Below are 68,584 nucleotides of genomic sequence, written 5' to 3' on the forward strand. Positions count from 1 at the left end.
GTGGATCCTCGAATATCCAATGTCTTCACCCTGGCTTTTCGTTTTGCTCATGCTTCAGTTCCCCCAACTGTTGACCGCTTAGATCAAAATTACAAGTCCATAGGTCCCAAAATTCAACTCAGAAATGCCTTCTTTGCTGTCTGGAGGATTGTTAAAGAAGGTAAAGCCTTTCTTGCATCTCTGCAGTGTAAGTTTATTTCATTTGGCCTTTTCTGCCCTCTCTGGATGAGCTCCTGCTTCAGCCAAACTTAAAAGCAGTTTGCATTAAATGTATTAAATGACCTTTACTACCAGACAGAATTTTTCCCAACATAGCTGTTCTTTGCAGTCAAATGCAGCCCATCTTATTATGAAGCATGCAATTTGATTGCTTAATTGCTGTACACTCCAAGAATGTTATTCGAAGTATTTTCTTTTTAATTCTTTAAGTGCAGGAAAATTGATTCTCTTGTAGTAGAAGCTTATAATTAAATATAAGCTGCGTTCAGCTCTCCTGAGCCTCTTATGCACACACTTGCCACCCTGCACTGCTCACAAGTCCCTGTGTAACTGTTGCAGGTGGTATTGACCCCTTTCTCCGGAGCCTGATGGCTAATCAGGCCAAGCTGATGACACAGCAGCAAATGCTTGTGGATGAGCTCCGGGATCGGATGTTTGAGCATGTCGAAAGGATTGGGTTTGATTTAGCTGCACTTAACATGCAGCGTAGCAGAGATCATGGCCTCCCAGGTAAGTTGGCTGTGGGAGCAGAGCTTCCAAAGAAAAACAAGTGGAAATCAGGCACTCTTGTGATTGAACATTGAGAAGCATCTCCAGCCCATGTTTGGCTGAAATTACCCTTTCCCAAACCGTTTCATCATTTCTGTACAACCATAGATAAATAGGTAGGAGGTTGAGCAATGATGTCAGAGCCTGGCTGGAGCTGGAGGAGACACATGGCACACGGCTAGAAGAACATGGGGCATTGCACAGAGCAGAGTCAAGTGCTCAGTAACTGACTTACTTGTATTGTTGTTCAAATGAGAGAATTGGGAAAGTAGTTCAGCAACAAGTTTGCAGGAATTAGGGCCAGAAGTCCCCCGTGGCTTCTCTCCAAGCATCTATAGTGGTCCAGCCCAGCCACACATGACTGGAAAGGCAGATTGCAATGTGTGAGGAAAATCTCACCATAATTCTATAAAGACTGTGTCCCAGAAAAAAAAAAAGCATGTCAGAACCACTTTCAGGGCTCTGCAAGATGCAAAAAAACAGTGTAATGGCATTGCAAGATGGTCTTGAGAAATAGACTGTTGATAGGACTTTACAACTGGCTCATGGATGTGTTGTTGCCTAACAGTGTTATAAGGATGATGTAGTGCCTGGAGCTGCTGTGTCAGTGACGTCCTGGGAGATGCAACAGGGCTCACTTTGAAACTGTGATGAAAAGCATGCCGGATTCACAGGTTTTAAGCCCAGACAGAGGCTTTGCAATATATCCAGGTGCATGGTCAGGTCACAGGATTGCTCTGCCTTTGCTGCAACAGAAGGTTGCCATTTTTCCATGCTTTATTTAGGAACACTATTGTGCAGAACCTGATCTGAACCACAAATCCTGAATTTATAGCTTTGACTGCTGATCTGCTGCAGTGGAACTGACATGTATTTCTAGTATGAATTTGTGTTTAGCTCCTAGCCTTTGGGTCTCAGCCCACCCCTGAGTGCTACTGTACTCCTTGATATTAGACAACCTGTGAAGGTGATGACAGTATAGCAAGATTGAAAAAGCTTCCTAATTCTTTTTCTGATAAAGCAAATTCTCAGTCTCCTTGGATTGTTTGATAGTGGTGTCATCCAGGCACCATATACTGTATCTTTTTTCTCTGAATTCTCCCCAGTTTTCAGACATCCTGCTCACAGCAGAGATGTATGTTGCTGCAGCATCATCTCATCTCTGCACCTAACAGTTCACTAAGTTGGCAGGTAGAAGAACACATTAGTGCCCCATAGACTTTTCCTCTACTTAAGTGGTCATTTGATAAGACAGTGAGTTGCAAATTGCCCTTTGCTGGGTACATGCCTTCTCCACCAAGATGCAGAATTATGCACCAGTTGTGGTTCAGTGGATTTTCAGCTGTTTGCAGCACAGAAAAATTAGTCCAGCTGGCCAAGTCCGGTGGCCCTCTCACACCTGAAGTAACTTGGGCTATGTAGAGCTTTCTTCGCAGTGTGGGATGGCTTGTCCCTGTGGCTAGACAGGGACACAAGTGAGACCAGCTGTGGGGAGGTACCTGGGCACTATCCTGTTGTACAGAAAGAGGTAGCATCAACATCTTGTCCAGATTCACTTTCAATGAAGGCAACATCAACGAGTTTTGTGAGGACCTGTCTCCTGTGGCTCTGTCTGAAGGTATCTGAGACTGTATGGTCTCTGAGCTCCCAGTGTTCCTGGGTCACAGTGAAGATGAGGCAGCCATTAGGCATGCCTAGACCCTTCATCTGACCACCCAGAGCACAAGGTTAGGAGCAGTCCCAGCACATGCAGGATCAGGTACGTGAACACAGGTCTCCTTTGCAATTTGAAATGCGCTGGGATTGCTCCTCTGAGTTTCTGCTGCAGCTTCAGCAGGCTGTGGGTCTCCTGTAGTTCCTTGGTCACATCACCAGGAGGTTGTTTGAGACACACCATGGCTCTGGAGCCTGTGCACAGGCACCTGCATTGCCACTGAGTGGAACAGCAAAATGGTACTGGAAGGTGGTGGAGCAGCTCCCACTAGCAGAGATCACCTGCAAAGACATGGCTTGTCCACAAACAGCATTGACATGCCAGGCAGGATGAACTGGCTCTGGAGGAGTGGAAAATTGATGGCATTAGCAGAAATATAGAAAAATTGAGAAAAATATTTTAAACATATTGGGGCCCTACCTGTGCCCCAGTTCTGGGAAAGAGAGGAAAAAAATCTTTCCAGGAGAGGGAAACACACTACTGATCTGTCTGCTCTGATACCCAACTACTTGCAGGCTATAACTCCTGGAGACAATTCTGTGGGCTCTCACAACCTTCCGGATTGAAGACACTTGCTCGAGTGTTGAGGAATCATGGTTTGGCAAAGAAGTTCATAGAGCTGTATGGGACACCAAAGAATATTGATATTTGGATTGGGGCACTTGCAGAGCCCTTTGTGAATGGAGGCAGAGTTGGGCCTCTCATGGCTTGCCTTATTGGCACCCAGTTCAGGAACATTCGTGATGGGGACAGGTAAGAGAGGAGCTGGGTATTCAAACGTCAAAGGACAGAGGGAGAATGGAGTTTATGCGGATTTCTTTATGCAGATTTGGAAACTGTTCAAGTTGTTTGTTGCTTTTTTTTCATTACTCCACCAAATGTTTCTTTCCCTTTCTGGTGATGTTCTTATTCCCTGCCTAGATGATGGTTGAGATCCTAGGTTAAGATCGCTTCCCAGCCAAGTGTTTTCACTCTCAGCCTGTTCGCTGCCAATCACTACTTGTGCAAATTGGATTGCCCTTCTCTGTGCTGATGGTTCACACCCCATGTGAATGGTTGAGCTCTTTTCCTCCTTCAGATAAGTGGTTTCAAGGAGTCCCATGTTACCATGTGTTCAAACAGCTGCTCACTCCAGCAAAGGGAAACATCTAAATACCTTAACAAGAAAAACAGGTACAGCTCTAAAGGTGGGAAAACGAGGATCTAGATGGGTTGACTTCACCAATTAGAAAAAAAGCTGTCAGGTTTAATCAGCCTAAATGGCTTGCACTGACAGTAGATGCTCAGCATCCATTGATGTGGTGGCTCATGCTTTCGGTAGTTTTGAAAATTTGCCTGCAGACCAAGGGATGTTGCTGAAGGACTAACACACTTTCAGACTCTGTAGGGAATAAAAGAGATGAATTGTTCTCTCTTGGTTAAGTCCCAGCTCAGCCCAAGCTCCTTCCCTGGCACTAGCAGCATCCCTGTCCCCTCTCTGTGGGACTGCTCCTTCTGGGCTGCTGTGCCCTGCAAATGTCAAACATCTGTCCACCTTCCATCTCCTGAGTTTGCAATACACAGCTTTGCACTGTTGCAGTGTCTTACACACTTCTCAGGGGTCTTAGAGATGATTTTTCACTATTTCTCCTTTCCACCCTGGTTCTGAGTCGGAACCCTGTGGTCTGACATGTAGCAGTGTTTGATCTTCACTTGCACCAGGATATGGGTGGGTTGGGGTTTGCTTGCCAGTCAAAATCATTCAAGCCATGTTGTGCTCTCAACATACCTAAAGTCCTCCTTCTTCTTGAAGTTGCTTAGGGACATCAGCTGCAAAAGTGAGTTATATACCCCATTTTAAGCTGCATTTCTGAAGCAATGTCCCTGTACTTGCTAGCAATATTGCCTGAAAAATGGGATCATGAGCAGTGTTTCTGGGAAACTTCTCTGGCCAGAAAGACTTACTATGAGCTCAAAACCCAGTATTGGGAGCTTAAAGGCAAACAGTCTACTGCACATCTAGAAATCCTATTCTTATGGTAGGATACAAGAACCCTTTTTTTTTAAGGAGAGTAATTATAGGGCTGGTTCCAGCATGGCAATCATGTGGATATAACCAGTCTGTGTACAGTATGTGCAGAGTTTTCTGTTTGAAAGAGGGTGCCTTTGCCTCATTTGAGGGAACACAGCGCAAGGCTTTAATTCAATTGCATCTTTATTATATGTCCATGTCAGAAAAGCAAGTTAAATTATCCAGCTGGTAAGTCAGGGCTCTTGATTTAAATAACAGAAATTTAAATTTGTTCTTGGCGAAAGAAATGTGTTATTGGTGTTAATGGGAAATAATGTTGCAGGGGTCTTGAATGTGAAGAAGGCAGAAGGCAAAAATCTGTTGTGCTGTCTTCTTTCTCCTGCAGGTTTTGGTGGGAGAGCAGAGGGGTTTTCACTCCTCGGCAGCGCTCTTCACTGGACAAAATCTCCTTGTCACGAATAATATGTGACAACACCCACATCTCTAAAGTACCAAGACATATCTTCCAGGCTAACAGATACCCTTGTGGCTTTGTGAGCTGCAGCCAGATCCCAAAGCTGGACCTCAGAGCCTGGAAGTCGAAGAAGACTGAGGAAGTTACAGAGCAAGGTATAAGGTTCAAACAGCAGATAGTTCCTGCCTGCGAACATGTGAGATAACCAGACCCTGAGGCTCTAAAGCAGAGCTGCCTAACCCAGGTCTGAACATATGTGCCAGGTACATATCTAGCACACATTTAGATACTCCATTTCTTCAGGCCCACTGTGAGTAGCTCCTCCAGCACACAGATTTTCCAGCATCAGGATTGCAAGATCAAGCTAAGTGCACTGCTCTGGGATTTTTCTGATTAACAGACTTTCCAGTTTAGCTCTTCACTGTTGATGCCCATGCTTTTCTACAAGGGAGGTGAAGCCTGGATTGGGGAGGCTGGTCTTTCTGTCTAGGTGCTTGGTCTGTCTTTTGCACAGCTCTGAGCAGGCTGTCAGCACATCCTGGTCAGGCCAAAAGTGGCTCTGCACTTGGATAGAGATTCCCACTTTATGGAAGAGATTGTGGTGTTTGATGTCTCTAGGAAAGTTTTTGCCTATATTTATAGTATTTCCCTCAGCTGCCTTCAGGATTTGTAAAATTCTTGAGGTTTAATGCTTTCTTCCTAAACGCTCTCTGAAATCCCTGAGAAGTAGATGTAGGAAAGAATGGCTCTCCCCTGGGAAAGGTAGGCTGCTTCAGTGCCTTAGGGCCATGCCTTTTCGTAACAAAGCATCGCATTTCCTTTGCTCTGACAGTCAGGCCCTGCCATGCTGTCATGATGATATCCAGGCTGTGAGAAGCAGCAAACCTCTGTAGCTAACGGCAATCAATAAAGAGCTCAGACAACTCCATCTGCAGTCAACTCCCACTTTCTGTGAGGATGGTTCATTATATTCTCTGCAGGGCTGTGGGATTATCAGCTTGAAAGTATGGCAGGGCACAACCATAAATGCCATCTTCAAGGTGCCAGAAAAAGTGAGACCTGTAGGATCCTGTAGTCAAGGAGGGATCCCCAGAGGTCTTTAGAGCAATCAGGACTAATACCAAAGTTATCGATCCCTCTGTTCCAGGTTAACCTGGGGAAATAAATCACACAAGATAACAGGGAGCTGTGGTATGTCCTTTTCTCTTTTGTTAACACATTGCTTTTTATGTCCTGTAGAAGAAGCATCTGGTGACTTTTAATGCTGAACATTGAGGATTCCCCAGAAGTCCAGATTTGGGAAGCTGCTGAGGTGGATTATTATTTTTTACTGTGTTTATGCTTTTACTGCCTGAAATGTTTGGATATGGTTGCTGTCATTTGCTCAATTTAGTTTGCATGAAGCCTTTTCTGTGAGATGGAGTCCAGCAATAAAAGAACTTCATGAAAAGAGGTCCCATATCTGTGCAAATCACTCAATATCACAAAGCAAAGCAAAATGAGTTATCCAGACGCTGACTCCCAATCAAACCAGCTGCTGGCTTCGGCATTTTCACGTACTCTGTGTTTCAGTAAGCTTTACTGTCAAAAACATGTTTTGGACCCTCCTTTCAAAGTTTCCAACCTACATAGAAAGAGATTGGGGCACTGGAATGACTGCTTATTCTTGCTCTCCATTTTTTTGTTGTTGTTTAAAAAAAGCACGTCCTTCAGTTTCCAGAGAAAATCTACTGATTTCACGGTACCTTTGAGTGAAGCAGAAATACCTGTCATGCACCCCAAATAGACTTGTTTAAAATGCCCTGTTTCAGGTTTTGCTTGAATATGGAATGAAGAAATTGTGCACATGGAAGAAAGCTGTTTTCTCATTGTTTTTTGCCCTTAGTCCAGAATGCCTGAGGTATCATCTAGTGTGACAGAAATCTGTGACAAGTTATTCCTGCAGCCTGCCATGAGCCAGAGTGACTTACCCCTGGGCCGTGAAGCTGATGGGATGTGTCCTGGCAAAGATAAGAACAGTCTTAATGTACAAGAAAGTAAAAGCTAATCTAGTTTTACTCCAATGTTGTCCCCTCAATATCTTTTCTTGAAAGGGATCAAAACCGCTTTCTCCTTCCTCTGTAGTCTGCTATGTTACTGTTATCGATCAATAAATTGCAATTTTGAGGTGAGGCCAAAATGTTCCTGTACTTCGTAAAAGGTGGAGTACCCACAGGTGAGTGGAGGATGGTAGTAGGTTTTGTATGGGAATATTGGACAAAGTCAATTCAAGAACCTGTGTGTTTCTAATGAAAGAAGTTATTTCTTGCCGAAGTCTCTGATCAGTGCTCCTGTGTCACGTGACACTATGAAACATTCCTCAGGGAAAGGGCCACAGCAGGACGTAGTTCCAACAAATGCTTGACAATAATCTCCTCCTTATCACCCCCAAAGTGGCAAGAATCTCTGTGAGATCCTTGGAGAAAAAGAAGGGGCATAGATACCGACTTCTGCCAGCACTTGGCCAGGGTAGAGGGGCAATGCTGGTGCTGCGTAACACCCTGGGTGTGTAGGCCGATAAACATAAGCCTGGACACGTTATGGAGGCAGAAAGCATGCAAACATGCCCTACAGTGGGTTGAAGCCCACTGTTTCTTGGGTAAGTTCCTGGTGCTGAGAGCTACAAAGGAGTCAACAGGTTTGATGGGTGTGAGATACCTGACTACATGGGGGATGTCTCAATCTCTCTAGTTTTAGTTTTCTAGTATTAGTTATCTAACACCTGTACCTCCAGCCTCTGTTCAGCCCCTTGGGGACAGAGGAGGTCTCATTCCTTACCTTTTGACTTCAGCAATTAACTTAAGGGAGAGGAAATGACTGGATCAAAAAATCACCCACGATCTTTCTGTGTGCACTAAGCACAGAGGATCTATTTTTCTAATTTTAGCCAAGCACAAGGCTGAAATTTGGAAAATTCAGTTTAGCTTATCAACTTGATCAAACTGCTTAATCAAACCCATGAAATGCATGTACGGCAGGATGGGGGCTGTTGCAATAGGACTGCTTGGAGCGTGCCCACCCTGGCTGGTGGAGCCACTGAGATGGGGAACACAGCCTGCAGCAGCTGGGGCAGGATTGTTTGCCCTCCTCAGCCTCTGCTGCTGATTTCAGAAATGCAGCTCTCCCTGCCAGCTCTGCTGGAGCCTCTCATTCACTTTCTTTCCCACCTGCAGCCTTCCCAAGCTGTTTCAGCTCTGAGAATATATGTCCATCCTGAGTCCATCTTGCTCTGGATCTTCTCCCAGTGATGACTACGCTTCACTTGAGTGGAGGCCTACCAAGGTGGTCAGTGGGCTGGAGGACATGATATACAAAGAAAGGCTGAGGAAGCTAGATTTGCTCAGTCTGGAGAAGGGGAGAGGGCGTGATGTTTTTTCAGTCTTCAACTTCCTAATGAGTAGCTATGAAGCCAGACACTTCTGAGAGCCACACAGTGAAAGGATAAGAGGTAATAGACACAGGTTACAACAAGGGAAATTCCCATTAGACAAAGAAAAACATTATTCCCCATGATAGTGGTGCAATGCAGACACAGGGACCAGAGAGCTAGTGCAATCGCCATCCTTGGAGATTCTCCAAACTTGCCTAGACAAGGCCCTGAGCAAGCTGATCTGGTTTTGGAGTTAACCCTGCTCTGAGTAGCTGGTTGGACTGCAGACCTCCAGAGGTTCCTTCCCACCTCAATTTTTCTCTGCTTTACAGTGATAAACTGCTTTATTTTCCAGCCCACAGTTCCCCTGCCTGTACTGTGCACTACCCCCATGGATGCAAGTCCTATAGCACAAGCTATTCTAGCCCATTGCATTACATTTCTGTCAGGGCTGTCTGGATGCCATGGAAATATTCATGAGTCAAAACACATTTTCTTGTAGAAACTCTTCTTCTCCTGTGTTGTGGTTTAACCCCAGCCAGCAACTAAGCACCACGCAGCCGCTCACTCACTCCCCCCCCACCCAGTGGGATGGGGGAGAAAATCGGGAAAAGAAGTAAAACTCCTGGGTTGAGATAAGAACGGTTTAATAGAACAGAAAAGAAGAAACTAATAATGATAATGATAACACTAATAAAATGACAACGGTAGTAATAAAAGGATTGGAATGTACCAATGATGCGCAGGGCAATTGCTCACCACCCACCGACCAACACCCAGCCAGTCCCCGAGCCGCGATTCCCCACCCCCACTCCCCAGTTCCTACACTAGATGGGACGTCCCATGGTATGGAATACACTGTTGGTCAGTCTGGGTCAGCTGCCCTGGCTGCGTCCTGTGCCAACTTCTTGTGCCCCTCCAGCTTTCTCGCTGGCTGGGCATGAGAAGCTGAAAAATCCTTGACTTTAGACTAAACACTACTTAGCAACAACTGAAAACATCAGTGATATCAACATTCTTCGCATACTGAACTCAAAACACAGCACTGTACCTGCTACTAGGAAGACAGTTAACTCTATCCCAGCTGAAACCGGGACACCTGTCATTACGGAAATTTCCAGCTATGTCTTTGCTCATAAGTAGGTATCCAAAGCTAATGTGTGCCTTGTAAAACTGAGTGATGCATGGATTCATCATGGAGCTGCAGCCGGAGCATGATAAATACAGTTTCCTCAGTCCTGATGACCTGTCTTTAATAGATTTACCCTGGAATCCCTCTAAAGTTTTTAATATCAGTGTTAATGCCTCTATTTAACTGAGTAGTAACTGCATGCACTAGCTGAGTTCCCTTCAGTACTGTTCTCCTTCTGAAGACTGGGTGGCTGATGTGGTCCTTGGCACTGAGCAGTCCCAACACTTGGCCCTTTGGGACCTTGTTCCAGTCTGTTCCAGTGGAGCTATTTGTGCCAGCAGGTTCCAGTGGGGATTGCTTCCATTTCAGAATCCAGTCCTCTTATTTCATCCTGAAATCACTGCTTTCATATTTAGAAGTCAATTGTGATCTTTAACTTAAGCAACTCTTCTCTCTCTCTAGCACTGCTGTATTGACAGCAGGCCGTTCTCTTCTGAGCCTTCAATTGCTTACTGTGAACAAGACAATTTTCTTAGTCTTTTCCCATTAGATTAGATCACCTTTCCCACCTCCACCTCTCTCTTCTGGCCAATGTGTTGCCTAGCAGAGTTGATGAGTAGGAAAGTCATTAAAGCTGCATGATGAAAGCGTATGATATGAGCAAGACCCTCCTCTCCCTATCTAAGATTCACTTAAATTGAGCCAGGCTCTGAAAAGGGTGCAAAGACCTAGGAGCAAAAGGAAGTCAGTTGAGCATGGATACATCTAGTCTGGAAACTGGGAGCTTCACTGGAGCTGTAGTTTCTGAAAACGCCTTGCAGGTTAGGCAAGACCTGACTGCTTTTGAAATGGAAGCATGATGGATCTAGGTGCTAGGGATCCTTGCAACAGAAGAAAGCTATAGCTGAGGATTTTTAGTATCTGTGGGTTTGGAGCCTAAATGTTTTGTTAGATCTGAGCTGACTATCTCTCCGTGGTGAGTTGAGAACGGCATAATTTTTGTTATCGCTTTATGTCCTTGCCTTTTCCCATACTTATCAGAGATACTTACCAGCTGTAGAAAGCCCCAAATAACCATTAGCCTAGCTTCAAACTCTTGCATATCTGATATCTTCTTGAGCGCATGTCTGTCCTCAGTGCCTTGAGTGTGCGGAGTTACCATTCTACATGGAAGAGCTTGGTGATGCCCAGTAGATGTTGGTTATTCCTCAGTTTGGTAGTGCCATGGAGAACCACTCCTCTCACAGCTGACCTCGCCGAGGATCTAACGGATCCTCACACTTGTAAATCCGCTTATGTGGGTCCTTCTCTGGTTATGCTTTGTTTTGACCATGTGGACACCACCATTTGTGCTGGAGATATTTTTCTGTCTTTTCCTCAGGTTCAAGATCTTGTGTTCTTGTAGATCAGCTGTATTTTAGGGCTGCTGTGTTCCTTTGGGTAAGTCATCAACTTGCTACAGCTTAGTACCTGTTTGGTAGTGCACTGTATACTGCAGGAGCATAATTTCCTTACAGCTTTGATGAAAATATTTGAAAATTGCTGTCATTGACCTAAAATAAAGCTTTTCAGTGGTCTGTGATGAGTTCCTATTTGCACACTTCCCTGTCCCTAGACATTCTGGGTGAGTTTTCATGTGCAGAGTTGTGCAAGATGTTCCTCTTGCATTAGGAGCCTGACAACAGCAGGCTTGATTTGAAAGCTATGGTTTTCATAGCTTATGTCCTTGCAAGACAGCCATTCAAAGTGCCTTTCACTGGCATTATGTTTTAGAAACCTCTCTCCTGGTAGGTCAGGATGAACCAGTTGTGCATCAAATCAACCTCCACCCAATTGTGAAAGGCTATAATAGATACTGATCAGATATTAAGAATATCAATAGGCATTAGGAAGGTAACTGTTCGCTGGACCAGACGTTGGATAAGCACCAAGCAGCCATGGCTAGTCTCTAGAAATGGGTCCAAAAGGGAGCTGGTCTCTGCAGTGCCATTACAGAGGGGTCACTGTGCCTGGGTCCAGTGTGCGCACATGAGGTGCTTGTCTTTTCCATGTGCTGGTGCAGGAACAGTGAGGAGCCTGTGGACAAAGCTCTTTGCTTTGGCTGCCTCTCCTGTGGTTGCAGGGAAGCCTTGGGAGAGCTGAGCAGTACAGCTTGCGGTCACTTCTCTCCAGTTTTCCCATGAAAGACAGGAGAAGAAGGGTCCCTGACTAAGCCAAAGGAGCAGGAGGCACAGGCAATGCCTTTCTTTATTATCATGCCTTTCCTCAGTTTGTTCATGAAATATTACTGAGGCTTGTCCATTTTACTGTTCTTGGGGATTTAATGTTGTTCTTTAGGTTGCTGGTGACATTCAGTGTGGTTTTATGGGTCCTTGCACTATTCCCTTTTGAGAATCTGCAGCTTTCAGTCCTGGCTGGAATTTAATATTGTTATTCCCCTTAAGTGACAGCTGCTTGAGCAAGGCCTGTTGTGCAAATGATGAATCACGAAGCTTTTGTTTTTCAGCTTAGTCATTGCACTTACTGCAAAGATCCTTTTCATGCAGTGGTTTTAGGAGCTGAAATGCAGTTGGAGCACTCCCAGGTTATACTTGCATTTTCCTGATTTACTTCTTATGTATGCAGATGCTGTCTAAACACGTGCCTGCCTCTGGCCATGAAAACATCAGGAGTAACTGCTCTTGCTTTGTTTATCTTTTTGTCTAGACGTGTGGCACTTTTGCCACTTTTCCACTCTACTTGAGGAATGTCCAGTTGCTCAGCTTGGTCCCTCCAATGCCTAGATGTATGGGGCAGGAGATGGCTGCTAGGATCACTGGTTTTCTCTTTCTCTCCTCCATAATACTAATTTCTGATTTCCTGGACAACTTGCAGCCAGCTCACTTGTTGGTAAAGTTCAATGGTTGCACAGAGAGTGAGACAGTCTGGTGTCTGTGCTGTCTGACTTATCCCACTCCCTCCTATTAAAGATTTTCTTAAAAGTTCTCAGGGTTCCTATGCACAGAGCCATGTCAAAGGGGAGCTGTCTCTCCAAGCAGTCATTGCTCGACCAGCCCAGAGCCACACACCCCCTGCACATAGGCACCCTTGCTATTGCGTGTTTGCCCCTGCTTGCCAGCCAGCTCCTGCACACAGTGCTTCTGGAGTGCCCTTGCTAAACTGGCTTTCCAAAGTTAGTTTAGCTCTGCACAGCAAACACAGCCTTTCTGAAGCATTGCTCCTGAATCTCGTTCCAGCTTTGCACCACCCACATATAGCTGATCAAGGGAATCTAAACTCTGCTCCACAACATTGGGTGCTTGTGACTCATTTAACTGCGCTGTGCAATGCTCCTCTGGTTGACTCTGGGATGGAAGGATGGAGCTTTTGCTCCTTTATTAACCATTTACTTTTCTGTTCATCGTGTTTCTAGTCCTTTACCAGGTGAATCCTGCATTCAGACACTTCTGCAAGATGACCTTCTATAAGTTGTGGCTCTTCACCCTAAGCATTCTGGTTATTATGATCAGTGTTTCTCGTGAATGTAACATGGAAAACATGGAGTTGTCTGTGGCTTCTTTCTGCTCTGGGCATTGAGTCAACTCGTGCTCTGTTTTGTAGGGTCCTGGGAGTTGCACTGCAGCAGGGAAGAATTAGTTGTATATTGGTGTGAAGAACTGACAGGCCCTGTAATTCAGGGAAAGGATGTGGGTTTCAGTATTGTATTTGAGTTGATAGAATAACAATTTATGCAAGCAAAGGATGTAAAAGGTGACATAAATTTGACAAACTAAGTAATGCCAACAAACTGGATGTAATGCACAGGTAAAGTAACTTGCTGTAAAGCTCTCCTGTCTGGTCTTCAGAGCTGTATTTCCCTCCTCCATGTGGCCGATCATTCACTTTCTAAGTTGTGTTGAGAAAGCCTCTGCAGGTGCTCTTCTCTTTCACAGCTTTATTCTGACCCAGTGCCCACCTGAACGGGCACGAGCAGACATTACCATGGTGCAGTGCTGGTGCCTGCATTTACACTGTCCCCATCACTGCAATTACAGCCTGGTGCCCCCAGGTCTGGCAGCCTCTGAGCCCATCCCCTCGCTGCCCATCCCCTCTCTCTGTCTGTTACTGCCTCTGCAGCAAGCTGTCGGACTTACCCGAAGACTGGGCAGCTGCGTGTACACATGTGATTAGTAGCGGTGGGCATTAGTAACTTGGGGTGTGGGTTGAGTGGGGGCTCGAAGATGACTCTGCTAGATGGCAGCATAGTGCTCGTAGCCTCCTGAAGTGCTGCAGAGGCAGGATTTACTATTCATTGTTGTATGCTGCAGTGGGAGTTGGTATCTCCTAACTGAGCATCAGCCTTTCGCTTTAAGAAATTTTCTTCAGTTCTTGACTTTTGTGTCTGACTTTCTTCGTTTCTTTATTTTTCCAGTATCTGTTAAAATATGGCTACCAGAATTGCAGTCTAACGTCACCTAGAGGCAAAATCATCTCTCTTTCCAGAGCCTGGGCAATAGCAGAATTGGGTGCATGTTTATTGCAGCCTGTATTTGTGTTTCAGCAAGGTGAGCAGGGAAGTAGAGTACAAACAGGTGCACTATGAATTTTGTCATTATCTAATATTTGGCTGATCCATGGAATTGCTGTAGCTGTAGTTGCTAGGCCATTGGTCTAATGTGGCTTGAAGAAAACCTGCTAGGTGTATTTGTCTCCTCTAGTGAAATGATGAGCTCAAGAGACATACTAGTTGCTCTTCTCCAAGTCATGAGTCAAATCCGGGTCTGTGGAGAAACAGGCTACTCTGCAGGAGCAGTCTGTGAGATGGGCTGGTTTGGAAGAATGGTGTTTGTTCCCTTTACCCAGTTTCAGCACCTCTTTGGCTAATGTCCACTCCCTTTTCCCAGGTTTTTGTGCATGTCATTCCTGCCCCTCAACTACATCTTTGGTCTCAAGACAATGGTGAAGGGCAAGGAGAACCTCAGGACTAAGAAACCTTTCATCCTCATGTTGAATGACCAGACCTCCCTTGACATTATGGGTATGTGGTGATCCCGCATCCTGCTCCCGGCCCCAGTTGTCTGTAGGGGAGGGTAGTACAAAATCCCAGGTACTGCAGACAGAGGAGCAGGAGTGGCTGCTACATAGTCCATTACCAGCTAGTCCCAAGCCAGGGCTGATCTCCAGGGTATTAAAGCCAGGGTTGTTCTCCAGGGTATTAGAGGCATTTTCAAGCTAAATCAGCTTCATTCTTTCCAAGACAATGGGGATGAGACTGTCAGTTGATCACAGCCGTGTCATAGCTGCTCTCATTTAGCATCAGCAATAGTCCTCTTCTAAGTGGGTGGTTGGTCTGGAGACCCCCAGAATCCCTTTCCCAACATGTTTCCGATCCTGTGAAGCTGGATGGGGACTGCAGGCATGGCATCTCCTAGAGCAGAGGGCTGTAGCCCAGAATCTGGAGGAAACCTCAGTGCAGATAGATAATAACTTGTTCTGTCTTTGTTCTCCCCTTCCAGTGATGATGGAGGTATTACCAAGTTGCTGTGTGCCCATTGCAAGGAAGGAAATCCTCTACATGGGCACTTTCAGCCTAGCATGCTGGCTTTCAGGACTCATTTTCATTGACCACAAGAAGAGGGAAGAGTCTATCACTACCTTGATAGAGGTGGCACACTCCCTCCACAAAGAAAATGTGAGTGGGGAGGACTCTGGTGAGGAGCCACTAGAACCTTGATGTGGCTGGAAAGGGATCTTTGGGCTGGGCACTGAGCAGAACAGAGTAAGAGCATCTCTGGTGGGTTCAGTGTGTTGTGTGTCCATAAAGTGCTTGAAGTGGAGGAAGATGATGTCTCTGCATGATCAGGAGCAGACAGATCAGTCCCAGGGGAGTATGCCTGTGCAGTGGCTTAGAATAGTAACTGGAGGTCCCTCTGTCTCAGTATCTTCTCCCTCCTGCAGTTCCACGTCTTGATCTTCCCTGAAGGAACTTGTAGTCATGGTAGCTTCATGTTGCCCTTCAAATGTGGGGCCTTCCAGCTGGCTGTGAAAGCCTAAGTGAGAGCAACCTTCCTCCTGCCCCTTGGCATGCGATTTGCCTACCATGGTCCACCAGCAACCAGGGCTATGTGGCTCCTGGTCCCTGGCTTTCCTTTGGATCAAGCACGTATCCAGGACCCCACAAGGAGCTTGCAGGTGGCTCAGGAGGGGGCTGTTTCTGGGACAAGTGGAAAACCTTCACAACTCGGCTTGTGAAAAAAGTGGGAGGACCTTGACAAGAACCCTGGACCTGCCCAGGAGGAATTTCTGCTGAACAGGCCTCTGCGCATACTAATTTGACAATCCATGCATTGTTGGGCCTAACTACAGTGATGAAAACACAAAAACCAACAGCGAGGACATTGGGTGATATGGTTAAATGATCTAAATATCCCCAAAAAACTCTGAGTGTCTACTATGAAGCTGACTGGGATAATTATCAGCAAGGTGCTGGATTCACCTAAGAACACCAGTTCCATTTTGGGGGAGAAATCTGGAAATTTGTAGATTCACTGTAGACCGCCTCCCTTCCAGGTCCCCATTATTCCTGTAGTGATCTCTTCCTATTATGACTTCCACAACCAGAAGGAGAAGAGATTTAGACCAGGTGAGGATGATCTGGGGCAAAGAACAGGCTAGGTGTTGGTGCAACCTCAGTCCTTGGAGGGAGCCATGATGTGGGTGGGCAGGGGACCATGTGCGATGTGGAGATAGCAGCCAGACAACAGTAGTTTCTGTCTTCTCGGGAGGGGAGGGAATGGGAGATTCCAGGCATCACTTTTGCCTCTCCCCTTGGATTTCTCACAGCTTGTCCAATACCTGTACGAGGGAACATGGAGAAGCAGTGGAGCCCAGGGGCAGGTCCTGCCCCCAGCCCCACCATGCTGTCCTTGGATCTGCAGGTGCATGGAGAGCTGGGAAACAAAAGCAAACATGGAGCTTTCAGCAAAAGTCACCCTGAGAGTGTGTCTCCTCCCAGTTACCATGTTTCATCCATTTATGGTGACAAAAATTTCTCCTGGTCACTGACAAAATGTTATGGGGAAAAAAATTATGTAAGTCTTGGCTTCAGAAGAAAAATGCAGAAAAAAATGTTTCAAACTCCAACAAAGAAAGGTAACCCATCCTGTTCCTCCACTTCCTTTACTGACACCCATCCCAAAATGAGCTTCTGCCACTTTCCACCTCCCACCAGGCCAGCACTGCTGTTTCCCAAGGGGAGGACTTGCATCCGACATTCTCATTCCTCCCATTGTTTGTGCCTGGGTGTAGTCATCCCCTCCCAGGCAGACACCTGGAAGAGAGAGTTGGTGCAAATGTTAAACATTGCATTGTCTGTTTCTACTAATCTTTCATCTGCTGGGACTATCCTGTCTCTATTGGCAACACACCAAAACCTTTTGGTACTGGAAGTATTCCCTGCTGTGGGTGTCGATAGGAGCATGAGCAGGGACATCAGCCCTGCTCTGCTAGCCTGCTTCCTCCCCATCACGTCCCTGCTCAGTTGGGCAACCAAGACAGAGCTCTGGGAAATCAGAGATGAACGCAATGGGAAGGGATCCCTGAAGCAGCTGAACCTTCTGCTTTAAGCAAGGCCAACTCTAAAGATAGATGAGTTTTCTCTGTGCCTTGTCCAGCCAAGTTTGGAGTAACTTCAAGGAAGGAGATTCCACAACCTTCCTGAGCTTTTTAGGAAAGACTATTTCTGGTTGCGTGTACATTTGACATTATAATAACCTCACCATGGGAGTTAGTGGTTAGCTGACCTCTAAGCCCTTTTCCAAATTGCTGTTAAACAGGTAGGATCTTCACTGCTGGAGAAAGAACCACAGTTAACTTTTCCTGTATCTTCCCACTTTTTCCCACCTGCAAGTTTTGCCAGGGCTGATTCTGAAGAGGTGCTACATGTGGCAAAGATTTCTGCACATTGAGCAGGCTGATCCTCAGGTCAGGATAGTTCACCATGCCCACAGTGGCTTTGGGCATGCTGATGAGCTTCTGGAAAGCCCAACTCTGTGTCTAGTGTGTGCACACTGTCATGCATGGAGCAAGTCTGGTGCTTGCTGGGAGTCTGTTATACCCCTACAGACCTACACTTTCAGCACAGCCCTGTCATCACTCAGCTTTTTCTGTAGGACCAAGTGAAGCATAGTAGACTGCTGAGATACCAAATCTAGCTTTGGATGTAAGATGGCAGGCAGGGAGCATGCCTTCTTCTTTTGTGAAGCTTTTATCTACGCTTCTGTTTTGCCTCCCTTGCATGGCTCTGCTAGCAACACTTCTGGATCTCATTTCCTAGCACACGTGTAAAGGCATGCAAGAAAGTTAGAAAATAACACAGACAGTCCCCAGATCCTCAGGTGCATGTCTGTGCAGGCACTGTTCATCTCTGCTGGCCAGAGCAAGGGCCACTGGGTGCAAGAGCAGAAAACCATGATGACAGCTCCCCAGTGTATTCTTCCTGTTTACACCAGTCCATTGCTTAGATGCTTCCCAAGAGGAGTATGACGCACCTTGGCCAAACAGGGAGTCCTGGGTGCAATTTCTGCATCCCAAAGTGTGTTTCTGGAAGGGGGGACTCTGCTGAATTTGGTATACATAGATCATAGCACGGTCGGTTTGGATGTGTGCTATTACAGCAATCTCATTCTCTTTGCTGTGATTTAAACAGACCCTGAGGTCTTTCTGCTGTGACAACTTCTTCTATATGAATCATTGCATTGGATGTATTTGGGGAGAGATTCACTTGTTTCTGTATTTATGATTTTTGCTGTGTCTGTGGATGGGAAAAGCCTGGTTTGGGCTTTTGCTTTGTGCATCTGGGACATGACTGGGTTGCTACACCACTGCTGGTGTGGGAAAGAGGGCATTTCCCTTCGTTTCTGTCTTGTTCCTTGGTTTGCACTGATCCCTCTGCTATGTCTTCTCTTGCTCTTCTACACCACTCACATATTTTCTTGCCCCTCTCTGGCCCTCTTATCTCACTCTTCCAGGAAAAAGCATAATCCAGATCCTGCCAGAAGTGGAAACCCTTGGCTTAGCCCCAGACGATGTTCCCAAACTCACTGAGCAGGTCAGTGACTCCATGCTCACCACCTATCAGGCGATATCAGGAATGACAAATGGGACTTCCCATTAGCGATCCTATCTTCCAGCTGCAGCTGTGCGTGTAGCAGCGGGGCAGGGAGCATGGCAACCACAAGAAGGTCTTGCAGCAGAGACAACCATGGATTGCAACCCTGATATAGCAGAGACAGGCAAAATGTCCACAGATGAAGAAAAGCTTGTAAGTGGAGCTGGTGAAAGGCTTGCCATGTTCCTTCCAGAGAACTGTGTCACCTGCATGGACAGACACATGGTGGGTAGCTGGACATTTCTTTGTAATTGTAACCCTGTGAACTTTTCTCCAGCTGGACCCCAGGCAGAGCTGGACCCTTCCTGTGATCATTGCTGCATGCTTATAATCACATTTTCCTATTCAAAACCAAGAAGGTGGAGGCATTTATCCCAAGCCTGTGACTATCCTGCCTGGGGAAGTGGCTGTCTTGGGGTTTGAGGACTGCCACATTTCCCTGGAAGCGCACTCAGCAGAAGGCACTGTCTCCTACCTCTTTCTGTAGGGAGCAATTGGGAGGTACCTCTGCCACGAGAAGGGAAAGCCAAGGCAGATTTGGGAGAGGGGAATTAAAGACCTTACATGTCTCTGCAGGGGCTGGTGGTTTCTCTGGTTTTTCTAGCCTTCCTTTTAAGCAAAGCAAGATTTTGCTTTCAGTGGTTGAGCAGATCTTGAAAGTGTGAGGGGAACGTGCCTGCGCACTCAGAAACCAGAGGCAAACAGCAGAAATGTGTTGCTTAATATCCTTGCCATGCACTGATAATCTCATGGTTTTTAACACAACCTATAGATTTTTCAACTCAAATACACTCCAGGAGCCGCAGCTCCTGATTTCTGAATACTGCCTGGTTTTGCCCTGTCTTCTATGTGTCAGAGGATGATGTCTTGCCTTCCTCTGCCCAGGGTCACCGCAGCCTTTCCCCACTCCCCATGCGCTGAGGGCTCATGGAGCAGCATGGTCCCCAAGCTCCATCACTCATCTGGGGTCCTGGCAATCCAGCAGGCCTCCTGCGGATCCCCTGGGCCATGGGTGGGCAATGTGGGGTGCTGGGCTGAGCGTGACTTGCCAGCATACCCCACCATGGCAAAGCACGTATGCTGATGCTGTAGCCACAAGATTTTACCAAGCATGTCCTTTAAAGTCTTCATCAGAGAGGCACCTACTCTACCCACAAGCTTCTCTCATGAGTCTCTCTTAGGCTGCCACCCTCTTGCTCCCAGTCCCCTCCTTCCCTCCCAGTTGTGCCAAGGAGAGATGGAAACTTAATATGATTTTTACATGTTCATTATTTATTGACTTCATAGGGTCTTGGGAGTGACCATCCTAGCCGGATGATTATTTTTTAGCCCTAATGCTTGTAGTTTACATAGCAGCCAGCTTATGGTTTGCTTTTTTATGCTGATATGTTTAGCTATGAAGCATAGCCAAAGAATATTTTGGACACGTTTGACATACCAGAATTGATGTCAAATGTAGGTGAGTGCATACAATGTATTTTATTACTGCCCAGCACACCCAAACACACACATGTTCACTATAGGATTTAAATAAAAGATGTCTCTAGGCTTCAAGATGCAGCTGTCATTCTCCAGTGTCTTCAAAGACTGAAATACTAATTAGAAACAGCCTGAACAGTTTACGCTCTTGTGCAAAACAAGAAGGAGATAAGAAAAGCTTTGATAAAGATTACATGAACTTGCTAATTTCTGAACAGGTACAAAGGATAAGGAATTTGATTTTAAATGCGAGCACACCAGCCTCCAGATTTGACACCCATTCAGGATGGGAAGTAAAAAAATTGTCTTGATTGTGCCTTTAGAGAGTCATAAAGCATCCAGCACCTAACCAGCTCTTGCACACCTCTGAACATTTTTTTAGGGCAACAGACAATAAAATGTCATTACCTTTCCACTTGAAGACTTACATTACTGGAAGCTTTTACAAATAAATGATATAAAAATTACAGTACAGCAAATAAAACAGTAGACATAGTCTTGAGCCCCTGTCTGGAAAATCATGTGCCAAGGTTCAGTCAACAGCAGTCAGCTGAGCATGATGTACAGGCAGCACTTTCCCAAGAGCAGCTCAGTGCCACCATTAGGAGTTTCCAGTGTTGGTCTGATGAGCAGGATTAGAAACTGTCAATGAAGCAGAAAAAGTTACTGAGAGGCAGAAAATGTTTCCGGGACACAGTTTTTCTCCCCACATTATTATTTGACTCCATAGCTTAAAATAGTCACTGGTGAATGGGTAACTGAGTATCAGGTCACCCCTGTATCCTTGTACCTCTGAGACACCGCAGTACTTCCAGCCTTGTCAAAAGGTACCTCCAGTGACCTAACATCAGACACCCTTTGGATGAGTGCTTTTGGGGCAATTTCTTGGCACTTGAAAAGGTTAAACTTTTAGCAGTTGCTTTTTAACACCCTGGGATTTCACTATCTCTGGATTATGCAAACACAATTCAGGTTCCTCCCAGACTGGTGATAAAAGAGCCACAGGAACAGGCTCAGCAAGTTTTACTGACCGTAAGACTAAATTAATAAAAGAAATCAGGAAGCCTCTATCGTATCGAGAAGGCAAGCATCAGCTGGACTTGGTTCCTAAAGAATGGGGTGAAGTCACCATAATTTAGCCTTTCCATCAAGTGCAAATGTCTTTCTTAAACAACAGTGTCTCTCCCAAATACAGTTAATCAAACTCAATACAGGAACTGCCCGGAGATGCTTTGTGGTCTGTGCCTTGCACAAGGACAGAGTAGGTGACCCCCAGATATCGTGATCATCTATAAATGGATTGCCGGACGGAAAAAAAATCCAACCCAGTCCATTCTGCTCAGGTCATACCTGTCTTCTGCAAGTCTCTGTTCTCCCTACACCGTTTTCAACTGGCAAAGCCTATGCCAAAAGCATATCAATAAGAGGACACAGCTAGTGTCCACATCTCTTAAATGAAGACACTGTTTTACTGTCTTTCAGGATGTGGTACATCATAATCTCTGACTATGTGTGTTAAACTACTGGTGTGTCAGGCCATACAGTGTCACAACAACTCCAGATATACCTTAAAATGCTTTAAAGCTTTAGGGAAGGCAAGGGGAGAGCAGGGGCTTGGAGCAGCAGAGTATGAATTTGGAGCAGGTTGGCTAATTCAAATTAATTTCCTCATGGACACCCTTCCTGTGAAGTAAGACTCCAGTTGTCCTGGAATAAGGTATTTAGAGGACACATTCACAAGGGCCAGAACAGACTGGATTTTCAGGGATTTCCTGTCTAGCTGAAGAGAAAGAGACAATCTAGTAAGGGATGACGAAGGTGATGGATTGCAAGGAGACTAGGCTAACAGCATCTCTGCCTCCAGTGGTGTCTGAGTGGGGCTGAAGGGATGGTCAAGGTCTTTTGGGGGGCAGAGTCACTGAGATGACCTTAATTCTTTTATTGCTTTAGGCATGGAAGAGTCTGACCTTGTAGGGCATTTATTATTTTTGACAGACCTCAAACAACTGTGTACCTTTTGTGCCACTCTCAGGCTCATCTTTCCAGGGTGAGAGGTCGAGCTTGTCAATCTCATGGCAGTCAACAAAGTTCTCAGGATAACTGTTGATCTTGAACACATCCCTGGGTATCTTTTTGATATGAGTATTGTCACAGATCACAGTTGACAGTAAGATTTTTCTCAGTGCATGCAACTGCTGCAGAGTGAAAACTCCTGGTTTCTCCCACCAGAATCTGCAATGATATTTTCAGAAGCAGTTTATAGTCTCCTTGAAGGCATTTGGTGCTGGATACTTCCCAAGATGGGAATCTGAGCAAGGTGAGTCTCTGCTCAGATCCACCTTGATTCATCAGGCAGCAGGCGCACCCCCTTGGAAAGAGGTGTCTCCAGTGTAGCCAGGTCTGGATTCTGCCACTTACCCACCAGTGCAGAGAGCCTGCCTCTTCCACACAGCATCACCAGGCTGCTGGGCTGCAGTGACTGAGCCTCCTCTTTTGTACCCTGAGAGCAAATGTCACCTCAGGCAAAGACTACTGCAGATCACCCATGGCCTGGAGCTGGTGCTCCTCAACCACATGGGTCTGCAGGAATGGGCTGCAAAAAAGACTCCTTTGGCAACTGGGCTAAAATCAAAGTTTGAGCCTTGCTGGGAGCAGTCACTGGCATGTTGGAGATGGGCCGGATTAGTATGTCACATGAAATGTCAGCATTTTTTTCCCATAATAAATTCCATGGGAAAGGTTTGCTCTCAGGGCTACCTACCTGTCCCCATCACGCAGGTTCCTGAACTGGGTGCCAATGATGCAGGCCAGGAGGGGTCCAACTCTGCCCTGGGGAACAAAGGGCTCTGCGATTGCCCCAATCCAGAGGTCAATATTGTCTGGTGTCCCATACAACTTCATGAACTTCTTGGCCAGTTCGGAATTGCCTAGCACCTCAGAGAATTCATCTACGTTTTGAGGCTGGGAGAGCCCACAGAAGCGCCTCCAGGCATTGTAACCTGCAAAAGCAGGAACAGTGGCTAATCAGGACCCATGTCTCCCCACCATCTGCCTAGGCTCAGGAGCTAAACAGACCTCTTGGCTCATGAGCAATGTCTGCTTCTTTTCATGGCGGTAAAGGATCTGGAAGATGTTATTGTCTAGACAGTCACCATAAGTGCCATATTTTCAACGGTCCTTTTTGTATGCACACAATTTGGGTTGTCTTTGCACACAACTACAGGTTCATTGCATCCTGTCGGTTAGAGCTACCTAGTGCTGAAGGGGAATGCACCAGTCTTTGCCATTTGGGGAGGGAAAACTTCTAAGATCAAAGTCCTGGAAAAGAGCAACATTTGGTTGTGCTTAACTCAAGAGCACCCCTTCTTCTCCAGTGCCTGGGGGCAATCATACCTGTGGGTGCAAGCCACTTCTGCTCAAAGCTGTGGGTTGTCTGAAGACACAAAATAAGCATTGATGGGCAAAGAACAAAGCACAGATGGTCTATCTAGCCCACATGAAAGCTGAACTTTGTTGTTTGTATCTGTACCTTCTGTACCCCACACCACCTCTCTTTGCAATACACCATTGTTTCTACCCCTCTTTATTACATTATCCCAACTATCATCTTCGCTTTCTAAGCCTTTTGTCCTTGTCTTAAATCCCTCAGAGAAAGATCTTTATAATACTGAGACCTTTTCTTCCCTGAGCTTGACTGTCTATCCATCCTTTGCCCTCAAATCAAGGTACTGTTTCTTCCCATTGGTATGGAAAAAGCTTAGTACATTCGCGGAACTACTATAAACAGCAGAAGAAAAAAGAATATTGTTCACAGGACGTGTGGACTTGTGTCTCCTTACCTGGAAGGCCATGATCTCTTCCCCGTTGCATGTTCAGGGCTGCTAGATCAAGACCCATTATCTCCGTCTGTTCGAAAAGGTGGTTCTGGAGCTCCTCAACAAGCAGTTGATTCTGTTTCATCAGTTTTGCATGATTAACCACCATGCCCCGTATCAGTGGGTCAATGCCACCTGCATCCATTCCAAACCAGGAAAAGACTTACTTATTGTATGAAGTTCCAGCTTTGATGGTCCATTTTGTGCAGCTGAAACAGTGCTACGTGAGATGTCTTTTCTACTCTGGGCTGTGTGGGATTCACCTAGCTCCATATTTCCATTTCAACATATACTAGTGCATAGGTACATACCTGCATATGCCAGTAGATGAGGCCTCCCTTTAGTAACTAGATCCCCCACCTCCATCCCTCAATCTTCCCTTCTGCAGCCCTAAATCCACTTGTTGCCCACCTGGACCTCCAGGTCACTTTCTGCAAAAATGCTCCTTAGCCTGTCAGTCCCCAGCATGTACTGATACATGGGGCTCTGTCCAAGGTTTAGGTTTTGCAATTGATTTTGTTTATAATTAGCTATTAATTGACAATTATTTATTAAAATATTAAATACAATGATAGAATCAATTCATGTCTGTTTGTCTATGTCTTTTTCATAGCCATTAAGAAGACAGTATTAGTAAAACACAGGAAAATTGGCTGCATGTGTGTAATTTGGTATGTTTTCCCTAATTAGTTAGATAACTCATTTTGGAAGAGACATTTGTCTTCCTTGGAAAGATTCATGCCTGCACATATCAGCTGTATAAGAGCAGGATCCTGTAACTCCCTCTGGAGTCATGAAGAGAGATGGCCACCACTAAGAAGCAATTACACTGTCTTAGCTCAGTTAAACTGGATGGACCACCCTCTGGCAATGCCTGCTAATTACAGAGGGATATAATAGCTTAGCTTGACCTAAATCTTAGTTGACTGACATTTGGCATTATGAGCCTCATGCATCCTGCAACAGCATGATCAGTTGCACTATTTGAGTGAAAGTGCAATACTTGCACTGTCGGATCTCGCTGAGCTGAGATGTACAGCAACTTGAGAAGGAGGTTTAATCTGTTACGTATTCTGGTTATTTAGTGACATGCTCAGAATATGAATGCAATTATCGTGCAGTGAACTGAGGAAGACAGCACTGAAAAACTGTGCAAAAGAAGGTACACAACTGTATATTCTGATGCAAAATCCTGCTCCAATGTGGCTGCTTCTGCAGGAGCTGGTGCTTGATAACATTCAATGGTTGGAGTATAACAGCACATGATTTTTGGCAAGGGTCCTTTGCCAGGTTACAATGCAGAACCAATGTTAGGCTCTGTTTGGTGACAATTCTGCAGGACTGTCCTGCTGCCCCACATTTAGCAGACCACAGATTTGTCTGCAGCCCCTTGGGTAGACATGTCATGAGCACCTTCCAAGTTGAATGGCACTGTAATTCATGTGAGGTCAGTTAAATAAATGGAGCTAAAGAATTTTTGGGAGTCTAGGCTCGTGTGTCTTACCAGCTGACCTCCACCTGAGTGTCTGCTTCAGGACCACACCAGGACTGCTGGCTGCCCCATGTTCTTACCTTCCATTATAATTCTCCATGTAGCGCAAAAAGTCAAATGAAGAGGGACATGGGAGAATGAACCCAAAGGCTGAAAACTGTCATCCAGACGGGATACAAAAGGCTGTACTAACGTATGACCAAATCGGAAAGCCAGGGAAAAAACATTTGAGACTGTAGGATTCACACTGTCATTGTAGCCACTGTACAAAGGGATCCACTTTCTGGTCTCCTCCCCAAGCAGAAGTGGGAGGTAATCTCTGTATGTTATTATCTGAAAAAGCACAAAAGCAGAGCCAGTCATCAGCAGTTGTAGCAGAAATGCCATCAAAGTCAGGTGCAGAGCATGAACATGAACTCTCCATCCAGTAGCAGAGTTCATTAAGATCTTCAGAAAAAAGAGCTGTAGCAATGGCATGAGTTTGGCGTAATATATTAAAATTATTTACTATAATAAATAATTGATAAATTGGTAAAATAGTGGATAAAAAAAGCTCTGGATACCATGCTGTCTCAGATGGAGCATCCTTATTCACAATTTTCAACTCCCACAAATAACTCCACTAGGTCTGCAAAGATTGGTTTTCCTCCTTTTCCTGGAAGAAAAACCATTCCTAAGCATGTGGATGATAAACAGTGATCAGTACCTGGTTTATGGCAACTACAATCTTTCGACTCTCTTGGTAAAGCTTTTCTCCATCCCAGTGAGGATTTAATTTCCTCAGCTCTGTAACCAGGTGGTTGTGTTCGCGTAGAAAGACAGTGTGCAGTGCAGAAAGTCCCAGGTTTTCAGTTACCCGTTTGTCACCTACAAATGAAAATATTTTAGGAATTTTGTAAATTGCTTTTTATTTCAGCAGCAGGTTTTTGTGTTAGAAGAGTCAGTGTTACTGGCAGTAATGCTCATGCTTAAGATTCCTAGCAGTCATTATTCATGCCAGATATTTCTTTCCAGCACAGACAAAACATTCTCTGTCCAAACTATTTAGCCAAAATCATTAGATAAGAGGCTTTGGGAAATTTAAACTATACTGCACATGGACATGAAGCAGCTGTAAATGTCTCGTTTTGAAAAAAATCTCATGTCTGCCTTCCTTTCATACTTCAAGGATACAATCTTCTTTCATATCATTGCTGTAAATGTTTGGTTTTGAAAATTTGTCTCAGTTCACCCAAGTTGTAAACACCTCTGAGAGGTCTGTGAATGTGCCTTCAGCAGAGATGTTGAGAGAAAACTGGAGGGGATGCAGTGAAGACCCTCTGACAGCTGACGGCAGAAGCACTGAGTATCTCCTCACTCAACAGGGAGTTCTTGTGTGCAGGGAATGAGAAAATAATGTGCAATGGGAACACTCTATATTCTTATGATTGGCTTTGCAAGCTTCACATTTATAATTTTTTTTAATGTTGTGCTTATGATGGATCACTTCCCATTTTAATAAATTCTGTGTTTTGAGTCATCATTTTGTTTACATTTCAGACAAAATTCTAGACTTGTCTTCTGATGTAGGTTGGGATATTTGAAATATTAAAAATTTAGAATGTGGTACCAGGAAGAGTTAACTAAATTGATTAAGAACATTTAATTGTTAGTAGTGATTGAGTTGGAAACTGAATCGTGAATTGTAGGCAGGAGGGGGGAAAAAAGTCACTGAGAAGTTTTAAATGCTGGTGGTTACTCTATTGAAAATTTCTCCTACCTTTGAAATGACTTTTTAAAGGGAGAATGATTTGCTGTAACTCTTTTGGGAAAATAAAACAAAATAATTTTCATGTTTAATTAAACAATTATTGCTCAATTATTATTCTTTTTTAATTTGGGGAAGGGTCTCCTGTCTATCACCTTACACAATCATGTCTTGCAGCTCCTCATGCAAATATAAAGACAGATCAGACACCTGACCATAATGACCCTTTTTGACTTCATGGGCCACTGAAAACTACTCTACAGATGCACCTTACCTGCTTTAAAACAGGGGATGTTCATGCTCTCATTGGTGAGAACACAAATACTTTTTGTTGTGTTCTCAAAGGGCAATAATTCCAGCCCCGCATCAGTAAAATTCTGGTTCACAGCCATCAAACCTAGCTGGTTTGTTTGATTTCTAATACTCTTTGCCACAGAGTCTTCGCTGCCGTACACTGTGCTGGCATCGATGAACGAGCTGACAGCGTTGATCTGCTCACGAGTAAACGTCCTGGGATTGCACACGGATGCCGACTGGATGAATGGCATGCAAGAGTTCGACCTCAGCATCCGTGGGTCATCAGGGGGAAACTAAAGCAAACAAACATAAGCAATGTCTCAGAAAGTCATGAAGTTTTATTTTTACTGTCTTAAGATAGCGTGGGATGGAATGAAAGTCAGGGTACCTTAATTGGGAAGCAAGGGGACTTGAAGGCACAATCATTCTCGCAGTGAAGCTCTGGGCTTGCTCCTGCACCGCTGGCAGGGGCTAAGTCTATGTCATGGTTGACCCACTGGCCCCACTGCATGAAGACAAGAGAGAGCTCTTGATCTTGAGTGATGTTCTTGTTGGCTGTGTAAGCAATTTCATTTGACACTTTTCGAACCTGCAGAAAACCAAAACGAAAATGTGTGACTATATCTACCATGGTGAATTTACCTCTCAGTATAACACCCACTATGAGATCATGCATAAGACGATCTTAGATAAGCTCGTAACAGTTAATTATGGCATTAAACAGACCCATGCCATGCACCAGCTCTATCAAAACAGATGTGACTCGACAGTCATTCAGCCAAGCCCATCTTCATGTAAAGCCTTTCATGGCTGAAACTGATGTATGTGCACACATCCAGAAAGTCAAGAAGATGGCTGAGGAACACCCAAGCCTTATGGTTTGTATAAACATCCTTGTGTATCTGAGACACTGTGGTGCTGTCTGCATCAAATCTTGGGATGCACACTTCTAAAAATGTTATGTGGTCCATGCTCTGCTTAGTAAAGTATTCACAACCTTTTTGCTCATGTCTGTCTCCACAAAAAATACCCCACCAAGCCATAGCTCAGTTGTAGAAAACAAGCCTCAAATTAGCACCTGAGATCAGAGGAAAGGATCAAGAAATTTAGAGTCTAGATGTTGCCACTGTTTCATTTCTGATGGATGCAGCCAGGGCAGTGCCCACTACTGTTATCTGGACAAGAATAACAGTTCTCACCAGCGGGAGTGGAAATCCATTGTACAGCTTTCCTTCACTTGCTCCTCTGGGAACAGACATGCCATCTTCATATGCTGCTGGGAGCCAGCGAGCAAATGCGCGGTTTGAGGACCCCAGATGAGAATGCTTTCTGGTGCATCACAAGAAGAAAAGCAAACACCAGTTATTATTTCAGAAATGAACAGGCTTGTAGAGACTAACGTTTTGCAGCCCTTTAATCCGTGTCTGATCACTCTGGTAACAGAGGTAATAGCCAGAAAACACTGAGAAGTAAATAATATCAAGATTACTACTGCAGAGAAAAATGAACTTTTTTGACAAAATATTTTTAAAAAGATTTCTCATGCCGTAATATTAATTTTATTTGGTGTTTAAATCTCTGTACCACCTCTGCCTCCACTGCTGCACCACACAAAATCAGTCTCACAGTAGTGCCATCATCAATGATCAGGGCAGCCATGCCTTTGTCCAGCTGAGGGCTGGAAGCTTCCGAGGATGAAGATCCTCCACCTCCGCAGGGACCTGTGCCAAGGCTGCCCCTTCAGGAAGTTTTTCCCCATGTCCAACACAGAATCTCTCAAACTGCAATCATAGAATCATAGCATGGTTTGGGTTGGAAGGGACCTTAAAGATCATCTAGTTCCAACCCCCCTGCCCCCCTGCAGGGAGACCTTCCACTAGACCAGGTTGCTCAAAGCCCCATCCAACCTGACCTTGAACACTTCTAGGGAGGGGGCATCCACAGCCTCTCTGGGCAACCTGTTCCAGTGTCTCACCAACCTCACAGTAAAGAATTTTCTCCTAATATCTAATCTAAATCTACCCTATTTCAGTTTAAAACTGTTACCCCTCAACCTATCACTACACTCCCTGATAAAGAGTCCCTCCCCATCTTTCCTGTAGGCCCCCTTTAAGTACTGGAAAGCTACTATAAGGTCTCCTCAAAGCCTTCTCTTCTCCAGGCTGAACAACCCCAGCTCTCTCAGCCTGTTTTCATAGGAGAGGTGTTCCAGCCCCCTGATCATCTTCGTGTCCCTCCTCTGGACTCGCTCTAACAGGTCCATGTCCTTCTTACGCTGGGGCCCCCAGAGCTGGACACACTACTGCAGGTGGGGTCTCATGGGAGCGGAGTAGAGGGGCAGAATCATCTCCCTTGACCTGCTGGTTATGCTTCTTTTAATGCAGCCCAGAATGCAGTCAGCTTTCTGGGCTGTGAACGCACATTGCTGGCTCATATTCAGTTTTTCATCCACTAATATCCCCAAGTCCTTCTTTGCAGGGCTGCTCTCAATTCACTCATAGACCAGCCTGTATTTGTCCTTGGGATTGCCCCAACCCATGTGCAGGACCTAGCCACACCATAGCTGAGGCAATTCCATCAAATATTAAGAACCCAGTACCACCATGGCTCTTGTTTTGATTGCTATTACTGTCCTTGCAGGCAGATTTTTGCAAAATATTCAAGTGCTATCCCATGGTGTCCATCTCAAGCTGAGCAAGATCCTTGGAAAAATGTTAACATACCACAGAGTCCCCTCACTTCTGAGTGCCTTGTTATCTCACTGGCAGCCCACTAGATTAGCAAGCCCAAGGACAACCCTAACTAACCTGAGCCTAAAAGTCAGCATGGACACTGCTGTCCTTGGGTCGCTGAAGGCTCTGGGGTCTGTAGGTAAACTTACAGACTGACTGTAACACTAGCACCATGTGAGTTCCCTGCATGTGTGATGCTGAGTTGTGCTATGTTTTCACATCTGGCACATCTGTTTCATACCAGTTGCACATCAGATATGAGTCCCACTTAGACTTGGGGGCTGGAGTTAGCACACCAGGCAGCAAGTCTATGGCAGAACAGGACAGCAAGCCTTGACTTCCAAGTATTAGGCTTGAAGTTTTGCCATCTTCTGGTCAAAAAAAAAGCTAACAAGGAAATGAATATATGATCCCCAGTTTGAACCAGGAGGGAAGCTATTGCATAAGGATACATAATACATGAAGCTAGAATAGTCAAGAATTAAAGTCTTATTTACTTCCCATCCTTATGCATCGCAACAGCAGCCACGGAGATGAGATATGTTGATAGCGGAATATCTTCATACGAACCAGTCTGGGGAAATTTGTATTATCCATGCTACAGAGGAGTGGAGGGGTGATTTCCTGGAGCCTCAAGCGGAGTGAGAGGCTGGCTTTCATAGCCCCAAAATCTGCTTTCCTCAACTTTTCACCTCCCCCCACTCCAAGAAGTCCCTTCCTTCACCCAAAGCAGCACATGGAGGGCAATGGGCTGAAACCTGAAATTTTCAAGAAATGGCATCTTTTTCCTGCCAGGCGTAGGTAGAAATGAAACATCCATTACAGGGACCACTAAAATGAGCATTTCACTTTTCTTGCCCTGATGAAAGCTACTTACACAAATGACCTTAAGCCATCTATCCTGGGTCAAAGTACAGACTTGGGACTCTCCTTGTCCACACGCAAACCCTACCTGTTGTTGCACTCCCCAGTAATGGTCCGGTAAATGTCATGATTTGGGCATTTAATGGAACGAATCTGACAGTCACAGCCTGTTTCTTTGGAAATCATCTCTTTCTGTTTTTGGTCTAGGAGGTCTGCAAGAGAAACAGTGCAAAACATCTGCTCTTACTCATTTTTATTTTAGCTTCTTGATATTCTAGGTCAATGTCTGAGTCAGAGCTGTGTATATATAACACGAGGATTTGAATTGTTCCGTGCCTAAACCCTTTTGTGGATCAGCTCTCACCTCTGGGCTAGGGAAACTAGGTTGGCATGGAACAACTTTCCAGGGGAATATGGGGAGCATCGTCACCAGCAACATTTTACCCTAGACTGGGAATAAAATTATGACCCTGCAGGGTGGTACAACCTGGGCAGGTGGGTGTGAGGACCAGAAGTGGAAGATGGGCTTCTGTTCTCAGCGGTCAGACTCTCCTGGCATTCCACACGTTCTGTCCCAGGTTTATCACACTTATTGTTAGGCTGCTTTTATCATCAAAGATATGAGACAGGCACTGCCAAAGATGATGAATAAAACACCAGGTGGTTTGACCTGCCTCTGAGCGTGCTTGAAGTCTATTCACCGGGGGCTGTTGTGGGGAAGGGTTTTATGACCAGTTATTTAGATCATGGCAGAGCTGCGCTCTGACACTCCTGCTGTGCTAGATTTTTCTGCTCTTAGCTGTTTGTAAGACATTTTGGTCTAAATCACATTACCTGTAACATTGAGTGTCCATTTCCCAGAGAGACGCAGCTTTATTTTGAGGAGTTTCAAAGTAGTTTCCAAGTAATCGGCAGCACGGACTGCAGATCTGGTTCTTCCTGCTGGGTCCTTTAAGTGCTTCAGGAAATCCATTGAGTTGGCAACATTTTCCTCTAGTTTTCTCTTTAAGCTGAACATAAGAGAGTCCCATGAAGCACCTTCTTTGAAATCAGACCTCCTCTGTCATGCTAGGCTGGGTGTACTTAGATGTGACAGCGCTGCTGGGTCCCAGGCAGGCTCTGCTCACCTAGGACAAGCTGGCTGGTCATCATCTTTGCACTTTGCACTGATTTTTGCAAACAAATCATTGTGATCCCTACTTCAAGTTTTCATTATGTCCTTGCCATGATAAATTTTGTTATATCATGTGGAAAGCTAGATCAGTGGAAAACTGAGTTATTCAGTGACTGGACAAAATTTTACATTTAGTATGTCACAAGATATATCCTGTGAACAGAGAGACAACCTTGGCCATGCTGCATCTCTTCCCGGTCCCATGGCTCTTTCTTGCACAATGAAAAACCTTCTGTAGGGTGGGTGCAGAGAGACTCCTCCCCAGAGCATTCTGCTTCCTGGAACCAGCCTTTTGGGACAATATATGGAGGGATACCTGGGGTTTGGCTTCCACCAAGACTTGTTTGTGACAGGGTGTTTGTCTGCACAACTGTGGTCGTTCTGGAGAGGGGCAGAACTTCAGCAGCCCGGAGAGGATGCAACATGTGTCCAGTGTGCCCATACCACTATGGACTACTGAGAGGTGCCCATGGCAGTGTAGGTGAGGAGGCAATAGCTTTGGGTGATGAAAGGTGGCCCTGGGGCTGAGACAGGACACTAGAATCCAGACAAACTGGGCAAAAGGGTCTCTCCAGCTATGACAGGGAGAGCCCTTGAACAAAGGTGTTTCTACAATAAATATGCATTGAAAAGCAGAAGAAACACACACATATTTTCTCTTATTTCCTTATAATGTTGGGGGCCTCATGCAAAAAGGACTCACCTTTTTCGGGCATGTAAATATGCTGTGTCTACCAGCTGCCTGGCTTCACTAATGCTGCTCAGAAGAGAGGAGTCTGATAGTACCTCTGAGTCCTCTACTAAAAAAAAGAAGAAAAAGCAGAAATTGAGGATACTTTGTAATGTACACCAGGAGCTACACATCCCACCCCATAGCTGGGTGCTGAGGTGCACTCATTCGCTTTACATGCAGTTCCCACTGTGTGTTTAGTGCTACCTGGACACTTTTATCTGTGCTTCTCTTGCTCATCTGCTTCATCCCATTGCTGAGGTCCTGAAAGTCACAGGACAAGAAGTGACTGTAAAGTGGTAGCTTATTACCCATTTCATAGAATTGGCTCTGATGGCTTTGGGAGGCTTTTAGGGAGTTATTTTTCACCCTCAGTTTTGAAGCTATTCTTCCCTGTGAAAAGGGAAATGCATAGAAGGAGCCAAATATATGATCTCACCCAGTTTCCCTGTCACAAAATGATGATCATGTGCTTGGAAGACCTGTTGATTAAAAAGGCAATCTCCTTAGACGAGTTTCTTAGGTATTGACTTCATTGTTAGCAAGTCAGTCTACAGGTTATTTCAAATTTGTGTTGGAGCTATGTCTAACTAGGAACTCAGACTGAGTTTTGACTCACACCCTTTCAAGCACAGTAGCAGCTGAAGGAGGAACAGAAACTTACTATTTAAGGAGGAGTCCATTGCCCCAACTAAGCAGACAGTGATGATGGATCCTAAGAGAGTAATTCTTGGTTTCATGCCTAGAGAGAAATGCAACATAAATCTTCTGAATGGGCAGGGCTTCACTGAAGCATCAGAAGAGATTGACAGGTTTGGTTTGAGTATTTCTTTTGGGATCCAGGAACAAAATACAGCACCCCTCTGATCAGGTCTGTAAGTGGGACTCGGGCTGGTGAGGGCTGTAGCTGTAGGCATAGGTGTTAGCAGGACACAGGGACATCCCTGTGATGTGGGACATTCACTAAATTGGGCTGAGTAACTGTCAAGGAGGAGGCAGCCAAGTTACAGTCCAGGCTTCAGTGATGGAGACTGTTGGGAAGGTGCAATGGAAGAGGGCAGTGTCCTGCCTTTGGGAGGGTCCTTCTCAGGTGGCTGGTCTAAAGGAGGTTATACCTCACACATCCCTCTCTGCCCCCTCTGTCTTGTTACTGAGGAAAACAAGCTGCTATGTCTAGCACCGGTCTTCCAGCCTTCAACCACCTCCATTAGTCTTCTTGATGCTCCCTGAAATTTGCCTCTATTCCTTTTTCACATTAATGCTAGAAATGTTTATCCATTGTTCTCATATGACACAATGCCTTCCCTGAAAGGAGATCTTTAGCAAAAAGGTTACAATTAGATATATTTTAAGTAATTTAGTCAATGTTTTAACTGTTTAGAACAGGAAGGACAGACAAAATTTGGAAGAACTCACAGTGGGGCAGGTTATTTTACATTTACAATCTGTGGCAACTCTCCAACCATCTTCAAAGGGATTGAAGGCTGCTTATTCCTTGCAATCTTATATTGCAGGGTACTGCTACATACATGAGGCAGAAAAGCTGTCTTTTCTTGTTTCTCAAAATAAATGTATTTCACATATGGGGGGAGAAGTAAGTATGAAGGACCACCAGCTCCTAATGCTCTACTCTGTCTCCTCATTTCCTTGGGATCACCCATGGAATGCACCAATACCCACACCAGAAATATCAAATCAGTCAAATACAGATATAAAATTTAAAAGCACTGATCTTACCTGCCATCTCTGCAGAGCTGGTAGGACTGGGAAACAAGCCATTCCTTTATAGCACCTGCACCAGGACAGAAAGTAGCCTGGTCTGACCTGGGTGTGGCCAAAAATGGAGAAACTGGGACCGGACTGAGCCAAGAGGAAATATCTACTGGTTTGCTTTCCTGGATTAAGCAGAAAGGTGCACACTTCATTCCTTCTGCGTAAATGTTGACTTCCTTTTTGACCAATCAGTAAAAAGGGAAAAAGAATAAAGGCACCCATTTCTTTTCTGCAAGTGAAAGAGATTGGCTTAATTTTATGATGGTAAAAGATGATGGTGAAATTTGGCTTCTTTTTTGCTTTTGGTTGACATCTCTGATGGTTTGGGAAGCCAGAAATGGGTTGTTTTGCCAACATGCATTTGTGGAGTATACCAAGGTCTAAATACAGCTTGTCTGAATGGTGGCCCTGCCAAAATTTGTATCCAGGAAAACCAAAGTTGTGTCCCATTTAAAATTACTTAGTGAGATGGTTTGTATAATTAAACAGTAGTCAGATCATCAGTGATTTGGAAATGCATGTAAAAATAACTGCTGATCATTGTGGATGACAAAGACTGGACAAAGAACAAGGCAGTTGCACAGAGCAAGCTCGAGCTGTTTTCAGCAAAATCATAGACACAGTAATATCGACAATGACAAAGTTATATCTGTGTAAATAAGAACAGGCCAGAGGTGCAGAATGGAAGATTCCATCCTGAAATGTCTGGAAAGGAACAAAGTGTTGGGCCAGATGAGCACTTTAACATGGATGATGACAGCTATACAGGCTGATCACAAAAGACAATGCTGAATTCTAACTGACAATCAGCCATGTAAATCTCACAAGATTAGGTAGACGATCCTTCTTACTGTTTAAATATTTTCACAGTTCTTATTAAGCCAAAATAAATAAAAAGAAAATATGAGAGAGGAAACTGCTAACAAACATGTATCATTTTAAATCTGGGGAAAAAAAAAAAAAGATTTGTGAACGTCAGGTTTTCAGAAGCTGAAAATACAATGTCAATATTTCTGCCCTAAAGAGAAATTGAAAACCAAAAGCAGAAGCTAGCCCCTAGTACCAGGGGGACTTTGATCACCCTGGCAGGTGCTTTACCTTGTCCATCCAGCTTTCTGCCTAAAAAATGTACATAAGCAGAAGTCCGGGTACCTGAAGGGTGGTTCTGTTATTTCTTTTGTATTTGTGATACGTGTCATTGCAATTGCATTAGCGTCTCAGTGACAATTTGGTAACCCCCGGTTGCCCTTGGTACAAGGACACCGTCTGCCTTTGAGGGTGTGTGCCAACATTTGCAGGTAGCCTGATGCTGCTCCCACGATCGGAATCATCTGCCATGCAAATGTATTAACATGATACGTGTCCTACCAATTACTCAAGCCTGGGTGTAAGTGCAGTACCCAGGGCTTTCACATGTCCACAGGCAAGCTGTCCTATGTCAACTCCAAATAGGATTTATGGTGTTTTGGTGCAATCTTTTGAGCTTCAAGAGAAACCAGGGTATCCTGCCCACCAAGGCTGATGTTCATTTAGCAAAGCGTACAAGACATCTGGGCAGCCAGGGCATTAATTATCCATTAATTAGCCAATGAAGCAGCAGATTCCTCCATCAGCTCTCCTCTCTGTCTTGAGTGTTTAGAAGCTGCATATTTCTTCTCTTTCAGGCTCTTGGTATTACTATCCAGGCTGCAGATCTTCACCTGTAAATCCTGGTGTAAATCTAACAACCTGTAGCTATGTGACCACTGATGGTGTTTGCTAAATACATGATTAAGCATTAGCTGTAGCAACAAGATCATTAAACTTAAGCAACACAAAAAAGAAAAGCTCATTATTACATTCATTATTTCCCATCCTAATCACAAAAAGCAACATCCTCCCCTTTCCCATTTGACACACTTCTGGTTTTCCTGCAAGCATTTTTAGCACTCATTTTCATGACACAGACACATTTATGATAAGAAAATGCATGTGTGAACCACAATGTCTCAAGTTTAACAGTGATTAAGGACCTAATTTAGGTACAACTTCAAACATAGAAAGTTTCTTCTTCACCTGCCAATGACATATTTTTCCTATATTTCAAACTGTGGGTTTATTTGCATACTACTGAGAGTCAACAGCCTGAAGCCAAGTCTGTCCTTGTCCAGAGCACAGTGGCATGGAAGAACAACTAGAGGTTTAAAAAACTGTATCCAGTGCATTTTCTGCTCCAACAGGTGAAGGGCAGATCTTGTAAAGGGATGGAGCGAGCAGGATAAAATGGAAAAAAGTAAGAAGTGGTAGCTTAGCCCCACAGAAATTGTAGGGCGAGTAGAGGAGGAAAAGTTCCCAGCAGTTCAGGGGTGACAGTTAATAAAACCAGTTTGTCCAGATTTAAAAATATAAAGGCTGCAGCACTAAAAAGTAACTTTAACTCTTTATGGAGAAGGCCATCTGGTTCTATGCTCAAGGCCAAATACAGCCTCTGGATGGCAGAGGCGTTTCAGAAGATGGTGTACAGGGGAATGCTGGTGATGAGAATACCCTGCACAGCTCAGTCCAGCTTTCTGGAATAGCTCTTACGGGCTCAAGGGTACGTCCAGGGTCTGGATACAGGCTCATGACTGGATACTCTCTGGACAATATGTAAGGAGCCAGCCCCAAAGCAGCAATGTGGGTTGAAATCATGTGAAAAACTTGAGAAGCTTTCGGCTAAGAGATTATTTCCTCTTTACTTCATCACACTATAGAGCTGTAGCTCTCCCACCCAGAGGACTTTCCTTCTGCCCGTGGTTCAGCTAATCTACCCCCATCAGCCAGCAGCTCTAGAGGAGGGGAACTGGCACACCAGGAGGGTCTCACTCTCGAGCCTGGGATGGTAACTGGTGAGGTTTGCTGAGACAAAAAAACCTCAGTCCCCCAGGAGGAGCTGGTACCTATCTTGCAGTAGCTGCACATGTGCTTGAGGGCCTCATGCCCATGTCATGGTCAGCTCACTCCTGACCCTCCTCTCAGTGGGAGCTTTCACAGTTTGGTGTGGGAGTGACAGCAACAGCAAGGGATGCTCAGGAGGTGGCACTGCAGGTCTTTCTAGCATCACTGAGGTGTTCACTTCAGGAGTTTCTCCAGCTGCATGATGCCCACGAGTGATATTATTACCTCTCTTTGAAGTCCTCCTTTAAAGGTTCACCACTCATCAGCACCCAAGGCTATGAAGCCTTCTTAGTGCAGCCCTCCATCAGCCATGGAGACTACTTCATAGCCACAATGAGGTACTCCAGGCAAGTGCACAGTGGCTCTGCCTGCCATGCAGAAATAGGTGAGCCCAACAGACTGGGCAGCGCCATCGGTGAGTACAGACTGCTTCGTGCCTCTTTCCAGAAAACACACCCATGGGATGACCATCCATGGCCTTCTCAGTCTGTACTGTAGGACAGCCCGAGCACTCTTGCTGCTGCTGTCACCTGCAGCGCTCTTGGCGGTCCCTGCAGTCATGGGGGCTATGCCAACTCAACATGACTCAGCAGGGTAGGGCACTCAGACCTAACTCTGCTACAAGCAGTAGGCACAGTTCCCCGGGCAGGAAAGCTGTGGAAGGCCATCTGTGACTTTCTAGCACAGTGGTAGGACCCACCACACCCACCAGGACAAGCTACTGCACATCCATCCATGGAAAGACCTCAGCTTGCAAGGCCCAAACATGACTCCTGTCCTGAGCAACAGCTAGCAAACCTCTTCCCTATGAACAACTGTTCTTCCCCAGGGGCTGGTCCCTTATTCCCCTTCCCATGGACCAAACTCCCTCTCCTCTCCATGAATAAAATCTTCAGCTCCTCCTCATGAACCAAACTTCTTCCCGCCCCATCTTTTAATAAAACCCCTCTTCAAACCCTTCCACTTTTCTTTCAGATTGTGACCCCATGCTCAGACTGGAGAGTGGGAGATGGCTTCTTTGGAGAAGGGGTTGGCAGGTCTAGAAGGAGACCTCAGCTGTCATTTATGCCAAACAGGAGGATGGTTTTTCCATTTTTCCAGTTTATGTTATCTTCCTGCTCTGGAACCATTTCCCATCTTATCTGGAAATCTAGGACATAGTCATACACCAAAGCAGAAGCACTTGTCAGGCCCCTAGAAAGCCACTGGGAGAATACATGGCTTCAAAAGCTCCAGAGATTTATTTAAACAAAGAGAGAGTGGGAGAAGCTTCAGATACTCACTGTGGTTTTCGTTGTGCTGCACCAGCTGGGAGACATGGGAGTAATTTGTTGCAGTGGATTCTTTTCCCTGGACTACAACTTAATTTCTAGAGAGGCTGAATACATGAATAGATGTAAAAAATAATCACAGATTCTGTGGTTTGATTCAATGCTTAACCATGTGAAGGAATGTCTGTATGGATGGAGCTTGCAGGGGTTCATTAGTAGTCACAATGCACAGGTAGTAGTCGCCTCTTGATCATCATATGTCATCATATTACAGCCAGTGAGATGCTTAAGCACTGTTTCATGGTCAGGATAAAGTGTCTTCAACATTGCATCAGGTAATGGGATGCAGCAGTGAATGGTGACCACTGTGTGCTGGGTCCAGCAAAGCCAGCACTTGAGCAAGGCAGTCACTATTTTCTGAAACTTGCAACATCAAAGGGTGAAAACTTGCAAGTAGAGGCAGAGTCTGAACATTTCTTTGAGGAAGAATAAGGTCTGTCTCATGACAGACTTTGTGGTTTTCTATATTGCATAATACTGAAAAGTGCCATTTATTACAAGAGAAGAGATGTCAGTGCTCTGTTGAACTCAGACTTTTCTATAAACACATCCTGATCTTTCTACTAGGCAAGATTGTTTTGTCTGTAAATATCACAAGAATTGTAGATGAAAATAGGTGTTCCCTGCTGATGACACAAGATTAGATAAGAAAAAAAGTCAACAAAAAAAAAAACCAACCAAGCCAACTCTGAGAAATATTGTGGGAATTCTGGCCAGTGCAATAAAAGTCTGAGTCCAGCCAGGCTGCAAGAACCAGTTAGGGGATACTGCCTCCTCTGGTCTCCCCCAGACACTTTCAACTGGGTTCCTGAGATCTCCAGACCACACCTTTTGCCCTCCTTAACCCCTTCAGACATCTCTTTCAAGCTCTGGTCACCTCCAAGCTCCTCCGTTAGAGTACCACTGCTCTCCAGGTCCCTCTGGTCCTCTCCAGGTCCCTCCATTGGGGTCTAGACACGCCCCCCCTCCGTCCTTTCCATATACTCTGGAGACCCCTCCAGACCCCTCCTTTCGGGCTCTGGTAATGTGCAGGTCTATGTGCTCTGGTCTGGCCCCTCCATGTTCCTCTGTTTGCTACCTGAAGGATGTTCGAACTCTTACCCTGAAATGAAACCTCACCTCAACAGACCTCTTTGGATACCAAATGCACAGTACTTCATCCTCAGAAGGAGTAAGGAGAAATAGCTCATTCCAGACCATAGACCTCATCTTCACTAACTGTGCCCATCAGGATGTTAGTGGCTTTGCAGCTCTGAAGGCTCTCTCCTCTTGTGCCATACCCTAAGCTGAACCTCACAGGCACTTCAGGAGATTCAAGGAATGTATCTCCCAGCTCTGAACACGAACATGGCACCTAGAAGAGGGGGAAGGAAACCTGGATAACCGAAAAGGATGAATTTAAGCTTAACCTTTCTCCTGAGTCTTGCCATAATTGTCCAAAGACAGTATTCCCCTCACTCACCCCTCTCTTGAGCTCTATCACATTTGCTAGCCTTGCTCTAGTCACTATCTCATGTGTCCAGTGATTGTTTGAGCACCTGGTTTCCAGTGCATCGATGCATCTGAGCAGGTGGCCACCCATGCCTGGGCATCTGTCCGTGCCTGTGGGACTGTGCCAAGCTTGACTCAGTGTCAGGACTATGCTCCTCCCTGGCCAGTGGAGGAGGGAAATCAAACCACCAAGTGAGGCAGAGGCCAGGGAGGATGGCGGTGCAGACAGACCTTTGGGCTGAGAGCTGAGCACAGAGGAGCAGTTCCTACACAGGGAGGTTTCCATCCAAACTGCTCCCTGCCAATGAAACCCCATGGAAGATGCGTGGGATGGAAATGACATAGCAAAGCACTTGCACAGCTTTTGAGCATAACTCTGGGAACCCAGAGAGGGCCCTGGATATCTCAGGTTCCCAGAGCTATCTCCCACCCAAACCAGGGATAGGCAAGTGCTTCTAGGACTACCTTCCAAATAGGATATTTGTGCTCCAAAGGAGAGGCCAAGGTCACTACCAGACCTCGCTCAGCAAGGATTTCCTCTCGACGGTCACCTTTTCTTCCTTTCTCCAAATCACCTCTTCTAAAAGCCAAAAGGCATGCAGCAACCTGGTGAAAACCACACAAATCTGCAACATCATCCTGCCAGCTATAAGGCAAAACACTGCCTGGTCTGTGTGTCAGCCTGCCTCAGTTAGTGAAGTCTGGACCTGTTTTCACAGAGACAAATATATGTATATTGGGGGGAGAGGGGGATAGAAGAGGCTGGGACGTTCCCAGACTAAGAAAGGAGGTTGGGGATGGCCATCCAGGAACAAGTTTCCTGTTGGATACAAGGAGACAAGATGGAACGTAGACCTCCCACCATGTCTGTCTCCCATGTCACCACCACTGATGTTGTGACTGGTGCCCAGTTGCCTTTCCCAGCACTGCTGGGATGCTGATTTCCGCATCAGCCTTAGCTCTGTGCAGGGCAGGTGGCAGCAGTAACAGTAGTACCTGTGCTGGGTGTGCAGCAGGAGCCAGGATGGCACAACCCACATCCAGGGTGTGATCAGGTCCTGTTCTGTCCCCTGGGGCAGGGTCACAGCCACAGGCTCCTGTGGAGACACTCTGTGCAAGCTGCTGTGATGGCCGAGCGGTGAAGGCGTTGGACTTGAAATCCAATGGGGTTTCCCCGCGCAGGTTCAAATCCTGCTCACAGCGGGAGATTTTACTGGCAGCCCCTGCCCCCCTGCCCCCAGGAGAGACAGACGGACACAGACCTGTCACCCTGCATTATTCCCACCCTGGCCCTGATCTCCTAGGGACCCCTCACCTTTAGGAGAAGGCCAAGACCGTGTTCAGTGGAGCAGCCCTGCACCTCTCCTTATCACAAGAAGAAAACCTGCAATAGCATGTCCACCCCACACAGCTGAGTCACCCTGCTCCCTACAGCCTGTCACCTTGCTCCCTATAGCCCATCACCTTGCTCCCTATAGCCCGACACCCTCCTTCCTACAGCCCATCGCAGGCTCCTGGCTGCCCCTCACTCCACCTGGGGTATTTTTCTGCTGGGTGGTGCAGCCCGATGGCATTGGGGGACAGGAGGCTGCTGCTACCCCCCAAAAAAATTCATCCAACCCTGACCCAGCACCATGCACAGGGTGTGGGAGCTCCTGAACCCTGTGCTGAACCCCAGGAGCTGCTCGAGGGCAGTGCAGCCACCCAGGAAAAGGCTGGGACCTGCGGTGGCTGTAGGAACCCCCTTCCCTGGCTGGGAATCGAACCCAGGCTGCGGCAGTGAGAGTGCCAAACCCTGACCACTAGACCACCAGGGATGAGGTGGTGATGGTGGTGGACCTGTTGGTGGCCACCAACCAAGCCTTGAAGGGACAGGGCCACTTGGGCCCCACAGCCCAAGGAGAGGACCAGACGGGATAGATGCCACAGCCTTTCTGGGGGACTTTGCAGGGATGCCTGCTCCTTTCTGAGAGCTGTGGCACTGGGAAGACCCTCTGTGCAAGTGGACCTCTTCTCTGCCAAGCCTGGGAAGCAGGAGATGGCTGTGCTGGGTCTCTGATCACTGTCAAAGGCAGGTTTGGGGAAGGCAATGATGGCCAATAGTTCAAGAAAAGACTTAGCAGTCCCCTGGGGATTCACCAGGGAGGTTCAGTCCTGCTGATGGTGGAGCATGGACCCCATATGTGCTGTTATACATTGCCAGGCTCGTGTGACACACATCACACTGGGCACAGGCGATCCAGCTTCATGGACGCAACAGCCCTGACTCCCAGTGCATAAGCCAGAGTTTCCCTGTAGTCACCTCAGGAGAAGCAGAGCAGTGTAGGTGCAGGCTGATTGTTATCAGCAGAGTTCCAGTGAAACAGGAGTTCCAGTGAAACAGGGGTCTGAGCCCTTGTGCCAGCAGAGGAAGTGTGTCTGGAGTCCCCATTCCTACTGGTTTTAGAGTAACATTTGCATCTTTTTTTTTCTAGGGCAAAACAGCCTGTTGGGGCCATCTTTTGAGACTTCATCTGGAGCTGCAAAGAGTAGGTGATCCTGGTTTCCAGAGAGTCCTTCTGAGGGAGCAGAGACTTTTGCCTTTTGCCTCCTTGCGGGAGTCACAGGCAGCAGCAATGTGCTGGCATTGCCCAGGCATCCTGCAGCAGTGATGCTTGTGATTCCCCCTACCCTTGTCCTGCATACCACACATAGCCTCTTTCCTTGGCCCCATACATTTCACTTAAGGAAAAAAAAAATTTGAAAAGAGGCTAAGTCAGGCTGGGGCAAAACCAAAAGCAGACTTTTCCCCCACCACCTGCACTCACCTCCTAGAAAAGAGGCTTTCTGCTACATAGGAAGATGGAGAGGGGCTTGAAATGTGTCGTCCTCCCCAGATGTTGCTACCAGCATGGGCAGCAGGACAGGAGGCTGCAGAGCCTGGACCCCTGCCCAGGGCACAGCCCTGTCCCTGCAGCACCCAGCTCAGCAGGGTTCGGACCCGAGGGGAATGAGCACTGACCCAGAGGATGACACCCAGGGGGGTGCCCGGTGCTGGCAGGAGCCCTGCCTGCCCCAGGCTGTGTGCAGGGAGGAGACCCCTACGCGTGCACTTGGGCAGGCAGGAGGGAGCACTGTAGGGCTTCTCGGGAGATGGATGGATGAGCCGTCGCTGAGACGGAGATGAATGAAAGGGCTCCGGGAACATTTCCCGCAGAAGACGGCAGAGGGCCCGGTGCTCCTTGGATGCTCGTGTGTGGGTGGGAGGGGAAGTAAATCGACAGAGAGAAAATCTCTCTGACTTGCAGGGGTCAGTGCACACAGAGCCCAGGAACCTCCTTGTGGTTCACCTTGTCCCATGCAGCTCCCTAAAATGGCCCGTGCAACTCCCCTCTCCGTCTGAGGCCAAACCCCAGCATGGTCCCCACAGTCCCCCCAGCAGCCCTTCATGGTCTGGGCTCACGGTGGCACATCTGGCATCCAGCTCCCCTGTCTCCACGATGCCCCCCCGATCTCTGCCCAGGTTTCTCTGCAATGCCTGGTGGATCCCAGCCGCTGGCCGCTGCCTTTGCCCCCACCTTTCTCTGAGGAGCTGCATTGCAGCGAGCAAAGAGGGCAAAGGGAGGCGGTGGGGAGCTTTGGAGGAGTGCAGAGTAGGATGAGGGCAGGGACGAGTGTCACCCTCCCGCAACAGCTGACCTGGAGCAAGGATGGAGCCAGGATGAATGGTCTGGCATCTCTCCAACTCTCTGGCATCTCTCCAACGCTCTGGCATCTCTGCCGTGATGGTCAGGGCTACGGGATACACCTCCAAAAACCTGCACGGGGCCAAGTGAGGGGCAAGGCTGGGCTGTGCAATGGTCAGATGGAATTGTGCCATCCCTTGGGCATGTCGGGTGGGGGGAAGAGGGAGCTGGGATGGGCTGAGGCGCAGGCACCCTGCGCTTTCTGAAAGATATGCAGATGTCATGGTTTCGGTTGCCTCTACAAGCTCTAACGGAGCGTGAGCTCTGGCAGCTTTGCGGTTGGGGGAGCGTCAGAGTATCACTCTGTGGTTTCTTAGATCTCTATCTGGACCTGTCAGATATTTTGTCATAGTCCTTCCTCTGCCAGCAGATCTGAGCACACCAAAACAGGTTCACTTGCGTGTCCCATAGCCCAACAGTCTGTCTGTGATGGCAGAGGAAGGGGAGATGAGTGACTCCCACCCCACCAAATGCAACAAGGAAGCGATGCAGCCCAGAAGCTACATGTTGAAGCCAAGGAGTGTGCAGGCGCAGGTGGTGGGGATGTAAAAACTTAATTTATACAGGCACTGCTCCTTCGAAAGAGAAGTTCCAGCCCCAGGACCAGCCTTAGGGCAGCAGGGACAGGTCAAGGCTCAGTACAAAATACAATTGTTACTGTAGCGAGGACACAAGGCTGAGACACATTGCCTTGCTTTGTAACCCTACATGGATCTGGGGCATGAGCAATGCATACATAAATTAGCCAGAACAACAGGCTAATTGCAATACTGAAGGACATGTAATACAGGAGTAGCAATAAATAATCCCCCTCTCCATCCCTGAGAGTGGGATGTCCCTTGGCAAATTCCAGCTGAGATTTTGTCCCTTGCAAAACCTGACTACCTGCTAGCATGTTGCTGTGCTGCCCCAAAATGCTACCACCGCATGTTTGTGACAACCTCGTCATGTCAGTCACTTGGTTCAGCTCCAGGTCCTTCACATGCTTTTGAAGGCAGGAGTCCTCAGGGTCCCAGGACACAACCACTCCCAGCACCGTGAGGATGTCTCCTCAGAGGATGAGTTGGGAAAGCCATGGACTCTTGCAGCACTGGTCCCCACCTGTGGGGACATTGTGGTAAAGGGGACACTGTAGGAGGCAGCCCCAATACACCAAGACACAAGGAGGTCTCCAGGTGGGGGAACAGAGCAGCACTGCCCTGTGGTCCCTGCTGCATTACTGGGGCCGCAGGGCAGTGAGGAAATCCCGGGGAGATGAGCTCATGGTGCCTCATGAATGGCAGTTGTCACTGGGAGCTGGGTGTGAAAATACCCAGAGAAACCACAGGCTGTGAGCTGGTAAAGTTGATGCCTGTTGCAGAGAGGAGGGAGGTGGAAAAAGGGGAAATGCTTCCTGGGGAGTCCATCGCTTAGTGGCAAGGGCAGTGCTGGGCGGCTCTGGGCAGAGCACATCATAGGCCCTGTGACTGTGAGTGTGCACAAGGGGCGGGGGTACGTGCTTGCATGAGAGGTGGTTCCCCTCCACTCCCTGGGCAGAGGGATCTCCTGCTCTGCCTTCTGCATCCCACCTTGTACCAAACCCATGCTGGCACTTGTGTTTGCCCTGTGTCTCTGGGAGAAGACAGCGTTTGTAGAGTCTGATCATCGAGTCGGGCTTCCCAGGCAAGCACTCCCCTTACTGACTGATGCTGGGGTGTGTTACGATGGGTTTGAAGGTCCTGACCTCCATACTGGAAGCACAACATTGAGGATTTTGTGTTTTATGGTGCCAAGACTGCACTTTTTATGGTGCCAAGATCTACAACCAGTCTCCAGGGTGCCAGCCATCTTTGCTGCCTGCACAGGCAGCAGAGCTCAGAGCGTGCCTGCTGCCCATGCTGCCTGCACTGTCCCCCTGCATCCGCCCTGTGCATGTCCCAGACCCACCACGGGAGCAAGAACTCCCTGGCTGGACCTGCACTGTCCCTGAGCCATTCTGAGGATCTAAGCACCTTTGTCCTCAAGGCCTGGGTCCTTGAAAAGGACCTTCGGGGAGGAAGCTGGGATGAGGTTGATGAGTGCTGCTGGCGTGTTGGTGAATCTAAGTGTGAACCTGCTGTTCAAGGGTGGTTTCATATCCTGTCTTGGTCAGTATAGTCCTCGTGGGTGCCGGTTTGGTCAAAGTTACCTCACCTCACACAAAAGCTATTCTGGTATTTCCTAGACCTACTGTTTCCTTTTTTCAGCATTTCTGAGGCAAAGGTGCTGTGACATCAGCTCTGTTACACTATGGAAACTCCAAGTGTTTGTCTTGAAATCTAACTGATGGGGCCAGCCACCGTCCCTATAAAAAGCAAGGACTGAGCGAGCACCTCACATCAGACACAGGAGGAGTCTGCTCTGCCTCTCCCTTGCAGCTCATCTCTGTCCATAATGAACGCCTCTGCAGTGTGCCTCTCCATCATCCTTGTTGGTCTCCTCTTTTCTCAGGCCTCTCCTGCTCCAAGTGAGTACAGCATCTCTCTGCTCTCTTGGGGTGGATTTTTGCTCTGACTGGCAGTGAATTTGAAGCAGAACTGGAAAATGTTAGCTGCAAAGGTTGGAAACCTGTGTGAATAGCTTCTGCTTTCTTGGGTCTGCTCTTCCTTTCTCGCATCCTTTTATCTTCGGGATGAATTTTACCGAGAAGTATCAAAGTTTTCAGCTTTCGTCTCCCCTGATTTTGTTGCCGGGCTTTAGGAATGGTTCCAGGGTGACTGAAAGTATTTTTATCATTGGAAGTGAGTGCAAAACATTTAACAAGCAATCCTAGCAATGACTAATTAAGCTTTGGTGTTCACAGCAATTTCTTTCTGACTTTCTGGGGAAAGAGGAAGAAAAGAGGGCGCCACAGCTGATTAAGGGGATGGTTGCCCATGCTCTCGGCTGGGGAATGTGCAGTTTATTGAGTAATAGACTCATGCTGGCTTTCTTGATCTCTTCCAGTTGGGGCTGACACAACTGTGTGCTGCTTCAGCTACACCTTACGAAAGCTGCCCCAGAGTCACGTGAAGGATTATTTCTACACTAGCAGCAAGTGCTCACAGCCAGCAGTTGTGTAAGTACTGGCTCATTCTCTGGGCTCTTAGGAAAGGCTCTGCCAGCCTTTGGGCTCTTTGCTTCACATCCAACAGGGCTGAGAGCATGGTGGTGTGAGGAACCATACCTGCAATAAGGGAATGGGGCAGCCACCATGGGTCACATGTGCAACACATGAGCACTCATCCTCCTCAGCTGAGAAATAAGTGGTCTCCTTGAACCATCCTGGTGCTGGGAATAAGGTGTGAGAAGGAGGTCCCTGTGTAGCCAGCAGGACCTCCCAGTGGTGATGAGCCCAATGCACATAATGTACCACCTGCAAGTTTTGCACCTGGTATGCCAGCTGCCCACACACTGCATCCAGGCTCACCTCTGCACTGAACATGGCCAGGAACATCTGAGCATGGGGGGTGGTTCTCCCAGGGGACCCTGATCTCTCCCTCCCCTCTGGGTTTTAGCAGGCTCTGCAGCCCCCTGATGCTTGGGGGTTTGTGGGATGGGAGCCTGGAAGGGACATGATTCCCTTGGGAGCTAGCTTTGATCACAGGGCAGGTCAGCATGTGCCTGGGGAGTGACACAAGGCCCTCATGCCTCTTTCCCCATCTGGGGCTGTAACACCTCCCCACCTCCCTTGACAGGTTCATCACCAGGAAGGACCGTGAGGTCTGTGCTAACCCTGATGCCAGGTGGGTGAAGGAATATGTGAACACCCTGGAGCTGCAGTGAGCACTGGGAGCTGAGAGGTCTATGCCCTGGAGAAGTCCTGCAAGACCATCCAGCAGAGTCTTGGCACAGACCTAGAAACTCTGCTGCTGAGCACCAGGACCTGCTGAGCCACCTTGGGACGCCTGAAGTTCCTTTTGTCTTGTAAAGATGTAATTTGTCCATGATAATTTAGCCACCCTTATGGGCAGCTGTGATTCTGGGGACCTCCTGGCCTTGCAGACCCATCTTGGCATCGCCTGCTGTGTGACATGTGGCTAAACTGTCCCCTCCTTGTGCCTCCGCTGCTAGAATGGGAGGGGGATTTTGTCCCCACAGCTATTTGTGGGAAGTGGTCTTGGAAATTAGGTATGAGTGCTGTCATGTAAACCTAGGCTGACTTCCAAGTCAGCTGGCTGAATTTTGCCATGGTACGGTGGATGCTGAGAGTAAGATCTGTCTCCTTAATGGAGCAAGTGGTATGCTGGTTACTTGCAGGATGCTCATTGTAGAACCACATTGTTCAGCCTTGTTCTCAAAACGCTGTCTTTTGCTGGTGCCAAAGAATAAAGATTTTCTCCCTCTGTGTCAGCTCTGGAAGAGGTTGTTTTCCTCCTGCCTAGAAAAACAGGGCCAATAGGACCCCACTACAACCATTTTGGGAGGGGCAGGGGAAGAACCCCAACTTCCCAACTGGAAATACCTCAGAGTCCTTAGCCCTAAAAACCTCCCCTTCTGCATTGCCTCCCTGCTCCCAGTACGGCAGCAGCAGCCCCATCACGACTCCAGCACCTCCCAGGGCTGTTTCCTCCCAGCCTCTGTGCTGCTGCAGAGCCAGACCTCTCCCCCAGCCCTTTTCCCCCATCATATCAGTAGCCAAGGCCAGGAGCTGGTAGAGCTGGACCCACTGGATTTGCCACTGTGGTTTTCGCAAAGGGATGTCTGGAAATCACAAGGTGGGGAGCTGCCCCATCCATGAGGCCAGGGTCGGCAAGCTCTGGTGGACCCGCTTTGCCAGGCTGAGCTGGCAGAGCATCCTCCCAGTGAGAGCAGGCAGTGGACAGAGTCCTGACATGTCTGTGCACCAGGAGCTGGTGCCACAACCTGAATTGACCTTGGCCCTGCATCCTGGCAGGGCACCTGTCTGCATGCTGCCCAGGTGCTGAGGGATGGAGGGTCCCAGTGATGGAGGCGGTCCCAGGTATGGAGGGGGTCCCAAATTCTTGGTAATGGAGCACAGGGCCCAGGCAGAAGAGGGTGGCTCTCCCTGGGGATGGGGACGAAAGGTGTAAGTGAGTGGAGGTGGGTGCTGAGGGCTGGGGTGCAGGGGGCAGCGGGGCATCAAGGAGATGAGGCAGGGAGCTGGGAGCTGGGAGACTGTGAGCAGAGGACAGAGGCAGAGGAGGGAGAGGGAGGATGCAGCAGAGGAAGGGATCCCAGGGCTTGGGAATGGGATCGGAAAAGCCCTGTTGGGTGAGTGGGATTTACAAGCTTGGGGGCTGGGGCCCAGGGATGCTTCCCCACAGCCCACCCTGACGGCAGCCTTGCAGAGTGAACAAAGACCTGGCAGGAGGAAATGGGGGACAATGTGCTCCTCAGGGAGCCAGGGCCCAGCTGCATCCCGAACTGGGGCTCACAGTAGACTCATGGCTGTGTCCCCACACCTTCCCCTGCACATCCAGGAGTCTGGGCTGTGGAGAGCAGGGTTTGGGGGTCCCAAAAGGACCACTCTACTGGGGGTAGGTGGGAAGGTGTAGCCTGTGCATCAGAGAGGAGATCCATCAATGTCCAAGCTCAGTGATGGAGACAGGCATTATGAACAGAAGGCTTTATTCCTTAAAGACAATGTGAAACCATGTCTACACAATAAGGGTGAAAATTGCTAATTAACAGCACACCTGAAATGCCCCTTCCCTCAAGGTAGAAGAAGGAAGAGTAGCCCCAGAGCAGCTCTCAAAGGAGCCCAAATGCTATGCAGGCTGGGCAGGTAACCCAGCAGGAGGGGAGAGGTACAAGCTTCTGTTCTGTGTCCCTGCAAAGCAGCTCTGGCACAGCCCACTGTAATAGGAGGCAAGGGGGACCTTGGGACACAGCCCAGCAGCGGAAGGAAGCAAGGAAGGGATATAAAATCAGCAAGGTCTTCCTGAACATGAGAATAATCAAACAGTGCTCATGATGTTTTGCTTTCATACAGTGGCTCCTTGAGCACTTCACAGAAAGCTTTTAAGCATTACTATCCCTCACTTACAGATGGGAAACTGAGGCACGAGCTTGCCTTTGCAGAGTCAGGCTGGGTGAGGTGGGCTGATGGGGCCAGCACTCGCCATTGGGGCCACAGGTCCCACTTCCCTGCCCACAGGACTGTCACAAGCAGTCCACAACACAGAAATCATTCCTTTGCAAGAGGAGAGGAAGAAGCTGGGGCTGGGCTGGGCTCCCAGGGGCCAGAGCTGGAGCATTGGGGGACCAGGCGGGGGTGGCCATCTCAGTGTGTCCCCAAAAAGTTCAGAAATGTCTTCACTCAGATGGCATCAGGGTCAGTGCAGATCTGGTGTTTCTTCCTGTTAGTAAAGCTGGGAAGTGGGGAGGACCAGGAAACCTTTTTGGTGGGGAAGGGGTGCACCACCGTAGACCTGCACTGAGTCACGCCAGGGCTGGGGAATGTCATTTTCATGACCGTTGTCTGGTGTGGAGACAGCCAGCCAAGGGGAGGTGCTGAGAAACCAGAGGAGGTCCCTGGGCCAGACTCCTGGCCCTGCCTCAACTTGCTGCTTCTCCCACAGCAGGGAGAAGGACAACAGACCACAGACCTAAGTGGCCACTGCAGAGTGTGTGGTTGGTGTCTCCTGGGGCAGGCACCCTCTGGGTATTTCCCTGCTGCCCACCAAACACCTCACTTGGGAGCACTTTCTCAGTCGTGCTGGGGCAGCTGCACCCCATGGGATACCAGAAACAACCGCTCATCCTCCCTCCACTGGGCTCATTCCAGCATCAGTGTGGGCAGGTCCTTCTCAGCCATCTCCTTGCAACTGGAAAGCATCTCTCCTTGCCAGGACTGAGTGATGGCCAATCCCAAATAACACCCCAACAAGTCCCACTCTTGGTCCCTTGGGAGGAAGATTTGTGGGGCTGAGCAAAAGGCTTCCCACACAGGCAAGAGCCCATACCCATGCAACAGCTGGCTGCTGGTATCTGCTGGTGGTGTAGAAATAGTCCTTCACGTATTTCCTATAAAGCTTCTGCCAAGTGCATGTAAAACAGCACACAGCTGTGTCAGGGATGGCTGGAAGAGATTTGGGGTGCAGGGCTGAATCCATATGACCAGTAGGGGACATGGATGTGTTCGACCAGGGGAGAATAAGCACTCCCAGCAGGCCATGCTCCAGACCAAGGAGTCAGAGCATGTCATGCCTGTTCCTCAGGCATTACTGGTCACCATCATGAGTCCTTCTTCCTCCAGGAGAGGAAATAACAACCCAAAGACAGAGATGGATTCACCTGGAGCAGAGCCAGACTGGGAGCAGAGGGCAACAATAAGGAGAGCAATAATGTTCAACCAGAGAGACCTTCATGGTCCCGTCAGGAACTAAGCAGACATACAGACCATGTTTGTGCTTAGCACTGATCCATCTAGTACCCACTTTCTACAGGGAAGCACCAGTGATGGGACATATAAATGGGTGGGTTTAGGAGAAAGGTTTCTTGAGTGACATGGAGCTGCCAGAACATGGCCAGTGTAGGTTAGAAGACAGAACTCAAAGAGGCTGAGCCGTGAGGCCAAGTTCAAGCCATCAGTTATCAAAGAGCTGCAGAGAGAGGCCGTGTCAGGATGTACATCCCTTAATAGAGCAGGTGCTTCAGCAACGTTGGCTAGAAATAACTACAACAGCACTCCTCATGTTGAGGAGAATGGCTGAGAGCAAAAGGAGTAAAGAACTGCCCTGTGGGGGCTGATGGAGGGGGCAGCTACAGAATCAGGTTAGGAACAGGGGCCAGCAGGGACACAATGCAGCCGTCAGGTCTGAAGGTCTGCATGGCTCATCTCCCTTCCCAGGGCTTCTCCAGCTTCACTGGGAGAAAGGGGACAGCCACAGGGTTCACGCTCACAAAAAGACCAGAGAGAACCAGGATAACAGGTGCGTTGCCCATAGCATCATGAGGGTTTTCTGACCTTCTGGGTGCCTTCTGCCACAGCAGGCAGTGAAGGAAAAGCCTGTGGTTCATGGGGTCCAGAAAAGTCAACCTGCCAGGCCCCACAGGAGCAGCTGACCTTGGCTTTTGTCCACCTCTGTAAGCACATGAGAAGTCTGATGGCTGAGCAATGGTCACCTTCCAGCAGGCAACTGGGGAGCTGAACTCTTCCCTTGCCTCTCCTCTAGACTCTCATTCCTTTGGCTCAGATCTGGCTGGTGAACCACCTGGCCTTCAGGAGTCCTGACTTGCATCTTGAGACTCAATACCTGGCTCCATGCTTGTTTGTGCTCCATGTCACGCACACAGTCTCATGGTAGAGCTCATCCCAACTGTCACCCCATTTTGCAGCGCAGATGTCCCTAAACTGCTTGCAGAGCAAAGACACCTGCAGGAAAGGGAGTGTTGTGCTGTCAGAGTCGATGTGGAGAAGAGTGTCGGGGCCAGGGACTGATCTATAGCTGAGACATCTCTTGCAGATTTCTGTGCAGCAGGCAAGAAAGGGCTGGTGCTGCCCCAGGCCTCAAGACAGGACCATCACGAGCAGCTGATACATTCCCTGGATTCAGCAGTATCTCTCCCCACAGCAGCTATCCCAGCTTGTCCGAATGTCCCCCTGCCTGCCCTTCCCTGCCCAGAGCTGGCAGCAGGTGAGAGGCTGCAGGCAGGCTGCTCCCTGCACGTTTGACCCCTTGGGCTACGATTTCTCCTTTGCTCTTACAGCACCCCGCCATGGTGTTGCTCCCCACCAGCCCCATCCGCATGGGCCAGCAGGGACAGCCAGGTGGTGCAGGCAGGCATGGGAGCCCCTGGCTGGTCTGCCATGGTCCCCACACCTGCCCTCATGGTGCCTGGCTCATGCCAGGGGAGATGGGTCTGGGACAGCGGGGAGCAGGGCTCCTGGAGCAGGCTGGCTTGGCTGCTGCTTCTGCAGCTTCAGGAAGGAAACCGAAACCAGAAAGGCTGGAGAGGGAAATTCCCGCATGAGCCTGGGCTTGTGGCCAGGGACTATCCAGAGAAGAGCTGGCTGCAGTGTCGAGTCCTTCTGCCTCTCCAGCCTGTACCCTGCTCCCCAGTCCTGGGGCAAACCTCAGACCCCCCCCAGCCTTCCCTTTCACCACGACATCCATCCTCCATCCTCTCGCACTGCATGGAGCCCCAGATCAGGGACTACATTGGGCTCCTGCAGTTCCTCTGCAGCACCAGACTTGGCTTCTCAGCACAAAAGGTGACTGAGTGTACATCAGGTGGGGAGGGGTCGAGATGCCTTCAGCGGTAGAGGAGACCCCCAGCACCCCCTTGCTGGGCTTCTCACCTGCCCACCCATGGGCAGCGGCTCCTGTCCATCCACCCCATCTTGCGGTGGCCACTCTCTGCTCCTGTGTTTCACAGCAGATTGGGGAAGCCCTGCTCAGGTTACAGCCCTCTGCAGATTTTTGTCTCTCTCCCACGATAGTAAGCCCTGGCCATAGAGTGGAACGAGATTTTTTGCAAACTTGCTGACCCACCTTGTCCCTGCTTGGACCTGACCCTCTCTGCTAGGACCCTGCTGTGCCAGGGTAGCACGGGGACTCTGCTGGGGGTGAGTAAGAGCCTGTGCCTTTCCCAAAGCATCCTCCCAGCAAAGCGGTCAGGAGCCATCCCCATGGAGCTCGAGAGGAGCCCTCCACATGGACCCTATCACCAGCGCTATCTCCTGGGACACAACATGGTGCCTGGGCTGGGTCTGCCCTCTGCTGGGATGCCGGTCCTTGGGTGCCCCATGAGCCCTCCTGCCTGCAGCCAGCTTTCCAGCCTGGAAGACACAAGACTAGAGGGAAATCACAAGACAACGCAGAGGTGCTTTCCCAGCCTCAGGGCTGCCAAGTCTGATCTATAGCTGCAGAAAAAAATGAAACAATAAGAGAAAGGCTTTTTTTGCATTAGGAAGAAGAAATACCATCAGGAACAGGATGGCTGCAAGGCCAAGCCAGCTCTGGGTAACTGTGCTATTGGGAACATTTCTTCTAGCGTGCAGAAGCAGAGGAGTGCTGAGCACGGTTGCAATGGGCAAGCTGTGCCCAGAACTGTGTTTTTACCCTTGGGACCTGCTCCCTCCCATTCATGTTCCCATGCAAAGGCACATCCTGGGAATGACTGCAGTAGGTTTGCTGGTGGCTGTTTTACCCCTGCAGCATAGCTGAACCCTTCCCTTTGTTTTACAGGTGGGAAAGTGAGGAACAACCCCCATTGGGGTGGTCAAAAACAAAGCTGGGATCCCTGCCCCTCTCCAGGCAGTACTGTTGGGCTCGGGAAGACCCAGCTGCATGCGGGGTCTGGCAGGCAGAGATGTGGTTATGTCTTGGAGGAACAGATATGTATGAGCAGGGACACCGCGGGGCCGCTGACAGTGTGCGTGTGGGTGCCTGTGCGAAACACTGCTGCTTAGCTGACAGAAATGACTAGCAGGTGTGGGTATGGACAGGGAATTGGCCCTGCTCTGCACCCCAGCACCCTCGGCATGAGGGTGGACGAGCAGCTCATGAGCCCCAGGTACCTGCCAGCTCCCAGGGCAGCCCCTGCACCGCAGCAGCTCCATGCCCTCTGCTTCCTCCCATCTGACCATGAGCCGCTCTCCCTGCTGCACCCCACAAAGCCTCTGCCAGGATTTTACCCCTTACAGCAATGTGTCCCATCACCACCCCATTGCACACACAGCATGCCTAGGGACCAGTTTGGGGTGCAGTCTGTGGGGCTGGGACCGGCAAGCAAGTATATAGGACATGCCTGGGGTGTGTGAAGAGCATATTCATTTATGTAAAAGGCCCATATGTATGTGCAAACATGTCTAATTCTGTAGAGGATGTGGGCGGCAGGGGTGTATGTGGTGGGGGAATGAGATGTCAGAAGATATTCATATGTCTGCAGTATGGAAACTTTATGGTTTTGCCTCAACCCATTCCCCATCATCACATGTCATATAGACTGTGCAGATAGGCTTACGGTGAAGTTCTGTCTCTGTGCTGGTGAACACCACACAGAGGCACATAAAGGGAAAAAAAGCAGAGGTTTTGTCCAAATCCTTTATTCTCCAGAATCATGATTTCACCCATGTAAGCCAGGGCTACCCGTCATCCAATGCTGAGACTGTAAGCCACCCTCCCATAAATACCCTCCCTGCCACCCTCCCATAAATAGCATTATTATCCACAGAAGAAAGTACTGCCTATACCATATGACAATTACTTAAATAATTTAAAATAATGCAAGAACAATAGAGGTACAGTCCCATGAGCCTCCCCAGGCCACAGGCGGAGGTGTCAGGGCAGAGGGATGAGGCTGCAGACTGGTCCATGCAAGCTGGGGGCAAGCAGTAGCACCCCAACACAAGGTGTCTCGTGGTGTCCTTCCAGCAGTCCCTTGGAGCTGCCTGCAGATGACATGGGCTTGTGCAGCTCCTGTTGCCCCAGTGTCCTGCTCCATTGCAGGAGCTCAGGATAACGCAACTTGTGCATGACAGCAGTTACGCTTGCCATCTTGCTTTTCTCAGTTCTGCTTCAAATTTTGCAGGTAATTTTGAACCCAGGTGTCGCTGGGATTGGCACATACCTGGCGCCCTTTCTTTGTGATGAACCTGTGGAACAGGAATGACATATTAGATCTGTGCTCAGACCTGGATCCCAGCTTTGGGGTATTGCAAGAGGTTCTCCCCTGTGCCCTAAGCTGATGCTGTGATTTCCCCCACTCCCAGCCCTTTTCCCACACTGCCTCCTCAGCTCCTGCAGGAACATCCCTGGGCATCCCCACAAGAGCACCTCTGGCAGTCCCTGTTCAAGCCCCTTTCCCTTGGGGTTCTCCTCATCCTGCTCTGTTCCCACAGACCCCCATGCCCATGACTACCCCGCAGAGCTGGTCACTCACATGCGCACACCCCACAGCAGCTGTCCGCACACTGCCCCAGCTTGTCTGCACGCAGGAGTTAGGGCTGGTACTTACACGATGGCTGGCAGGGTGCAAGTGGTGCTGGTGCTGTAATAACGCAGGATGAGCCTCTGCGGGAGTTTGTGGTGTGTGTAAGAGAAGCAGCAGATTCGGAGGTCGGATCCAGCTGGAAGAGGCAAAGAGAGACAATGCAAGCATGTGCTAGGCTGTGCATTGGGAGCAGCCAGCCCATCAGCTCAGGGAGCTGTGCTGGTGGGGAAGGGAGTGAGGAATGAGAGAATAATTAAGTTTGAAATGGACATTAGGGATCATCTGGTCCAATGCCAGGAACAGTATTGTCAGATGCTGGGGGAAATTCCCACCCAGTCGCTGCTCAGAGCTTTGTTTCCCCACCTCCCCCAGCCCCAGGGCAGAGACTGAAGTCCATAAACTATAACCAGGAATAAGTACTCTGAGCCCAGGGTGGCTGGACGGGTGGACAGATGATGGATGGATGGATGGATGGATGATTTTCTAATTCTGGGGTTCCTACATGTAGCTGATCTCAGTGCAGAGTGGAGAGTGGTACAAATGGTGAAAAATTCCCAGTAATCTGCTAGGGGAGCTCAACGGAGAAATGATAATGAAGGCTTAGATCTGTTCTTCCTTCACAAATGAAAAAGCAGGACTCACCTGGGCCAGAGAAAGTTTGGGAGCAAGAGGCTGCAATGAGGAGAAGAGCAAAAACGGCTGCAGAGACCTTCATCTTCCCGTAGGGTGAGGGCAGTCGGAGCAGGACTAGAAGCTCTGGCAGATGCAGCTCAGACTGCAGCAGCTGGATTCAGTTCCCTTTTAATAGGGAGTCCTGGAGGCAGCCGGGAGAAGCCCAAGTGGAAGTTCCAGAATGATGACAGAGGATGTCACGAAAGTGAAACAGCCAAAGGGAATTAGGAAAAAAAAAAAAAAAAGAGAGAGAAGTCAGAAAGACTGGGATTTTGTTCACACTGGAGCCAAGTATGTTGAGCTCTGACTCAGTGCTCATTTTCGATTTCATCAAATCAAAAGGAAACTAAAATGTGCCAAGTGGCATGGCCACAAAGAGGAGAACTACTTATCTGAACTGCAGGAAGGATTTTCCCTGTGAGTCTGTACAGCAAAAGACACAATGTTTGCCTAAGATTATGCAACTCTGGGAAAAAAATAAAACAAAGCATGCTCGTGCTGTTATGTGTCGGGTATTTATCAAAGGTTGCTAACTACAGCACATGGAGTTGAGGGGTGGCTGGACTGCAGGCTCCGTGCTACCCAAAGCCCTCTGCCCCCACCAGTCCCGTAGTGTTTGGCTTGACGTGGACCAGCAAGGAGCTGAGGCTGGAAGTACCCCTGGAGTTCATCCAGTCCAGCCCCTGCTCAAAGCAGGGTCAGCTGGGAAGGCTGTCCAGGACTGTGTCCAGATGGGCTTTGAATATCTCCAGGGATGGAGACTCCACAACCTCTCTGGGCAACCTGTTTCAGTGTTCATAATAAAGTTTTATCTGGTGTTTAAATAGATTTTCCCATTGCCTCTTGTCCTGTCACTGGCCACCACTGAGAAGAGTCAGGCTCCATCTACTTTGCCTGCCCCCCACACATTGATAAGATCTCCCTGAGTCTTCTCTTCTCCAGGCTGAACAGTCCCAGCTCTCTCAGCCTCTCCTCCTAGGAGAGAGAGAATCACAGAATCGTTTAGGTTGGAAAAGACCTTTAAGATCATTAAGTCCAACCATCAACCCAACACCACCCTGCCCCCTAAACCATGTCCTGAAGTGCCTTGTCTATGCGTTTTTTGAACACTTCCAGGGATGGGGACTCCACCACTTCCCTGGGCAGCCTGTTCCAATGCCTGACAATCCTTTCAGTAAAGAAATTTTTTCTAATATCCAATCTAAACCTCCCCTGGCACAACTTGACGCCATTTCCTCTCATCCTATCACTAGTTACTTGATAGAAGAGACCAGTACCCACCTCACTACAACCTCCTTTCAGGTAGTTGTAGAGAGCAATAAGGTCTCCCCTCAGTCTCCTTTTCTCCAGACTAAACAACCCTGGTTCTCTCAGCTGCTCCTCATAAGACTTGTGCTCTAGACCCTTCACCAGCTTCGTTGCCCTTCTCTGAACACGCTCCAGCACCTCAATGTCTTTCCTGTAGTGAGGGGCCCAAAACTGAACACAATATTTGAGGTGTGGTCTCACCAGTGCTGAGTACAGGGAGTCGATCACTGCCCTGCTCCTGCTGGCCACACTATTTCTGATACAGGCCAGGATGCCGTTGGCCTTCTTGGCCACCTGGGCACACTGCTGGCTCATATTCAGCTGGCTGTCAACCAGCACCCCCAGGTCTTTTTCCACCAGGCAGCTTTCCAGCCACTCTTCCCCAAGCCTGTAGCATTACATGGGGTTGTTGTGATCCAAGTGCAGGACCCAGCACTTGGCCTTGTTGAATCGCATACAACTGGCCTCAGCTCATCCATCCAGCCTGTCCAGATCCCTCTGGAGACCCTTCCTACCCTCGAGCAGATCAACACTCCTGCCCAACTTGGTGTCCTCCGCAAACTTACTGAGGGTGCGCTCGATCCCCTTGTCCAGACCATTGATAAAGACGTTAAAGAGAACTGGCCCCAAAACTGGGCCCTGGGGAACACCACTTGTGACTGGCTGCCAACTGGATTTAACTCCATTCACCACTATCCTCTGGGCTCAGCCATCCAGCCAGTTTTTTACCCAGTGAAGAGTAAACCTGTCCAAGCCATGACATGCCAGCTTCCCAAGGAGTATGCTGTGAGAGACAGTGTCAAAGGCCTTACTGAAGTCCAGGTAGACAACATCCACAGCCTTTCCCTCATCCACTAGGTGGGTCACCTAGTCATAGAAGGAGATCAGGTTCGTCAAGCAGGACCTCCCTTTCATGAACGCATTTTGGCTGGGCCTGATCCCCTGGTTGTCCTGCACATGCTGTGTGAGCGCACTCAAGATGAACCACTCCATAATCTTCCCTGGTACCACGGTCAGGCTGACAGGCCTGTAGTTCCCTGGATCCTCCTGGATGCTCCTGTCCCTTAATTATCTTCGTGGCCCTTCACTGGACTCTCTCTAGTATGTCCTTATGTCTCATACTGGGGAGCCCAGAACTGGACCCAGCACTCCAGGAGTGCCTCACCAGTGCTGAGCAGAGGGGAAGGGTCACCTCCTTGACCTGCTGGCAATGGTCCTCCTAATTCAGCCCGGGAGCCTGTTGGCCTTCTTTGTGGCAAGGGCACCTTGCCACTCTTGTCCAGTCTGGTGTCCACCAGGAGCCCTGGGTCCTTTTATCCAAACTGCTTTCCAGCTGGTCAACAACAACATACACTAGTGCCTGGGGTTGTTCCTCCACAGGGGCAAGACTTTGCACTTCTCCTTGTTGAACTTCACGAGCCTTTTGTCAACCCATCTCTCCAGCCTGATGAGGTCCTTCTGGAAGGCAGCATGTCCCTCTGGCGTGTCAGCTGCTCCTCCCAGCTTTGTGTCATCTGCAAACTTGCTGAGGGTGCACTTTGTCCCATCATCCAGGTCATTAAGATATTCAACAGTACTGGCCCCAGTACTGATCCCTGGGGTTCCCCACCGGTGACTGGCCTCCAGCTGGACTTTGTGCCATGGATCACAACCCTCCAAGCCCAGCCATTCAGCCAGTTCTCAGTCCCTGTCACTGCCACTTATCTAATCCATACCTCACCAGTTCGCCTGTGAGGATGTTATGGGAGCCTTACTAAAGTCAAAACAAACAACATCCACTCACTCCTCTGCCCTCATCCACCTGGGGAGCCATCTCATCTTTGAAGTCTACCAGGTTGGTGAGGCATCTGACTACTCACAGTCACAGTAACAGTCACAGGCCTCCACAAAGCAATCAAATGGCAGGATCTCACCCTGCTTTGGAGGGTCTTTGCAAGCGGGAGAGTCTTTTGCCACCTCAACCTCAGCCCCCAGGGTATCAGTGAGTTCTCTGGAAGGGGTGGTTTGTCACACTTGAGGTATTTTACCAGCCTGAACTGCTCCTTCCAAAAGCTCCCTTGAGTACAAGATGGCTTTTCTGGCCAAAAAGGTGAGAAATGAGTGGTGAAGAACCTGCCTGGCGTGGGAGAGACTTTCAAGCCTTTGCAGGTTGCTGGCTCGAGGCAGCTCCTGCCTGGGAAGCAGGGCAGAGCAGCAGCTCTGCAGGGAGAGAGGTGACCTGGGGCTTCCAGACGTCCTGCCACAGCCTGGGGTGCAGCTGGAGTCGAAGCCCCCCTCCACTGCAGAGAGGATCCTCAGGCCTGTGGGTGGGCTTCTGGGCCTGGATTTTCATCCCCAGAAGTACAAATCCCCTGCTTGGCTATCCTGGAGCTGCAAGTGAGAGTAGTGGAGACACTGTCCTTCACAAATTGGCTTGTCTCTGGCAGAGACAGAAAGAAGGTTCAGGGCTCCTGAGATAGGTGATGATCTGCTCCTCCTCACACTTACCCCCCCAGGGAGGATTTCTTTTGCACTCCTGCTTCCTTGCATGGTCTTATCCTGCGTTACAACCCAGGACACTGGTGCTGTCGGCTGTGGCAGGCTGCAGGCTCACTCTGCAAGTGAGCAGAGACATCTCCAGAGTGGCCAAGAATGTGCTTTTATTGGGGCCAAAGACTCTGTAAGTCCTGACGTGGGTATTGGGGAAGGTGTGGGATTTTGCCAGATTCATAGCAAGCCCTGGCAGAACCAGCTCTGCTTTCCCTGGGTAAGTCTGAGCAGCTCTGGGCAGAGGTGCATGGCAGAACAAGAAGTGGCTCCAGCTTTTGGCTGAATTGCTGCAGAGCAAAACCAAATGATGGCTTTTTGCCACGGAAATAAATCATGCAGAAACCAACAGTGGGAGTTTTATGTTCTTCTGTGCTTGCAACTCACATGCTAGTGTCTGCATGGGGAAGTGACAAATGCCGGCTGCCGGCACTGTATTGCCGGGTGAGAAAGGTTGTGGCTGCAGAAAGACAGCTTTGTGGCTAACACCAGCCAGAGACAGCTTTGCTCATGGCAACTTCACAGCTTCTGCTTTCCAGCCTGCTGCCTGCAAGGAGCAAGCCACAGGGCTGGTGGCCCACGCGGTGCCATCTCGTTCGCTACACAGAGCACCGGGGTGGTGGGGAGGTGTGATGGGGGTGTGAGCCCTGAGATGGTCAGTGAAGGAAAGAAGCCATCATTTACTGCTAATGAATTTGACAGAGCTGGAGGAGGAGGGTCTGCAAAGAGCTGCTGCAGCTGCAGTTGCTTGGTTGTGTCATCAGCACAAACCACTTAGCGCTTACAAAACTGCCCTTTGTCAGCTGTGATGTTGTTTCCACCAGAGTGCTGAGATGCCTCCTGGAAGGGGGGTACCTCTCCCTCCCCAGCTGCTCCTCTGCACTGCTGACCCCCTGCCACAGGACTCTGGCTTTGAGTCACCAGCTGCAACCCTGGCTGCAACCCCGGCTGCATGCTCCTGCCAGGCTGCTCCCAGAGTAATTCACCCTCCTTGACTTCCGAGGCCAGCTTCTGTTTTCAGTTTTCTGTTTCTGTGCACTGGTTTTCGCTTCTCTGACAAATCCCAGAGCCCTCTGCTGTCACAGTTCCTGCAGTTTAAGTATTTATAAGCTGGCGTCTCTCAAGCTTCCTTTATTATTCCTGGAAATGAGCCACTTTTTATCATTTTAGCCTCACCCAGACTGGGGCATGAGATTTGTTTTGGTGCAGACAGGGTAGAAAAAGAAAGCTAGAATTATGCAGAGGAAGATTATAGAGAAGGATATTACAGTGGGTACTCAGTCGTCATCCCCTGAGATAGACAGTGACAAGGATTAGCCCAGAGGCTTTGGGACTCCTTCAAGTTCCCCCGAAATCCTGCCCTCGCCAAGAGCCACAGGTCACAAAGCACATTCTCCCAGGGCAGAGGGATGCAGGGTACTCTGCTTGCAGGTGATGGTGAGGGCTGTCCCCAGGCTGATGGGCCTGCCTTCCCCTGGGTGTACAGCACGTCCGTGGGGGCTGCACCACTCCAGCCCTGGCACCTTGGAGCACATAAAGGGATATTATCCCATCCCTGTCACTCCTGCTAGCCGTTTGATCCTCTTGCCCATAAGCCCACAAGTGGATGCGAGCTCTGGGGTGTAGGGTGCTCCATGTGGCAGATGCTGGTGGTTTCACCTGGGGCAGAGGTGCAGTGCCCCAGGGGTCACAGCCTTGTCCCTCTGCTTGCAGCCTGGGGCAAAGGCGATCCCTGACCAAGTCCAGCTCCCCTCCGCTCCCACTCACAGACTGTCCCCAGCAAGTCCCTCCTGTGGCTGCACCTCTCTGCACGGTCCCCAAGGGATGCAGGAGGCCGCATGGGGAGGCTGCAGGGCCATGGTACTCCAGCAAGCAGTGCCAGAGCTCCTGGAGCCCTCCCTTCTCCCCCAGGGGATGTGGGTGCCAGGCAGAGCCCGTGCTGGTCAGGGCGGCCGGACAATGGCCCTTTTGAAGGGCACAGGCCCATCTGGGGTGGCAAAAGCCTCAGCATCACAGACAGCATGATGGGACCTGTGCTGCAGAGCGCCTTAACCTACAAACAGCCCCCACACATGGGAAGTGGTTTGCAGCCTTGCAGCGAGCCCAAAATAAATCATGAGGCTAGTAAACATCCGAGCTCCGCTGCCGGTCTCCGTGTGTGACCACTGCAGCTGGAAAGCTCACACCTTGCTGTGGCAGCTTGGGTCTCACACCTCCCGTGGGGTTTCCTACCCCACATGAGTGCCGGGGGGGGGGACGGAACCGACACCAGACACATCCCTGCCAGCACACTGCAAAGAAGGGGACCAAGCCGGTACTGGTGGACATGGGGTCTTTGGGAGGTCCAAGGGCCATGCATCAGGGAAGTTCCCCAGCGGTGGTAATTAACCCTGGTCTCAGCCCACTCCGTGAGCAGGAGAAGGTCATGATGCTTGGCAATCCCTAAAGCACCCGTGGGGTGCAGCTGGCCCCCCTGTGCTTTGTGGGCTGCTTGCAGCCAGCCCACCCAAACCTCCTGGAGAGCTGGGCTCCAGGACCACTAATGAAAATGAAAGCAATCGATTTGTGGCTTGCTTCTTTTCCTTTTCACTTGGTTATGATGACCACACAAGGCCCAGTGGGTTCATTTATAAACTGGTTTTATTTTTCATCTTAGCAGGGCTCTGAATTTTCAGCTTGGTCTTCCTTGCTCTTTGTGGAGGACTCATCAAAGATCTGAGTGAGGTGAGCTGTCCCCCAGGGCAGAGGATGCAGCCTGGGCAGAGACACTTTGTCTGGTCCTCCCAGGCATTTGCAGGGTTTGAGGGATGCTGAGGAGTGTGGGTCAGGTGTGCCCCAGCCCCTGGAGGCAGCAGTCAGGGTGAGCCAGGAGCACAGCCCCACAGCTGCTTCCCTAAGGCTCAAAAATTGCTAAAACTCAAGTTTTTGCTGTTTCCTTCTTTTCATTTCATGCCAGGGATGGAGAAGGGTGTGGAGCAACAAGGCTCTTTTATTCCACTTTAATTTGCTTTGAAATACTATACACTTAATCCTCTTTGATTTGTTTTGTTTTGTTTCAAAAGAAAGGCCAGGAAAAATTTAAGGCATCAACCATTAGAAAGCAATAGTATTCCCTGGGGTATTTTTTTCAGAAAATGCCCTTGCTGGAGGAAGATTGAGATACATTTTTCTTATCAACTACAAACATCTTCCCGGCGTGACACGATTTCAGGAACACACAAAGGGGTCTCTTGTGCAATGCTGCTGGCAGTGGCCGGCTCTTGCTCACGCCGCGCAGCCGGGATGGCCGTGCTCTCCCCTTCGCCCGGTGTGGTGGAGACAGATGGTTCCCAGTCACTCCCACAGGCACAGGTTCCCACTGGGGCCAGTTCCAGGACATGAAATCATCTAAAAAATTCCAACATTTCTCCAGAAATGTCAGGAATGGTGGGGGTGAAATTTCTGGACACTGATGAAAAGTCACTGGTGCCCGAGGTCTGAGCAAGGCAGGATGGAGACTGCTGCAGGTAGAAGTGGAGCTTGTCCTAGAAGCAGTTTCTGAACTCAGGACATTTTTAAGTACTTCCTTTTCTGAGCAAATCCTGACTCCTTAGCATTAAAACCGGCTGTAAATAGCAACTTACATCAGCCAGCCTCACCATTTTTTTCAGGGTTCCCCTTTCATTCAAGATTGAGAATTTCCCTATTGCTGCTATCACCAGATTTATTTTGGGCATTTGCTTTCCTTAACACTTTCTCCTGGGTTTTTTTGGGGGCTTGCAGCAAACCTCTGTCATATTCCTCTATGTAAACTGCTTCAGACAGCCTGTCCTGCTGACTCCAAGCACTGCCTGCTGGCGGTGGGGGAAAGGGGAGACCACAGGCTGGGTCATGGATCCTGAAACTGGCTGGAGCCACGGTGGGAAAACTTCCACCTTACACCACTGTTTTGCTGTGCTAGCAACCTCATTCCCCCTGAGGTGCTCCAGCCCACTCTTCCTTGGCCACCTCTCCATCTCAGAGCACCTCCTGGGTTAGATGGTCCTTCATCCAAGACACATAGCTTATCCTCTTTCTGAAAGGGGGAAGAGCTAGAAGAAATTACTTTCTCGCTTCATCATGACTAGAATGTGGGGGAGTGGGTAAGGAAACATTTTTTAGGAGCATGTTGCAACATCTCAGGGCATCACTGATATGACTATAGCCTCCCACCTCCAGCCTGGCAGAGTGGGGGCTTTTGTCAGATTTCTAGGGAAAAAACAGACCCCTGGGAAGCAAACGCCCTGACTTTGGGGTTATTTTTGGCTTTCAGCAGTAGAAAAGTTTCAGCCCTCACCTGGCCCCTGTAACACAGGTTATCCTAAACTGACTCAGTTAAACTGAGAAAATTTTTTTTTTATTAATTAAAAAATGGTCCCTGACAGTCCAAAATAATTTGGCATCTGCTTGACGACAAAGGTATAAAGTCATGGAGGTTTTCAGCTGCCTGAAACAGGAAAGTATCTCACTGAAAACATTCAAATAATCAATGCAGACTTCCAACTAATTCTCCTGTTTTAATGAAACTTGTTTTTTTATTAGAACATTTCTGCACCATAAATGGCATTTCTCCTGCCTGCCCTACCCACACTGTGTGCCTTGGGAGCAGGACAGGACCAGATGGCTGTAGGTGGCAGATCTCAAGACATGACCCATGAATGCTTGAAGGTACAATCACAGGGAACAGCTCAGAGGCAAACCATGCTCTTACGTACATCTACAAGTTATATTCCCTAAGCAACCAGACAGAGGAGCCAAGTAAGCTTACACTAGCTCAGAGCCGATTTCTGGTCCAGCAGTCATCCGGCTGAACGCCGGGTTCCCACCTCCTGCCTGGCTGGGAGCCCTGCCTGTGGAGGCAGGCTTTCTCCTCATCCACCCAGGATATTTGGGGACAAGCAAGCTGACAAGCAGAGGAGGGAGTGAGGTCTGAACTGGTAAGTGAGCCTGCGAGGTGCCTCGCAGGTGCCTGCAAATGGCAAAAAGGAAGGATGGAGAGGGGACCAGACTGGCCAAGGTGTGGCCAGGAAGGACGTGATGCTCAGCTTGGCAAGAGCCACATTTTCTCTGTGGGGTAGATCTGCCCTCCCCAGCCAGGGCAAGAGGCAGGCACACTACCACTGCTCCCAGCAGGAGCCTCCTTGAGAGTGGACCACCTCTGGGACTTCTGTGCAAGTCCAGGACCGCATTGTGCTCCAGACTCCTCTCTGCCTGCATGGAGCAGAGCAGTTAACCTGCATGGAGCTAACATGCTGCAGCTGGTGGAGGGCTGTGCACGCCATGCAGCGTTGGAGTGATATTTGGAAAACACCAAGTTATTTGCAGAAGGCGCTTGGGTAGGTAGCTGGAAGCCTCTAATAGAAACACAGTGAGTCATTGCCCAGCACTGCGGTAGGGGTGCAAAAGTGCTGGCGGTGTGGTTGGGTTGCTCCACTTTACGTTATAGTCCCTCCACCGACTTTCAGGCAGCATCTGCCAAAGCACCACCACTCAGTGTTAGAGATGGACAGCCCTCAACTCTTGCCAGAGCATCCATCACCTCCTGGCCAGGCCTTTCCTCTCCTCCTCAGGGACAGAGAGGTGTTTGGTAGGCCATATGTAGGATGGTGACTTCTTCCCAGTGAGCCATCCTTGGTCACAGCCCTCACCCAGCTCTTGGAGAGCTGTGAGCTCTTACTCTCTCCCATGCAACGTGGTCATTCCTCCTTGTCTGTAGTCATTACAATTTTATCTTTTCTGCTGAGACTGGATACTCTTTTCTTGCCTTCTGGCAAATCCCAGTTTCTGCCCTTGTCCTCCAGTTAACCTGCCCCTGGCCTTCAGAAGCAGTGTGTTCTTTCTCACCCTGCTCCTGGAGCCCCTCCTGCCTCATCTTCAGGGTCACAGTCAACGTCTCCATAGTTCTTTTGGCTCTCTGCATCTCCATGCCAAGCAATGATAGGCCTCACCTATCAGTAGCTGCTGAAATTTAAGTGTCGAACCTAAACTGGTCAGTTAGGGTCTCCTTATAGGATCTGGAGCATGGCAGGCACCTCCAGGAGATAACGCCCCATCTCAACTCTTCTTTCCCTTACACTGAGGAGGAAACTCAAGTGCTTCAGCTTCTGGGACTCTTATTTCATGCCCACCAATACCTGCGTTGGTGCCTGCAGTGCTGTCACCACTGCAGGACATGCCCTGAGTTCCCTCAGACTATGTGAAGCACATACAGGACATGGAGCCCACTGGTAACAGCTCACATCTCGTGCTACTGGGGCGGCACGGGCTGTGCAGATGTAGGAGGGTAACAGTCCAGGGTAGAGGAGACCTCAGCCCCTTTTCCCCTAACCAGCCTCATCCTATCCATGCTTTTTAGTCCATTTGCACAGCTCTTGGAAGGATGCACTTTTGCCTCCAAGCTGCTTGGGCAAGTTGGGTAATTAAGGGCCTGCTGACAAATGCAGGAACCTCCACAGGGGAACTTCTTACTAAGGGACATGCATGAAAGAAGCAGAAATAGCAATGGTTACTGTTTCATATCCTGTGTCACTGGGGAGGCTCTGAATTGAGGGGGGAGCTTCGTCCTTCCGGGGCTGGGGCTGTTGCTCCGTTCCACCATGACACTGCACCATGAGCAGCCTCTTCTCTGTGGGAAATTCCACCATGCCTACGCAAGCTGCTGCACGGACCAAATCACCCCATAAATTGGGCAGCTGCTGACTGTCTCAGCATCAGACAGAAAAGAGGCTTTCAAGCTCCACTTGCCTGCTTCAGCTCCGGCCACCACTTCTCAGCTGACATGAAGGTCTTTGTGGCTGCCCTCACCATTCTCATCGCTGCTCTCTGCTACCAGACCTCCGCTGCACCGAGTAAGCCAAGCTCTCCCCCTCCTCTCTAAATAGGAACAGGAAAGATGTTGCTGATGGGACAGGGTCCCTTCTGCCAGCCCTTACACCTCTGGGTCCCCTCCCATGTCAGACCCCCCTCTGGCAGGTGCTCCATGGCCTTTGGGGCTCTCCTGCCATGGGAAAGGCACAGCTCAAAGCACGGGATGGGCTGTATCAGTGCCAACTCAAGTTGAACCCAAAAGATTTCTCTTTGAAGGAAGAAGAAAAAAGACCTCATCTTTCCTCTTCCTCCTCCACATCCTCCCCACTCCCCAGACCCGGGGGTTTGCGGTCCCAGCTCCCTGCCCCTGGTCCCCATCCCTTGCCACTGCTGACGACTGTCTTTGCCCTTCACAGTTGGCTCCGACCCACCGACCTCCTGCTGCTTCAGCTACACCTCCCGGCAGCTGCCACGCAGCTTCGTGGTGGAGTACTATGAGACCAACAGCCAGTGCCCCCAGCCAGCCGTCGTGTAAGTCCTTTCCTCCTGGGTGGTGGTGGGCTCTCCCTTTGGGCTGAGGATCCAGAGAGGGAAAGACCCCTTTTCAAAAGACAGGGGATGGAGGCTGGCCCCAGGGGATGGGAGGGATAGGGGGACAAGAGGTGCAAGGTGATGCTCTGTGAGCTCAGCGCACAGGGGGCTCGCACCGGTTCTGGTCCACCATTTTGCAAACTAACTGGTGGCTGCTTGATGTGATGGGCATGGCATGCTGCATGCCCAAATTCTGCTGATCCTTGGGAGAGGCTGGGTTTGGGACAGGGCTCCTCTCCATGCAGCACTCTCCCACTGAAAACTTACCTGTCTGCACCCCACAGGTTTATCACGAAGAAGGGCCGCCAAGTCTGCGCCAACCCTGAGCAGGACTGGGTCCAGGAGTACATGAGCGATCTGGAGCTGAACTGAGGTGCCGGGACAGACCCTGCCACCCTGTGTCACCCGGCTGCCAGGATGGGCAAGTCACAGCCAGCTGCGGGCTCTGTCAGAAATGTTTCAATGTCATTTAAAGCTAGTTGAGCAATGAAAATGTTCC

The 68,584-nt window shown here is 48.7% G+C and overlaps 6 protein-coding genes and 2 non-coding genes across 9 annotated transcripts in view; 5 read left to right on the top strand and 3 right to left on the bottom strand.

Moving 5' to 3' along the window:
* The window catches only part of LOC104843177 (eosinophil peroxidase-like), a 17,885-nt gene extending 12,733 nt beyond the window's left edge, over window positions 1-5,152 (top strand). Inside the window, exons 9-12 of the mRNA XM_010585966.1 lie at window positions 1-160; window positions 559-729; window positions 2,998-3,235; window positions 4,879-5,152. The exon at window positions 1-160 is cut by the window's left edge and continues 87 nt beyond it. Of these exons, the coding sequence (XP_010584268.1) occupies window positions 1-160; window positions 559-729; window positions 2,998-3,235; window positions 4,879-5,152 (843 nt within the window). The remainder of the gene's footprint in view (window positions 161-558; window positions 730-2,997; window positions 3,236-4,878) is intronic.
* A 7,693-nt stretch (window positions 5,153-12,845) lies between these two features.
* Window positions 12,846-18,642, top strand: LOC104843157 (1-acyl-sn-glycerol-3-phosphate acyltransferase alpha-like). The gene is given in 6 exon segments (XM_010585934.1): window positions 12,846-13,030; window positions 14,372-14,505; window positions 14,984-15,159; window positions 15,426-15,521; window positions 16,038-16,110; window positions 18,497-18,642. Coding segments are annotated over 6 exon segments (810 nt in total).
* Window positions 18,643-20,716: 2,074 nt separating this feature from the next.
* LOC104843179 (myeloperoxidase-like) lies at window positions 20,717-32,095 on the bottom strand. The gene is made up of 11 exons (XM_010585967.1): window positions 31,957-32,095; window positions 31,211-31,334; window positions 28,726-28,855; window positions 27,915-28,115; window positions 27,504-27,819; window positions 26,189-26,349; window positions 25,563-25,815; window positions 23,955-24,125; window positions 22,877-23,114; window positions 22,130-22,347; window positions 20,717-20,757 (listed from the first exon to the last, which is right to left on the bottom strand). The coding sequence occupies exons 1-11, from the start codon at window positions 32,093-32,095 to the stop codon at window positions 20,717-20,719; spliced, it is 1,992 nt and encodes a 663-aa protein (XP_010584269.1).
* A 9,563-nt stretch (window positions 32,096-41,658) lies between these two features.
* On the top strand, window positions 41,659-41,740 carry TRNAS-UGA. Its single transcript has one exon. It is a non-coding gene; the product is annotated as a tRNA-Ser (tRNA).
* A 542-nt stretch (window positions 41,741-42,282) lies between these two features.
* TRNAE-CUC lies at window positions 42,283-42,354 on the bottom strand. Its single transcript has one exon. It is a non-coding gene; the product is annotated as a tRNA-Glu (tRNA).
* Window positions 42,355-46,674: 4,320 nt separating this feature from the next.
* On the top strand, window positions 46,675-48,045 carry CCL5 (chemokine (C-C motif) ligand 5). The gene is made up of 3 exons (XM_010585935.1): window positions 46,675-46,747; window positions 47,227-47,338; window positions 47,958-48,045. Exons 1-3 carry the CDS (start codon window positions 46,675-46,677, stop codon window positions 48,043-48,045), a joined length of 273 nt encoding a protein of 90 aa, XP_010584237.1.
* A 7,692-nt stretch (window positions 48,046-55,737) lies between these two features.
* Window positions 55,738-56,878, bottom strand: LOC104843159 (C-C motif chemokine 4-like). The gene is made up of 3 exons (XM_010585936.1): window positions 56,806-56,878; window positions 56,188-56,299; window positions 55,738-55,825 (listed from the first exon to the last, which is right to left on the bottom strand). The coding sequence occupies exons 1-3, from the start codon at window positions 56,876-56,878 to the stop codon at window positions 55,738-55,740; spliced, it is 273 nt and encodes a 90-aa protein (XP_010584238.1).
* Window positions 56,879-67,465: 10,587 nt separating this feature from the next.
* LOC104843161 (C-C motif chemokine 4 homolog) lies at window positions 67,466-68,457 on the top strand. 2 transcript variants are annotated; one of them, XM_010585937.1, is made up of 3 exons: window positions 67,466-67,535; window positions 67,911-68,025; window positions 68,370-68,457. In XM_010585937.1, the coding sequence occupies exons 1-3, from the start codon at window positions 67,466-67,468 to the stop codon at window positions 68,455-68,457; spliced, it is 273 nt and encodes a 90-aa protein (XP_010584239.1). The 2 variants fall into 2 exon arrangements, with proteins under 2 accessions (XP_010584239.1, XP_010584240.1); XM_010585938.1 differs by having other exon boundaries at window positions 67,911-68,023; window positions 68,383-68,457.
* Window positions 68,458-68,584: the final 127 nt, after the last annotated feature.

This window comes from Haliaeetus leucocephalus, unplaced genomic scaffold, assembly GCF_000737465.1.
Source record: "Haliaeetus leucocephalus isolate CR32 unplaced genomic scaffold, Haliaeetus_leucocephalus-4.0 Scaffold136, whole genome shotgun sequence".
In the NCBI taxonomy this organism is placed as follows: Eukaryota; Metazoa; Chordata; class Aves; order Accipitriformes; family Accipitridae; genus Haliaeetus; species Haliaeetus leucocephalus.

Excerpts from the sequence above, each read along its gene's own strand:
- LOC104843179 (XM_010585967.1), bottom strand. The coding sequence starts at position 32,095 with ATGGATTTCCTGAAGCACTTAAAGGACCCAGCAGGAAGAACCAGATCT. Across the intron at positions 25,816-26,188 it reads TTGTAGTTGCCATAAACCAG|ATAATAACATACAGAGATTA; the intron begins GTACTGATCACT and ends GTGCTTTTTCAG. Across the intron at positions 24,126-25,562 it reads ATGGAGAATTATAATGGAAG|GTGGCATTGACCCACTGATA; the intron begins GTAAGAACATGG and ends GAATGGATGCAG.
- CCL5 (XM_010585935.1), top strand. The coding sequence starts at position 46,675 with ATGAACGCCTCTGCAGTGTGCCTCTCCATCATCCTTGTTGGTCTCCTC. Across the intron at positions 46,748-47,226 it reads TCAGGCCTCTCCTGCTCCAA|TTGGGGCTGACACAACTGTG; the intron begins GTGAGTACAGCA and ends GATCTCTTCCAG. Across the intron at positions 47,339-47,957 it reads TGCTCACAGCCAGCAGTTGT|GTTCATCACCAGGAAGGACC; the intron begins GTAAGTACTGGC and ends CTCCCTTGACAG.
- LOC104843159 (XM_010585936.1), bottom strand. The coding sequence starts at position 56,878 with ATGAAGGTCTCTGCAGCCGTTTTTGCTCTTCTCCTCATTGCAGCCTCT. Across the intron at positions 56,300-56,805 it reads CCAAACTTTCTCTGGCCCAG|CTGGATCCGACCTCCGAATC; the intron begins GTGAGTCCTGCT and ends TGCCTCTTCCAG. Across the intron at positions 55,826-56,187 it reads TGCACCCTGCCAGCCATCGT|GTTCATCACAAAGAAAGGGC; the intron begins GTAAGTACCAGC and ends CCTGTTCCACAG.
- LOC104843161 (XM_010585937.1), top strand. The coding sequence starts at position 67,466 with ATGAAGGTCTTTGTGGCTGCCCTCACCATTCTCATCGCTGCTCTCTGC. Across the intron at positions 67,536-67,910 it reads CCAGACCTCCGCTGCACCGA|TTGGCTCCGACCCACCGACC; the intron begins GTAAGCCAAGCT and ends TGCCCTTCACAG. Across the intron at positions 68,026-68,369 it reads TGCCCCCAGCCAGCCGTCGT|GTTTATCACGAAGAAGGGCC; the intron begins GTAAGTCCTTTC and ends TGCACCCCACAG.